This window comes from Triticum urartu, chromosome 6A (assembly GCF_056163025.1).
Source record: "Triticum urartu cultivar PI428250 chromosome 6A, HENAU_Tu73, whole genome shotgun sequence".
Classification (NCBI taxonomy): domain Eukaryota; kingdom Viridiplantae; phylum Streptophyta; class Magnoliopsida; order Poales; family Poaceae; genus Triticum; species Triticum urartu.
Window position 1 is genome coordinate 40,894,783 of NC_141878.1, and position 67,718 is coordinate 40,962,500.

Genomic DNA, 67,718 nt, shown 5'->3' on the forward strand with positions numbered 1-67,718 from the left:
AGAGAGACAACCATAAGGCTTTTGCCAGTTGCCGATAAATTCAACAAAACATGATCATCTCATACAACAACTTATATCTCATCACGTCTTGACCATATCACATCACAACATGCCATGCAAAAACAAGTTAGACGTCCTCTACTTTGTTGTTGCAAGTTATACGTGGCTGCTATGGGCTTAGCAAGAATCGTTCTTACCTACGCATCAAAACCACAATGATAGCTTGTCAAGTTGGTGCTGTTTTAACCTTCGCAAGGACCGGGCGTAGCCACACTTGGTTCAACTAAAGTTGGAGAAACTAACACCCGCCAGCCACCTGTGTGCAAAGCACGTCGGTAGAACCAGTCTCGCGTAAGCGTACGCGTAATGTCGGTCCAGGCCGCTTCATCCAACAATACCGCCGAACCAAAGTATGACATGCTGGTAAGCAGTATGACTTATATCTCCCACAACTCACTTGTGTTCTACTCGTGCATATGACATCTACGCATAAAACCAGGCTCTGATGCCACTGTTGGGGAACGTAGTTATTTCAAAAAATTTCCTACGCACACGCAAGACCATGGTGATGCATAGCAACGAGAGGGGAGAGTGTTGTCCACGTACCCTCGTAGACCGAAAGCGGAAGCGTTATCACAACGCGGTTGATGTAGTCGTACATCTTCACGATCCGACCGATCAAGTACTGAACGCACGGCACCTCCGAGTTCAGCACACGTTCAGCCCGATGAAGTCCCTCAAACTCCGATCCAGCTGAGTGTTGAGGGAGAGTTTCGTCAGCATGACGGCGTGGTGACGATGTTGATGTTCTACCAACGCAGGGCTTCGCCTAAGCACCGCTACCGTATTATCGAGGTGGATTATGGTGGAGGGGGGCACCGCACACGGCTAAGAGATCAATGATCGGCCCCCGTATATAAAGGAGCAAGGGGGGAGGCTGGCCGGCCCTTGCTAAGCGCGCCAGGAGGAGGAGTCCTCCTCCTAGTAGGAGTAGGACTCCCCTCTTTCCTACTCCTACTAGGAGGGGGAAAGGAAGGGGGAGAGGGAGAAGGAAAGGGGGGCGCCGCCCCCCCTCTCCTAGTCCAATTCGGACCAGAGGGGAAGGGGGCGTGCGGCCCACCCTGGCTGCCCCTCTCTCTCTCCACTAAGGCCCATAAGGCCCATTACTTCTCCCGGCACTCCGGTTTTCCCCGAAATCACCCGGAACACTTCCGTTGTCCGAATATAGTCGTCCAATATATCAATCTTTATGTCTCGACCATTTCGAGACTCCTCGTCATGTCCGTGATCACATGAGGGACTCTAAAAAACCTTCGGTACATCAAAACATATAAACTCATAATATAACTGTCATCGTAACGTTAAGCGTCCGGACCCTATGGGTTCGAGAACTATGTAGACATGACCGAGACACGTCTCCGGCCAATAACCAATATCGGAACCTGGATGCTCATATTGGCTCCTACATATTCTACGAAGATCTTTATCGGTCAGAACGCATAACAACATACGTTGTTCCCTTTGTCATCGGTATGTTACTTGCCTGAGATTCGATCGTCGGTATCTCAATACCTAGTTCAATCTCGTTACCGGCAAGTCTCTTTACTCGTTCCGTAATACATCATCCCGCAACTAACTCATTAGTTACAATGCTTGCAAGGCTTATAGTGATGTGCATTACCGAGTGGGCCTAGAGATACCTCTCCGACAATCGGAGTGACAAATACTAATCTCGAAATACGCCAACCCAACAAGAACCTTTGGAGACACATGTAGAGCACCTTTATAATCACCCAGTTACGTTGTGATGTTTGGTAGCACACAAAGTGTTCCTCCGGTAAACGGGAGTTGCATAATCTCATAGTCATAGGAACATGTATAAGTCATGAAGAAAGCAATAGCAACATACTAAACGATCGAGTGCTAAGCTAACGGAATGGGTTAAGTCAATCACATCATTCTCCTAATGATGTGATCCCGTTAATCAAATGACAACTCATGTCTATGGCTAGGAAACATAACCATCTCTGATCAACTAGCCAGTCAAGTAGAGGCATACTAGTGACACTCTATTTGTCTATGTATTCACACATGTATTATGTTTCCGGTTAATACAATTCTAGCATGAATAATAAACATTTATCATGGAATAAGGAAATAAATAATAACTTTATTATTGACTCTAGGGCATATTTTCTTCACAAAATACACTCAACGGTAGATGGAACAAAGTGCTCGACACTGAAGAAAAGTACGGTGGCAGTCGCCACACAAAGAGCTATCCAAAGCGCAAGCTGCTGCCCGAATTCGATGACGAGGCCTTAGAGCCTATACAGCCGAAAAATAAAACGGCCGATCAGCCGGATCAACCACCCCGCGGCCGCGATAGGGCGGCTAACGATGTCGCACATAAGTCAGCACACGATCTACGTGAGGACTTGCACCAAAAATCCGGTATAACTAGGTCCATCTACGGATCTAGGAAGCGAGCTCCGGCACAGAAGAAAAACCGAACACTACAACCGTCAAAATGCCATGACACATCCAAATACAGGGGTGCCGCGCACCCCCTATGCTTCACCAGTGAGGTGCTGGATCATGAATTTCCAGAGGGATTCAAACCCGTGAACATAGAGGCATACAATGGAGACAGACCCTGGGGTCTGGATCGAGGACTTTATCCTCCATATCCATATGGCTCGTGGAGATGATCTCCACGCCATCAAATACTTGTCCCTCATGTTGAAAGGACCAGCCAGGTACTGGCTGAAGAGCCTCCCCGAAAACTCAATCGGAAGTTGGGAGGAGCTTGAGGATGCTTTTAGGGCTAATTTTCAAGGGACCTATGTCTGACCTCCGAATGCAGACGATTTAAGTCATATAACTCAACAGCCTGGAGAGCCAGCCCGAAAGCTTTGGAACATATTCCTCACTAAGAAGAATCAGATTGTCGACTGCCCGGACGCTGAAGCCTTAGCGGCTTTCAAACACAGTGTCCGGGATGAATGGCTCGCCAGACACCTCGGCCAGGAAAAACCGAGGACAATGGCAGCCCTAACAAGCCTTATGACCCGCTTTTGCGCGGGCGAAGATAGTTGGCTGGCCCGTAGCGGCACCAGCGACCCAGGCACATACGAAGTCAGGGATGGTAATGGAAAACCAAGACGCAATAAAAGTAAGCGTCGAAACAATGAAGACAACCCAGACAACACGACGGTAAATGTCGGATTCAGGGGCTCTCGACCCGGTCAACGGAAAAAGCCATTTAAAGGCAGCAGAGATGGACCGTCCAGCCTAAACAAGATTCTAGACAGATTATGTCAGATTCATGGCACCTCCGACAAACCTGCAAATCACACCAACAGATAATGCTGGGTTTTCAAGCGGCCGGTAAGCTAAACGCCGAACACAAGGGGCGGGAGACACCAAGTGAAGACGAGGATGAGCCTCGCCAGCAAAACACTGGGGGACAGAAAAAAAATCCCACTAGAGGTCAAAACAGTGAACATGATTCACGTAACGAAGAGGAGGAGCAAACACGCACTCCGAGACGTATGCGCCGTAGAGGCCATCACCCCCAAGTTCAACACTTGGTCGGCCTGCCCGATCACTTTTGATCGCAGGGATAACCCGACCAGTATCCGGCATGGAGGATCGGCTGCCTTAGTACTAGACCCAATAATCAACGGATACCATCTCACCCGAGTCCTTATGGACGGTGGCAGTAGTCTTAATCTGATATATCAGGAAACAGTCCGCAAAATGGGGATAGACCCGACAAGAATTAACCAAAGCAATACTACCTTTAAAGGAGTAATACCAGGCCCAGAGGCCCGCTGCACAGGCTCTCTAGTACTAGAGGTTGTATTTGGTTCTCCCGACAACTTCCGAAGTGAAAGGTTAACCTTCGACATCGCTCCATTCCGAAGCGGCTATCAAGCATTACTCGAAAGAACGACATTCGCTCGTTTTAACGCAGTACCGCATTACACTTATCTTAAGCTTAAGATGCCCGGTCCACGTGGCACCATCATAGTTAGCAGAAACACAGAGCGTTCCTTGCGTACCGAAGAATGTGTGGCGGCTTTAGCGACCGGACACTGACTGGCCTCTCCAAACAGAATAAACGATCGGTTGTCAAGACCGTGGACACGGCTAGATGAGTCCGGCACACCACTAGCTATAACAGCCCAGATAAACCTGAGATGGGGTCGACGGATTTGCCCCCTTAGGTGGTGTTAGGGGTGAGGGAGTCCTAGATTAGGGGGTGTTCGGGTAGCCGGACTATACCTTCAGCCGGACTCCAGGACTATGAAGATACAAGATTGAAGACTTCATCTCGTGTCCGGATGGGAATTTCCTTGGCGTGGAAGGCAAGCTTGGCGATGCGGATATTCAAGATCTCCTACCATTGTAACCGACTCTATGTAACCCTAACCCTATCCGGTGTCTATATAAACCGGAGGGTTGTAGTCCGTAGGCAATCAACTCCATATACAACAATCATACCATAGGCTAGCTTCTAGGGTTTAGCCTCCTTGATCTCGTGGTAGATCTACTCTTGTACTACCCATATCATCAATATTAATCAAGCAGGACGTAGGGTTTTACCTCCATCAAGAGGGCCCGAACCTGGGTAAAACATCGTGTTCCCTGCCTCCTGTTACCATCCGGCCTAGACGCATAGTTCGGGACCCCCTACCCGAGATCCGCCGGTTTTGACACCGACATTGGTGCTTTCATTGAGAGTTCCTCTGTGCCGTCACAATCAGGAAGGATGCCTCCTCCCGTCTTTAAAGACAGCGCCGTTGCTAAGGGAGCCTTGGCTATCGGCCAAACCCTCCGGCTAGGTGGTTTCCTCATGACCGCCTGTTCGGCTGTTGCGCCGACGGTGACCTCTCGGGTCATCAAAAGCAACCTACACTTCAGCTCAGAGCTCGTCGAGCAGCTAGATCCAATGGAGCTCTCTTCTGTAAACAAGCTCTTGGATCGCATCGCCGCCCTGGGGGTCGCTACGGATTACGACCAGGTTGGGCTTAAACCCGATCTAAGAGAAATTAATTCTCCCCAAGTCACCCACCACGTTGCCGTGGTAGAGACGAAGTGCGGCGACCCTTCACCTATTTTAAGGACTAGCTACGTCCGAATTCCTGACCCCTCCAAGTCGGATACCCGCGGAGGGGGAGATGTAACTCAAGACCTGAGCTTAGGATCAGGCAACGGGCCAGATTCACTGGACAACATCCAAGAATCCGAACTTCAGAGTTCGGAAACTCTTCGGCCTCTGAATCTTGGATTGGGTGAGGTTTCAGATTCAACGACACCCGCCCACCCGATCATAAGCGATCTCTCCCAAATCAGGCAGAGGCCCGAGGAAACAGTACATCATTACTGGGCCAGATTCCTCCTGGTTATGAACATGATAAAGGATTGCCGCGAGGAAGACGCAATCTCAATTTTCTGCAGTAATTGCACGGACAAGGGAATCCTTAACGCCGTAAGTCATCGTGATTTCACACGCTTCGCTGACTTGGCGTCCATAGTACAAAAATACTGTGCGATGGAAAGCGCCTGGAAAACCGAAATAAATTTTTGGGATAATCCGGCCTTGAATAGTAATCCCGTCCGAACTAAGAGGGTGCATCATTATAGGACACCCGGGATAAACACCAAAAAGCCAAAACCCTCTATAGGGCATGGAACCGTACTAGAAAGATGGCTTGATGGACCCTGTAGAATTCATAGTACAGAGGACGCCACACCAACTCACAGCCTTAGAGCATGTTGGATACTCCGGCAAGTGGCCAAAATCGGTGAGGACCTCTTAATTCCGGAGGCCGCAGAAAGCCAGCCCAAGGACACCAGTACCGTTCTCACAGTCTTCGAGACTTTCGCATCAAACAATGTGCGAAAAAGAACACTCCGCAGCCTCGCCGAAGTCTATCAAGTTGCAACAATAAATCCATGGAGCGACACTACCATTACCTTCAACGCAAGTGATGAACCTAGATTCCGAACAGCCCGAGCACCAGCCGCATTGGTCCTCAGTCCCATAGTGGACGGCTTTCGCCTCACCAAGGTGCTCATGGATGGAGGCAGCGGACTGAACCTCATTTATGAGGAAACCCTTCAAAAAATGGAAATAGACTGGAACCGCGTCGAGCGAAGCAGCACATCCTTTAGAGGAATAATCCCCAGTCGGGAAGTGCGCTGCACAGGAAAAATCACACTAGATGTGGTGTTCGGCACGCCGGATAATTACAGGTCCGAAGAAGTCACGTTTCAGGTGGCCCCGTTTAAGAGCGGATATCACGCTTTACTAGGGCGGGAAGCATTCACAATCTTCCAAGCAATACCCCATTACGGGTACATGAAGCTTAAGATGCTTGGGCCGAATGGAATTATCACTCTAGCTAGTGATCCGGACATAGCACTCCGCGCCGAAAACAAGACGGCCGCATTAGCCCTTGAAGCGCTATCCGAAGCCTTAGCGGTCGAGGAACTGAGTGCGCTGCGCTCCATGGTTAACAAGGATGATGTGATACTCGATAAGAGATCCAAATCCACGTCCTTCAAGCTAGCTGACGAAATAGTCAAATTCCAGGTCCATCCAACGGACCCCAATAAAACAACTTCCATCGGGGCACGACTGAACCCTGATGCAGATGCCGCACTGCGAGAGTTCCTATGAGAGAACTGGGACATCTTCGCCTGGCACCCTTCAGACATGCCAGGGATCCCACGCAGGCTGGCCGAACACAACTTAAATATCCTAAAAGGATTTAAACCTGTCAAACAAGCCCTTCGGCGTTTTTCCGAACCCAAGAGACAGGCTATGGGGGAGGAGCTAGCCAAGCTATTAGAGGCCGGATTCATTAGAGACATAAAACATCCGGACTGGCTAGCAAACCTGGTGATGGTACCAAAGAAGGACAAATCCTGGCGCCTGTGTGTCGATTTTAAAGACCTTAACAAGGCTTGCCCAAAGGTTCCCTTCCCCCTCCCCCGTATTGATCAAATTATCGATGCCACCGCAGGACACGATTTGTTGTGTTTCCTCGACGCATACTCCGGTTACCATCAAATCAAGATGGCAGAATCAGACCAAGCTGCAACAGCATTCATCACACCATACGGCCCATTCTGCTTCAACACAATGCCCTTCGGGCTGAAAAACGCCGGCGCAACATATCAGCGCATGATCCAGACATGTCTGGCAAACCAGATCGGCAAAACAGTGGAGGCGTATGTGGATGATGTGGTCGTCAAATCAAGACATGTCGAATCCCTAGTAAACGACTTGAGGCTTACATTCGATAACCTCCGAAAATATGACATCAAGCTCAACCCAGAAAAATGCGTCTTCGGCGTTCCAGCCGGAAAGCTCTTGGGCTTCATTGCATCCGGTAGAGGAATTGAAGCAAACCCAGCCAAGATCCGAGCTTTGTCACAATTGGATGTCCCAAAGGACCTTAAACAAATACAAAAATTAACCGGATGCGTGGCGGCTTTAAGCCGCTTCATCTCCCGCTTGGGAGAAAAGGCACTACCCCTTTATCGCCTCCTTCGGTGCACCGAACACTTCGAGTGGACGGATGCCACCACGGCCGGACTTGATGAAATAAAAGCCATATTGGCAACAAACCCAGTCCTGGCCGCGCCAATCACCGGTGAACCAATGTTATTGTACATTGCAGCAACACACCAAGTTGTCAGCGCAGTGCTCGTTGTCGAGCGGGAAACGGACGGACACAAATTCCCCCTTCAAAGGCCGGTCTACTACGTGTCCACTGTCCTCACTCCATGCAAATAACGGTACCCGCATTATCAAAAGATTGCATACGCAGTATTCACGGCATCCCGGAAGCTACGACACTACTTTCAAGAGTGTTCCATAACAGTAGCCTCGGAAGTGCCACTAAACGATATTATCAACAACCGCGATGCAACGGGCCGGATTGCAAAATGGGCCATCGAGCTTCTCCCGTTCGATATAACCTATAAGCCACGGCGAGCTATTAAATCGCAAGTTTTGGCCGACTTCGTCGCAGAATGGACGGAGGCCGAGCTCCCTAAAGAGTACGGCACATATTCAAACTGGATTATGCATTTCGACGGCTCCAAAATGTTGGCCGGACTGGGGGCCGGCGTCGTCCTGACGTCCCCCACAGGAGACACAGTCCAATATGTGCTCCAGATCATGTACACGGATTCCAACAATGCAGCCGAATATGAGGTCCTCCTACATGGCCTCCGGATAGCAGTATCCGTGGGTATCCAGCGCCTAGAGGTGCGGGGATTCAAACCTCGCGATATCCCAAATAAATGGAGACTTCGACACCAAGGACCCAAAAATGGCAGCTTACCGCGACGCCGTCCTAAAAATGTCAGCTCGGTTCGAAGTGTTGGAGTTTCACATATAGCCCGAGAAAACAATCAAGCGGCAGACGTCCTAGCACGCATCGGAGCAAAACGCGATGCAGTCCCCCCCAACGTCTTTTTGGAAAGATTGTTCAAGCCATCCGTAGCATGGGAGGGGGAACCCGCACATAACAGCCCAAACCCAGCCGCACCACTCGACGCCGAACAATCTGACACAATCGGAGGCTCTGCCAACGAAATTACACCTTCAGCCCACGTAATAATGGCAGTTATCGCCCCGTGGACAGAACCATTCCTAGCCTACCTTACTAGGCAGGAACTCCCGGAGGACCAAAGCGAGGCCCGCTGCATAGTGCGGCGATCTAAGGCCTACAGAGTCCATGAGGGAGAACTTCATAAGAAAAGCACTACCGGAGTCCTTCAAAGGCGCATCTCTGAAGAGGAAGGGCGGAACCTCCTGGCTGAAATTCATGCCGGACTCGGTGGTCACCACGCCGCTGCTCGGTCCCTTGTTAGCAAGGCTTTCCGTACAGGCTTTTACTGGCCGACGGCCCGAGCAGACACTCAGGACTTAGTCCAACGATGCGTTGGTTGCCAACTTTTTGCCAACCAAAGCCATATGCCACCCACCGCACTCCAAACTATACCCATCACCTGGCCTTTTGCGGTCTGGGGGCTTGACATGGTCGGACCCCTTAAAGGTGGAACCCATAGGAAAAAATACTTACTGGTCATGGTGGATAAGTTCACCAAATGGATAGAAGCCAAGCCTGTTAAAACGGCTGAATTCGGACCTGTGATAGACTCCATATCCGGGGTTGTACACCGTTATGGCGTCCCCCACAGCATCATAACCGACAACGGTACAAACTTTACCGCCGACGAGGTAAAACTCTGGTGCAAAAACATGGGCATCAAGCTCGATTATGCTTCCGTCTATCACCCACAAACCAACGGCCAGGTCGAACGTGCAAATGGTCTTATCATGAGCGGCATTAAACCCAGACTGGTGCGGTCCCTCAAGGAATCTAACACGCACTGGGTAGAGGAGCTCGACTCCGTGCTATGGGGGCTGCGGACCACGCCAAATCGCACCACCGGGTACACACCATTTTTTATGGTGTACGGCACAGAAGCAGTTCTGCCCTGCGACATAATTCATGACTCACCTAGAGTGCGCATGTACGAAGAAAGAGAAGCCGAGCTCGATCGGCAGGACAACTTGGACGCCTTGGAGGAGGAGCGCGATGTGGCAAAAGCCCGTTCCGCATTTTATCAACAGCAGGCCCGAAGATATCAAAGCAGAGAAGTACGGGCCAAAAATTAGAATGTTGGCGAACTAGTTCTACGCCTGCCGGATAAGAAAAAGGACAAACTCAAGCCCAAGTGGGAAGGTCCATTCATAATCGACCAAGTCCTGACTGGTGGGGCGTACCGCCTGTGAGATGCGTCGAACAACCGACTCGAGCCGAACCCGTGGAACGCCACCCGTCTCCAAAGATTCTATGCCTAGCGCCGGACTCTGTATTCGTCTCCTTCCTCTGTCCATCCCTTTTTGTATTTTTCTATCTTACATTTCTCTCCTTCCCATTTTTTTCTTTCATAGCCCTTAAAGGCTCATCTAGTGACGCGCCACTCGTGCTCATTAAACCTGGGGGCTTCTTTAACAGAAGCTTATTTATACAGGCTTCACGCCCAACACATGCGTCAAAATTTCGCATGTACCCTTTTTCTTCACCATTATATGCATCGATATGACTTAAGTTTTGGCCAAGCTGGGTTGCCTGGCTCCTGTGCTTACCCCTACGTTCCCGATTGTTCGGCTAGGCGGGAAAGGGAGCACCTCTGCGATTGTTACTGCCGGGTCAGCCGGATGTGTACCTCAGACTGGGTGAAGCCGAAAGCTAGCGTTCTTAAGGGAATATTCGGTCGGTGAAATAAAAGATGATCTTTTTACTCATTTTATGCGCCCCCAGATGCCTTTTTTTCTGCGTCTCTTCACGCAGTCCGGACATGCACCTTATGGCATGCCTCCCAGCGAAAGGAACCCTTAACGGAACTATTCTCTCTGGAAGATGTTTCTTACTAACCATGTAATATAACATAACTAGTTGGGCACTTGTCTGATAAAGCACTGATGACCCCTACGCCTGGTCTCCACGCATACCCCGGTTCTTATATAACCGCTAGGGTATTCGGACACACTCCGGACTGTCAGGTCCCGAGGTTGAAGCGAAAAGGTCGGCAACGACAAACGATCTACAATCCGGCTAGAAGGCATTACACATGTCAATTCAAAATTACACAGTCATTCTAACTGATTGTATTCCTCTTCTATACCATCTAACAGGCTGTCTAATTTACAGTCCTGTTGGGAATACTTCGCGGCCAACTCTACTTGGCCGTATACTAAGCTTACAGGGATCTCCTTCCCGTCAGGCCCCACTGGTCCGACCTCGGCCATGTGGTTTGGGTCAGACTTCGTAAAACGGGTCTTCACCATGGCCCAGGCCTCCCTAGTGCCTTGTCGGCAGGCCGATATCTTCCACAACCGGAAGCGCCGCCAAGCTCCCTTCAGCTTCTCCGCAAGCTCTCCAAGGCCCTCGGGCACGGAGTGGGCTGGCCATAAGGCTTGGGCAATACCCCGCATCGCCTGCCGAATTCGCTCGTGCAGTTGCAAGAGTTCGGGAAGAAGGTCACCCGTAGAACCGGGCATCTCCTCTGCAGGACGACCTATGAGCATACCTACAGACATTACTCTGTTAGTCGATTTCCTCGCCGAACTCTCTTTTCAAAGTTCGTTCAAGCACTTACTAAAAATGCCGCGTCGAAGCCGCTGATTCTCCTTCGTGGAGTCCGACAGCTGGCCACGAACATCTTTAAGTTCGACGTCCAGCTTGGTGTTGGCATCCTGAAGATCATTCTTCTCTCGCCTCACCTTTCTCAACGTACTCTCACCGGCCTTTAGCCGGCGTAAGAGTTGTTGCTTGTCCGGATCGAGCCCGGCGCCATCTGCAAAATGATTTGTCAGATTTGCACCCACACCGCACAATACTAATCTTTCGGAGTGTATCTTACCTAAGGGGGTCTCTTTGGGCTCCCCTGCTACGGCTAGTGCGGCCTCTAGTTGGGCCTTGCACTTTTCCAGCTCCTGGGACAGTACGGTATTCTTCTCTGTAAGAAGCTGCATATTACATGATCCTTAAATCAGTTGCTCTAACTGCTTCAAGTCTCGGGGGCTACTGGCATATATATATTTAACCAAAATTTTCTTACCCGTATGTCTTTTACATACTGCTCCATGGCTCTGGCTAAACCATTTTGAGCGGCACGGAGGTACGCATCTCCCGAATTAAAGGCATCTAAAGCCTCTTGGGAGAAACAAGCGTCGCGTAGAGTTGTCCGGCGACGCCTGTGGTTCATGGCACTCTCCACTTCAGAATTTGTGGCAGACAGCCTGTCCGCATCCTCTGTCGGAGGAGCGTCCGGTGCGCACCTTGTGCTCGCCTCCGCTTCCTGGCCAGACGTTGGAGCCTGGCTGGTGGAGGCGCGATTGGTAACCTCTCCGGATGTAGTCCGGCGAGGTCTCTTCGTTCTAAAGATAGCACGAACGTTAATATGCCCTGACAGAATAACTCCAGGGAAACAAAGGGTGCACTATACCTTTGCGCCGGCATCTCAGTCCGGACTACATTCCTTTTTGCCCCACGGGGCCCTGCGGCCCCTCGTTGGCTAGCCGCCGCAGGTTCGGCCTCCTACCTCGGAAATCTCCCCTGCAAAACATGGTTGTCGTCAGAAACACCGGGCTATGTAAGGGTGGAATCTCTTTCAAGGGAATAAGACCCCGGTTTCTGTCACCTGGGAGGCCGGGATTAACCCTGGGTAATCCGCCGTAATGGCTACCAAGGTATTGTCCTTGCTTAGCTGATGGAACACCCCGTCGATAAGCTCCACCGATATGTCCGGATCCTCTTCGGAGTCCGGATTGAGGGACCGTTCTGGGTCCTCGGGCTATGGAGGGCGGCTGTTTATATCCTTTACCTCCTGTCGCAGTTCCTGCATTGAAGTCATCAGACTACCTATCTAACCATGGGAGTATAAAACAAACGGGCAAGCGCAATTGTTCACTTACCCAACTTGGAGGATCGTACATACTGAATCCGGCCCGCGGGTTGACGCGGAGGAATTCCTCCTTTTCTCCCTTGTACAAAGAGGATAAGATCTTTACTAAGGCGGCGGCTGAGGCCGGCCCCTTACGACCGTAACGTGTGGCGTCATCCTCCCCGTTGAAATCCCACATGGGGTGGCCTCTATATTGAAGCGGCTGCACCCCCCGCTTAATGCATGCGGCCATGACTCCAATCATGGTTAGTCCGGAATGAGCCAACAGTCTTATCCGGCCCATCAGGTAAAGGACGTCTCTGTCGCATTCTCTCTGAGAGCTCCGCGGACGCCAGCTCAAGCGTTTCTTCAATGGAGCACTGTTGAACTCAGGGACACCGACCCGGATAGGGTCCCGTAGCGGGACGTCATCTATGTAAAACCATTCCGAAGGCCAGTCCTCGGACGCCTTCTTTGGGGTTCCGGATAGGTATCCGGTCCCGGTGATGCACCATACTTCGGCTCCGCCCACTTGGTATATAGACCCCTCTTGAGAACGGGGCACCAGGCAGAATAACCTCTTCCACAGCGCGAAATGAGCCTCAACGCCTAAAAATAGCTCGCAAAGGGCGACGAAACCCGCAATATGCAATACGGAGGCGGGTGTGAGATTGTGCAGCTGGAGGCCGTAGAACTCCAGAAGCCCGCAGAGAAATGGATGAATTGGAAATCCCAGTCCCCTTATTAGATAGGGGACGAGGCACACCCGCTCTCCTTTAGATGGATTGGGGGTGCTCTCCGCTTGTTTTCCGCCATTGTAGGTGGCGAGACCGGCTCGGATCGGGACCATGTATGCCTGAGGGAGAAATCCCTTGGCCTGAAGCGACACTAACTCGCTATGCGAGATGGTGCAACTCTCCCAGTCCCCAGGTTTGGGACCAGAGGGGCGAGGGGAGGAGCTGCGACGGCTGGTCATGTTGGAATGGACCTTTGCTGGAAGCGCTCTGATGATAACTCGCAGAAAGGAGAAGATGTGGTTTGGACCTAAATCCCCATCCCGTTAAATAGGCGGCTCGTTTATACGGCTAGGGGTGTGGGTGTAAAAACGCCCTGGCTTTTCGCATTCGTTTGACACGTGGAAGATGGCCATTATTGGGCGTGGAAGCCGAGGAGCACTACATTACAAAAATCGGACATTATTCCTACAGGTACACAAGATTTGGAGAAGAACCCGCCTTGCAATGCCGAACAATCTGCGTGCCGGACTTATCGTCATTGAAGCCTGGTTCGAGGGCTACTGAGGGAGTCCTGGATTAGGGGGTGTTCGGGTAGCCGGACTATACCTTCAGCCGGACTCCAGGACTATGAAGATACAAGATTGAAGACTTTGTCCCGTGTCCGGATGGGACTTTCCTTGGCGTGGAAGGCAAGCTTGGCGATGCGGATATTCAAGATCTCCTACCATGGTAACCGACTCTATGTAACCCTAACCCTATCCGGTGTCTATATAAACCGGAGGGTTGTAGTCCGTAGGCAATCAACTCCATATACAACAATCATACCATAGGCTAGCTTCTAGGGTTTAGCCTCCTTGATCTCGTGGTAGATCTACTCTTGTACTACCCATATCATCAATATTAATCAAGCAGGACGTAGGGTTTTACCTCCATCAAGAGGGCCCGAACCTGGGTAAAACATCGTGTTCCCTGCGTCCTGTTACCATCCGGCCTAGACGCACAGTTCGGGACCCCCTACCCGAGATCCGCCGGTTTTGACACCGACAAGGGGCTTTCCACATATAAAAAGGACTACAGTTCGGCTTAACCTTATTTTGATTGAATTTTAATAGTTCATTAAGAGTAATCAATTTTTCACATGAAGACTTTCACCTGGGTTTTTTCTTTTGCAGATGATCATCGTGCCACACCCTTCCAGGATACGGCACAACGGAGACACATGCGCAGACGTGCAGCAGGGCCCTGCTCAAAGGTTTCTTTTTAGATTAAGACCTTGTGTAAACCTTTCTTACTATCTCTTGTTGCGGTTTCTCCGGATATTCAACACAACCGAGAGGGATGCTGGCGTTATTGGCATTTCTCCACGTCAGACTAATGCACGTACCTGGAAATTTAGGGTTTATCGAGGGCGTTACCCAGCCCAACATATGTTGTAAAGTCCGAATACCTTAGGGAGTGTTCGGCGTCGCGAGTTTGGCCTTATATGCACTAGCTCCGAATCATGTCTTTGGTCAATAGTTGGGTTTGCCCGGCTCCCGTGTTTTGCTACCTTACGTTCCGCTCTATCGGCTAAGATGGCACCAGGAGAACTGATGCGATTGTGCCCTGGTTCATCTGGATGAGCACCTCAACAGAGAAAGCCGAAAACTTACTGTCATGATAAAGCGCGAGACTGATCAACCACTCAATGACTCATCGGAATCTTCGCGATTCCTCCGCATTAACGAAGGACCGGTTTTCCGGTCATGTATGTACACGCACCGTATTCGGATAGACGCGGAAGTACCAGGGGCTATATAGTAGCCTCACCGTCAAACTCATATGGCTAAGTGAAAGTGTCAAAGCAATATAGTCCGATTGCCTTGTTCGCTGCGCTATCACCTCCTTCATGGACCAAGACGTTGGATCAAGTGTGGATACACGCTTTTCCGAACACCCCCGCATTATATGCGTGGGGGCTGAAGCCGACGACTGCAAACTTTCAGGGTATATACATACATAAACGGCCGCACAGGAGGCATCATAATACTTACAGGCAAAAGTATAAACACAACCTTTATAATCATAATAGCATTGTTTTTACAATTGGGATACATGTCACTAGAACATGATGCTGTTCGAGCACCGAGCCTCTATTAAACGAGCGCCTTCTAGGACTTCTTCAAAATAGTGCTCGGTCGATACCAGGCCTACGACCGAACTCTGGGTTGCAATAGCGGTGGCCTCCATCTCTGCCCAGTATGCCTTAAAAAGGGCAGCCATCCACGCACCCTCTATGCACGCCGACCTCTTTGCAGTGTCGATATGCGGCACAACACCAAGGAATCGTTGCACTAAACCAAAATAACTATTCGGCCTTGGTCTTTCCGGCCAAAGATGATCCACGACAGACCTCATGGCAAGTCCGGACAACCTATGGAGCTGAGCCCACTCGGCCATTTGCTTATTTAACAGTAGCAGACGCGTTGAAGCACTGAACTGCGACTAGAACAACTTTTCCACTTCATGATCTTTTTGATCTTTGAAAAACTCAGTCGCATCAGCAGCACTCGCTGCCAAGTACAAGTACGCGTCTGCAGCACTCCATAATTGATCTAGAGGGGCATACTTCGGATCTCCGAACTTTGTCCGCAACAAAAAGGGCTTCCCAGCCGTGATATCTCCGGCTTGACGAAGCTCCTCCTTCGCCGCTCTGATTTTAGAGCGGGTCTCCTTGGCTGCTACCATGGCTTTCTTCAGGTCCGCCGCCTTCGCTTGGCTTTCCTTTTCAAGAAGCTCATACCGGTCGGCGACATCCTTCAGCTCAACAGCCATCTTGGCTATTTTATCTTCGCTCTGGCGATGAGCAGCCTGTTCGGCTCTTAATTCTTCGACCTCCTTTAGGGCGGCCGCATCAGTTCTCCTGGCTTGTTCCTTGGCTCGGGCAAGCTCCGCCCGAAGGGTCTCCATGGCGGCAGCTCCATCTGCAGTCACATCATATTATAGATACTAGCATCATGCTCCTCTTAAATATCTGTTAACCACCGGAGAATACATACCCTGTGCCTCGTCAAGCCACTTGTTTACAAGCACAATGTCGGCATCTGCCGCATCAAGTTGCCGCTTCAGTTCGGCAAACTCACCAGTCTGGCTAGCCACCGGACCCTCAGCCGCCTGCACATGAAAGAAGCATGATCATTACCTGGGACTATGATCCTCTGTTTGCCTCCTTTAGGACAGCAACCAGAGTCTCAGGGGCTACTTTCTGTATAGGGCACACCTAGCGTGTGCGGTACCATCAAAATATATATTACTTTGCGTACCTCAAAGCCTTTTAGCGGGCTCATAAAAGCTTCATGCAACCCACTTTTGGCGGATGAAATCCTCTCAACCACCATACCCATTAAAGTACGATGCGCCTCTGAGATAGCCGCTTGCTCCAGAAGATCCATCAGTACGTCCAGTTGTGCACCGGACAGTCCCGGACTCTCTCTGTTGTTCTCCTTAGGAGATGAATACTCCGGACTTCGGGTGGCCGAAGGGTTACCTTCTGGTCTTGGTGGATCAGGAGAAATCCTCCGTGACGACACCTTAGGGTTGTCCGCCTCATGAGGCGGGGAGGCAGGGGAAGGCGTTTCGCTCTCCATCATCTCCGGAAGAAGATCCCCCGAAGACGAACTCTGTCGAGAAGGGCTACGATCTGAACTGTAAGACATACGTCTCGGTTATTGTCCTCAGAGATGAAGCAGGGTATATTTACCAAAAGTAATCTTGTTCACTTACAGCTCGGTGGAGGGCTGATTCCCTTGCGGCCACTGTACGGTAAGGATGCCCTCCGGGGCAGGACCCCCTGGCGAAGGTTTCTTCCCTCATTTGGAAACCCTCGTTTCCAAATCTTCAGAGGCGGTCCTCTTCCGTCCTTGGGGAGAGGGAATTTTAGATTCTTCCTCCCGGTTATCCTCCTTCGCGGAGACACTAATTCCCCCGGTTCGGATGAGTAATGCATGAGGCCCGCTTTCGGCTTCTTTATTCCTCCCTTTATCTTCCTTTGATGGCACTTGGTGAGCTGCATACTCAAGCATCCTGGCTAGTACAGGATCCAGTGAGCCTTCGGGAAGGGGGGCCGAACACCTGATCATCTTCGCCTTTTTTTATCCAGTCCTGGTCAAAGAGCGACTTTTCAGAATGATGTTATGATAAATAAAAAGACAGCATGTTCGGCCACAGAATTACTTACCTGTGTATCTGGATGATTGCAGTTTAGACCCGCATCCTCGGTGGTGTCCGGACACTTTATTCGTGGTCCGAAGAACAATCCATACATCCCTTCGAGCGTCACGCCGAAGAATTGCTGAATAGTTTGCGGTCCTTCCGGGTTGAACTCCCACATATGGAGAGGTCGATGTTGGCATGGCAGGACCCGACGAACTAGCATGACTTGCATTACCTTGATAAGGCTGATATCTCTCTCTCGGAGATCTCGGATGCGACTCTGCAGTGTCGGCACGTCATTAACCGCCCCCCAGTCCAGCCCCTTGTTGACCCACGATGCCAATTGTGGCCGGGGGGGGGGGGGGGGGCGAACGGAAGGCGGGGGCAGCTACCCACTTGGTACTTCGGGGAGCCGTGATGTAAAACCACTCCCGCTGCCATAAGTTGGACATATTCGGGAGGGAACCCTCTGGCCATGGAGCATCGGTGCCTTTTCTTATTATGGCGCCTCCGCACTCTGCGTGTCGCCCATCAATCATCCTCGCTTCACATTGAAGGTCTTGAGCCATAAGCCGAAGTGTGGGGTGATGCGGAGGAAGGCTTCACACACGACAATGAACGACGAGATGTGAAGGATGGAGTCCGGAGCCAGATCATGGAAATCAAGCCCGTAGTAGAACATAAGCCCTCTAACAAAGGGATCAAGACTAAAACCTAGCCCTCGGAGGAAGTGGGAAACAAATACGACACTCTCGTTGGGTTCGGGAGTGGGGATGACCTGCCCTTGAGAAGGCAGCCTGTGCGAGATTTCGGCGGTCAGATACCTGGCTTCTCTTAGCTTCTTGATGTCCTCCTCTGTCACGGAGGAGGCCATCCACCGGCCTTGAAGGTTGGATCCGGACATGATTGAAGGTCCGAAGCGCTTAGCCTGCGCCTTGGGTGTTGGAATTCGAGGTGGGGGAAGGGAAGGATCGAGCGCGAGAAGAAAAGGACAGGCTTTGGCCCCTTTATAAAGAGGGTGAATATCAAGCGTCCTCCGCGTGACTGTTTGGAACTTGGCTAAAATCGAGGAGTCATACCAACGGGCAAGATTGGGTTACCCACACCCATATTGATGAGAATCCCGTGATAAGAGGAACACGATCTCTGCCTCGACAAGACGTGCCAATAAAACCGCCTCGCAACACGTGCAGTGGCAGGCTGGAAAAAATGGTTCATCATGACCAGACCACGACAAAACGTCACGCTATGAAAAGTTGTCAGCAGATTAGATTTGTGGGAATATTATACTCTCTACGGTGGTATGTGGAATTTGTTTTGCAGAGCCGGACATGATCCTATTATTCAAAATCTTCTATGGAGTATTCGGAGGAGGAACCCGCCTTGCAATGCCGAAGACAATCTGCAAGCCAGACTCATCGTCATTGAAGCCTGGTTCAGGGGCTACCGAGGGAGTCCTGGATTAAGGGGTCCTCGGACAGCCAGACTATATACTTCTGCCGGACTGTTGGACTATGAAGATACAAGATTAAAGACTTCACCCCGTGCCCGGATGGGACTCTCCTTTGCGTGGAAGGCAAGCTTGGCAATTCGGATATGTAGATCTCCTCCCTTGTAACCGACTCTGTGTAACCCTAGCCCCCTCCGGTGTCTATATAAACCAGAGGATTTAGTCCATAGGAGGACAACAATCATAATCATAGGCTAGCTTCTAGGGTTTAGCCTCTACGATCTCGTGGTAGATCAACTCTTGTAATACTCATATCATCAAGATCAATCAAGCAGGAAGTAGGGTATTACCTCCATCGAGAGGGCCCGAACCTGGGTAAACATTGTGTCCCCTGCCTCCTGTTACCATCCGCCTTAGACGCACAGTTCGGGACCCCCTACCCGAGATCCGCCGATTTTGACACCGACACTCACCAAGATCCAATTTAAGAAACGCGGTTGATGTAGTCGAACATCTTCACGATCCAATCATGATCTGTCCCGCGAACTCCCAATCCAAGTGCCGAACGGACGACACCTCTATGTTCAGCACACGTACGGCTTGATGACGCCTACTCTTCCTTAAGGAAACTATTGTGGACTTAACATAGCAGATGTCCTAGTGGAAGGACTTAGTCATGGAGCCATTGCAACTAGGTTAGCTTAAAGGGGTTAATCGGGAGGACATAGAGAGTTTATACTGGTTCGGCTCCTCGCAGTGGAGGTAAAGGCTTACTCCAGTTTGAGGTTGTATTGCTCGGGTTTCAATTACCAGAGAGAGAATACGCTTGACCTAGTTCTCGATCTCTTGTTTCTCGAGTTAACCCGCCGCCGGGTCACCCCTTTATATACACAGGTTGATGCCTGGCGCTTACAGAGTCCCGGCCGGCTCATACACAACGTGTCCGGCTCGGTGACTAACTATGCTTGCCTTACAATACAAGTTATACTTTATGGCGGTTCATCCTCTTGGGCCTCAAGTCGCCTCTGGGTCTCAGGCCGTCAATAGGCTCGCCATGACCGCCATCTTTAATGTATAAGCCGTCAGTGGTATGACCCGGCTCCTGGGCGGGTCATACCCAATAGTTATATCCCCAACATAAGGCCCCAGATTGATTTGAACTTGTTCACATCAATCTTCAGTACCTGTCTTGTCAAAATCTTGCATCGTCCGCTTTGTAAAACTCACTGTAACCCACCATGACGTCAGCTCACAGAACCACCTTAACCCACCATGACGTCATTTCGCATTAATCTCGCACGAGGCCCAGAATATCTTAACAGATCCTTATCTTTTAATGAACCTCCCGAAAATCGAGGCATCCACATAGCCACATGATGATTTTGGCCAGCTTGATTCCCGCGCATGCCTTATATCCATCCCCTTATAAATAGGGACGGGGGTCCTTTTCATTTCCCCCTTGCCTTCTCGCCTTCGTCTTCCTCTTGTGGCTCCTCTACAGACCAAGCTCCTCCGCCACCGACCTCTGTCTGCTACACCAACTCAGGCCGCCGCATCAACCCGACTGGACCAAAGAACGCCAGCGCACCACAACTGTCCATCTGTAAGTCCTCATCTTCCCATGCCTCGGATCTGCACTAGGGTTTGCTTGGTTCTTCAGTGTTCTTCGATGTTCTTTGCTGTTCCTCTGTAGTGCGCCCATGTCAATCTGAAAATAGTGTTGAAGGCGTGCAAAAGTTGTTTGACACCCACTCTCCATCATAGGAATTATCCTTTTTATACAGAGAATCTCCTAGCAAAACAAGTTCCTCCGCTGTCACAACCTTTAGGTTTAGAATTATTTTCTTTTCCAAACTGCGGCAGATCCAAAATTATAAAATCAATCTGTAGAATCTTGTTTGTCCAACACTTAGCCAGATATTTACTGATAGATCAGAAGTGTCATAATTGCCATGGCAGCTTATATAACCACTGTGACCCGCTGTATAGCATTAGGCCCCGTTTAAGCCGCCATTATATGCTTCTTTAAACTCTGGCAGGCTTAACGGCATAATCCTTAATCTGGCAATGCTTTCCTTCGTAGTTTGTAATGTCAAAAACAAAATCCATCATCTCCGGCTTAGAATTCACTTCATTTTCTGAACTGCTGTAGACCCATAGCCATTAGACCTTCACGGCGGTTTAAACAATAATTTGTAACCCGCCAGGTGCCTGCCGGTTTAATAACGCCTGAAATCATCTTGTTTAGGCCGTGCACCCCAATCATGTCTAAGACAGTTACGTCACGCGACTAGGTCCCGTCTATCGTCACAGAAGAAATGCTTTAGAAATATGTCAAAATTGGCTTCTTACCCGCAAAAGATGTCATTCACTGGCGTGTTCCAAAACCAGATGAAGTCAGACCTCAGCCGCAAGACAATGATGTCATTGTTTTTACTGATCACATGAACTGGGGCTTCTCACCGCCCGGGTCAAAAAAAATTCCGTGACGTTCTGCATTTCTTGCAACTTCACCCTCAAGATATCGGACCCAATTTTGTTTCAAATATCTGCAATTTCCAAGTCTTCTGCGAAGTATATCTTCAAGAAGAACCCAGTGTTGAACTCTTTAGAGAGTATTTTAATTTGAACCGCCAAAATTAATTTACTGACGGGCCCATCCAGGAGCTTGGAGGGATCTCAATTTAGCGACGAAGGGAAGCCATTTTTCCTTATGCTCAGCTTCCAAGTCATCCCAAGGATTGTAATCAGACCTGGTTCTATTGCAAAGATACCTCTCCTGCTGATGAGAACCCCTTGCCAGGCTTTCGTGACCAGCAGCTCAACCCGAAGCACCCTCTCCCTGAATGGCTTACCACTGCTGAACGAGCCAAACTTATGCCTACCTTTTCAAAGGTTAGAGCGTTGTTGGCCAATGGATTGACTGGGGTCGACTTGGTCCGTTGCTGGGTGGCTTGGAGGATCATACCCTTGAGCCGCCGGTCTGGGTTAATGTGCACATATACTGCTGATACCAAAGATCCGGTGCGCCACTGCCCAGCACGTTTGTCTAATAAAGTAATTAATGAGATGACAAAAACTCTTCTCAACGAAAGCTTGGAGAGCTGCAGCAAAGTGGGATTGAACCCCTTCTGCAAACTTAACCCGCCACCTGACGTAATTCCTTAATCCTCTTATTTTTCCTCACTGTTCATATGATCTGCATATCTCTTACCTTCATATGTCTTTCACAGGCTACATCTGCCTTTTGGAACAAGAAATATGACGAGAAAGCAGCCAAGAAAGCCAGGGCTAAGACTAAAGCCCTTAAAAAGAATAAGAAGAAATTAACCACCTCAGAACTTTTAAACCTGGATGAAGATGACAAGTCAGAGGTAGACCTTGATTCCCTTGGCTCTTTTTTCAATTATCTTATTGACACTGATTGCTGCCAGGATGACGTGGAAACCAGCCAGGCGGGTGATGAAGAGGTAACTATTATTTCCTCCGACTCAGAGCCTTTGCCAGGACAGAAAATTCGACAAGTGACCCGGAAAGTAAGGTTTTCTCACCCTTTAGCTTACTTGGATCCCAACTTTATTTTGAAGCAAGAACAACATGAGAACCGGTGCAGAACTCGGACTAGCGGAGGCGGAGAGCTTTCCTCCGGGTTACCCAACACACCAGCCCCACGCAAACGCCGGAACGAGGTGCTTCAGAATTCCAACTCTTTTTATCTCACCTTGTCACCCTCACAAGCCGGGTTAACTTGAAAAAAGATGAACCAGATCTGTCCGTCACTGCCTCATAAAAGAAACTTTCTGCACCCATTAGCCCCCAAGTGCCAAGTGCTATTGCTTGGAAATGGCTTGGCACTTTTCTTTGTATAAGACTGTAGCATAACTGTGAATGCTTGTTTCAATCTTCTACTTGCAGGAGGCCTCCAGTCAATTTCAATATCAATTGACCGATTTAAAATCCCGGCTTGAAGCACAAGAAACTAAGACCCGGAAAGCTGACTCCAAATTCAAGTTTAGCTTGGATGAAGCGGAGAAGCTTAAAACTGGGTTTAATGCTTAGAAAGCCGCCTAGGCTGAAGAAAAGGCTGCCCTGATATAGAGGGCTGAAAAAGCTGAAGCCTCTTTGGAAGAGGTTACCACAGAACTTACCGGCTTGAAGCGTCATATCACACAGATGACCTCTGCTATTTTTGGTAAGTAAGACTTTAACATTATAATGACTTTCCACATTCCATTTTGTAAGCCACCTGGTGACTTGATCATAATACGTTATGCAGGCCCCAAGAGCAGCAATCTTGGTCAAGAAATGCTGATAAAACTCAAGGCGGTTTACACGCTAGTAGAACAACTATACACCGGTGCCCAGCGCACAATAGCCACCATCTCCCCAACCAATCAAGCACCATCTCTTCTCAGTGACGTCCTAAGCAAGCTTTCTGTCTTGCCTGCCAGAATTGAAGAAATCAAGTGGTCAGCCGCCAGAGCCGGTGCCATTACAGCTTTAAGTCGGGTGAAGGCATGGCAGGCATAATTAGACCCGGCTGAGCTAGCTACTGGCTACCCCAGCTTCAAAGAGGACGGGTCTCCCTTTGACCAGAAAGATTTTGCTGCTTGTGTGAAGGAGATACGTCCGTTGGCGAGCCTTATTGCTGAAGAAACATATTTGTCGAAGTATCAGGCGGCTTATACAGTGGACAACATGAAAATGCCAATGCCGGCTTACAAAATTGTGGACCTTATCCCTCCAATCCGTAAGCATACTTTTGCCCCTGAAATTGATCCAGCTGAGCTTATCAATGACGAAGCTAAATTTCAAGCCTTGACTAGCATCAATTGGTCATCGCCTAACTTCCAGACGATGGAGGAAGAACAATCGGCGCGGGATGACCGGGAAGCCTCAAGCCGCCAAGACCAGGAGAATTGATCTACTGGACGGCTCATAATCTGCATCATCAGACGTTGCAGAAAAAAACACTTAGTCATTTGGGCTCACGGAGCCATGTAATAGGCTAGTTAAACAATGATCTAACGTGCCATCCTGCACGTTTATTTGCATAACACTGTCGATCCATCAGTTGAAGATCTGCCACTTATGCTTATAATATCATCAATTATGCAGACCATGTTTATCATTTTTCCCTGCACATAAGCAGATAACAAGTGCCTTGGTGGTTTACCCCAGGGCGGGTCACAATACCCCATATAAAAACCACTGATGACTAAATAGTCCATAACCAGGGCCGGTTTAACAAAACCTCATATAATCACAACAAAATAAATATCATACCTGTGATATTTGTTCACACTGCCGGCTTATCATGCGTCGTGCAGTAAGGGTAACAACCCAAAGACTGAGAGCACCACGCCCTATTCAATTTATTCATACTGCCGGCTTACAACGCCATATGCAGCAAGGGGTAGCATCCCAAAGCTTAGAGCACAACACTCCAAGCACATAATCATACAGTGGCGACTTAAAGTCCAAAACCAGGCCGGGTTAATAAAACACCAGATCGGTTTTCAACGTGGCCCTAATCGGTTTTCAACGATGTATCAACATGGCACAAAAGATGAACCTCAAAAAATGTTCAAACCAAATATAAATCAGAAAAAACAAAAACAAGGCATTCATAGGCTGCCAAGCCTCAATGTCAAGCGTTATTCAAGGCCACGCAGCCGCTGAGTTAAACCTTAATTCAAACCCGTAAGCCGGACCTCACATGATCAATCACCGTTTTAACTTTGACAAATTCAGGGTCATTATAAGATTGATTGTCAAGAGTACGACGAGTCATTCCAGGATTACCTGGTCGGAGTGGAAGGCAAACAAAGGCAGGATAACCCGGATTTTTTGGTGCATACACCTGGCGTCCAAGCCTATTACAAGGGTCAACAAAGCTTTGTTCGTTAACAAGGAGCCCCTAAGTAATATTTCATTCCAGGCATATAAGCCGAATCAGTAGGGTAGTCATAGTTATGCTCAATGAGTAGGAAGCCCCCAAGTATTTTGTAATCATGGTGTACAAGCCGGATCAAGAGGGTAGTCATAGCTATGCTCAATAAGCAGGAAGCCCCCAAGTCATCGTATGAAGTGACAATAAAGACTCATATTCTCAGAAATGAAACGACAGAGGCCCTGAATTATCAGGGATGCCGGCTTTATTATAATAATCATAATATATACATTGATAGAAGTATGCACATCACAAGAGTCGATGGCTCAGGTGTAATAAGGCCGAAGATGAGCAATATTCCACGGCCGGCGGGTCTCCTCCTCCGACGTGCGTGAGTCCTTGTGGTCTTGAACTTCGATAAGGTAGTATGACCCGTTGTTCAAATTTTTGCTGACCACAAAGGGCCCTTCCCAAGGTGGGGATAGTTTGTGCATATCAGTTTGGTCCTCGATGAGTCGGAGCACCAAATCTCCTTCTTGAAAGGTCCTGTTTTTAACCCGGTGGCTATGATAACGACGTAGATCTTGCTGATAAATCGCCGAACGAGCCGCCGCATGGTCACGCTCCTCATCCAACAAGTCAAGATCATCCTGACGTGCTTTTTCATTATCAGCTTCAACATAAGCCGCCACACGGGGTGAGTCGTGATGGATGTCACTAGGGAGAACTGCCTCTGCTCCGTAAACCATGAAGAAAGGTGTGTAACCCGTAGATCTATTGGGGGTAGTATTGATACTCCATAACACTGAGGACAATTCCTCCACCCAACAACCCGGTGTCCTCTGCAAAGGGACCATAAGCCGGGGCTTGATGCCTCTCAAAATTTCTTGATTGGCTCTTTCAGCTTGGCCATTGGACTGGGGGTGAGCCACTGATGATACATCAAGATGAAAATGCTCTCGTTGACAGAATTCTTTCATAGCACCCTTGGACAGATTAGTTCCATTATCAGTTATAATGCTGTGGGGATAGCCAAAACGGAAAATCACCTTTTTGATAAATTGAACCACTGTCGCCGCGTCACACTTACTGACCTGTTCTGCCTCAACCCACTTTGTAAATTTGTCAACTGCCACCAAAAGGTGGGTCTTCTTATCCTTGGAGCTTTCGAAAGGTCCAACCATATCTAGCCCCCAGACTGCAAACATCCAAGTAATTGGAATCATCCTCAATTCTTGAGCCGGCACATGAGCTCGTCTTGAAAATTTCTGACAACCATCACATTTACTGACCAAATCCTCTGCATCAGCATGAGCCGTCAGCCAATAAAATCCATGACAGAAAGCCTTAGCTACAAGAGACTTAGAGCCGGCATGATGACCACTGATATGTCCATTTTGCATCGTGCTTTTATATCGATATTTATTGCATTATGGGCTGTTATTACACGTTATGTCACAATACTTATGCCCATTCTCTCTTATTTTACAAGGTTTACATAAGGAGGGAGAATGCCGTCAGCTGGAATTCTAGGCTGGAAAAGGAGCAAATATTAGAGACCTATTCTGCACAACTCCAAAAGTCCTGGAACTCCAAGGAAGTCATTTTTGGAAATAATAAAAAATATTGAGCGGAAGAAGTTCACCAGAGGGGGACCCACCTGGCCACAAGGGTGGGGGCGCGCCCTACCCCCTAGGGCGGCCCCTGCCTCATGGGCCCCCTGTTGGATCTCCAATGGCCATCTTCCGCTATATGAGGTCTTTCGTCGATGAAAAAATCATAAGCAACCTTTCGAGACGAAACTCCGCCACCACGAGGTGGAACCTTGGCGGAACCAATCTAGGGCTCCGGCAGAGTTGTTCTGCCGGGGACACTTCCCTCCGGGAAGGGGAAATCATCGCCATCGTCATCACCAACGCTCCTCTCATCGGGAGAGGGCAATCTCCATCAACATCTTCACCAGCACCATCTTCTCTCAAAACCCTAGTTCATCTCTTGTATCCAATTCTTGTCTCCAAGTCCGGGATTGGTACTAGTAGGTTGCTAGTAGTGTTGATTACTCCTTGTAGTTGATGCTAGTTGGTTTATTTGGTGGAAGATCATATGTTCAGATCCTTTATACATATTAATACCCCTCTGATTATGTATGATTTGTGAGTAGTTACGTTTGTTCCTGAGGACATGGGAGAAGTCTTGCTATTAGTAGTCATGTGAATTTGGTATTCGTTCGATAATTTGATGAGATGTATGTTGTCTAGCCTCTAGTGGTGTTATGTGAACGTTGACTACATAACATTTCACCATTATTTGGGCCTAGAGGAAGGCATTGGGAAGTAATAAGTAGATGATGGGTTGCTAGAGTGACAGCAGCTTAAACCCTAGTTTATGCGTTGCTTCGTAAGGGGCTGATTTGGATCCATATGTTTCATGCTATGGTTAGGTTTACCTTAACACTTATGTTGTAGTTGCGGATGCTTGCAATAGAGGTTAATCATAAGTGGGATGCTTGTTCAAGTAAGAACAGCACCCAAGCACAGGTCCACCCACATATCAAATTATCAAAGTACCGAACGCGAATCATATGAACGTGATGAAAACTAGCTTGACGATATTCCCATGTGTCCTCGGGAGCGCTTTTATCCATATAAGAGTTTGTCCAGGCTTGTCCTTTGCTATAAAAAGGATTGGGCCACCTTGTTGCACTTTATTTACTTTTGTTACTTGTTGCTCGTTACAAATTATCTCTTGACAAAACTATCTGTTACCACTTATTTCAGTACTTGCAGAGAATACCTTGCTGAAAACCTCTTATCATTTCCTTCTGCTCCTCGTTGGGTTCGACACTCTTACTTATCGAAAGGACTACGATAGATCTCCTATGCTTGTGGGTCATCAAGACTCTTTTATGGCGCCGTTGCTGGGGAGTGAAGCGCCTTTGGTAGGTGGAATTTGGTAAGGAAAAATTTATATAGTGTGCTGAAATTTACTGTCACTTGTTACTGTGGAAAGTAATCCTCTGAGGGGCTAGTTCGGGGTATCTTCACCCCGACCAGTAGAGCAAAGAGTTGCTCCTCAACCTACTGAACCTAATGAAAATGAAATTATTCCCTTTGAAGTTCCTTCGGGTATGTTAGAAAAACTGCTAGATAATCCTTTTGTAGGAGATGGAACAAAGCATCCTGGTGAGCACCTAATATTTGTGGATGAAGTTTGTGGATTATTTAAGCTTGCAGGTATACCCGATGATGTTGTTAAGAAGAAGGTCTTCCCTTTATCTTTGAAGGGAGATGCATCAACATGGTATAGGCTGTGTGATGATACGAAGTCATGGAACTATAAACAAAAGAAATTGGAATTTCATCAGAAGTATTATCCTATGCATCTTGTTCATCGTGATCGCAATTATATATATAATTTTTGGCCTCGCGAAGGAGAAAGCATCGCTCAAGCTTGGGGGAGGCTTAAATCAATGTTATATTCATGCCCCAATCATGAGCTCTCAAGAGAAATAATTCTTCAAAATTTCTATGCTCGGCTTTCTCATAATAATCAATCCATGCTCGTTACTTCTTGTGCTGGCTCTTTTATGGTGAAGACTATTGAATTCAAATGGAATTTATTGGATAGAATTAAACGCAACTCTGAAGATTGGGATCTCGACGAAGGTAATGAGTCAGGTATGACACCTAAGTTTGATTGTGTTAAATCTTTTATGGATACCGATGTTTTCCGTAAATTTAGCACTAAATATGAACTTGACTCTGAGATAGTAGTTTCATTCTGTGAATCTTTTGCTACTTATGTTGATCTCCCCAAGGAGAAGTGGTTTAAATATCATCCTCCCATAGAAGTAAAAGTAGCTGCACCTACTAAAGTTTAAGAAAAGACTGTCACTTATAATGATCCTATTGTTCCTACTTCTTATGTTGAGAAACCACCTTTCCCTGTTAGGATAAAGGATCATGCTAAAGCTTCAACTGTGGTTCGTAAAAGCAATATTAGAACTTATACACCTCCTGAGCAAGTCAAAGTTGAACCTAATATTGCTATTGTTAAAGATCTCTTGTCTGATAATATTGATGGGCATGTTATTCATTTCTGCGGTGAAACCGCTAGAATTGCCAAACCTTGTGCTAAAGATAAACATAGACCTGTGGTAGGCGTGCCTATTATTTCTGTTAAAATAGGAGATCATTGTTATCATGGCTTATGTGATATGGGTGCTAGTGCTAGTGTTATACCGCATACTTTATACGAAGAAATTAAGCATGAAATTGCACCTGCTGAGTTAGAAGGTATTGATGTTACAATTAAACTTGCCAATAGAGATACTATATCGGCAATGGGAATTGTTAGAGATGTTGAAGTCTTGTGTGGGAAAACTAAATATCCTGCTGATTTTCTTGTTCTTGGTTCCCCACAAGATAGCTTTTGTCCCATTATTTTTGGTAGACCCTTCTTGAACACCGTTAATGCTAAGATAGACTGCGAAAATAATGTTGTTACTATTGGTTTGGGTGATATGATTCATGAGTTTAATTTCTCTAAATTTAGTAGACAACACCGTGAAGAAGAATTGCCTAGTAGGGATGAAATTATTGGTCTTGCTTCTATTGCCGTACCTCCTAGTGATCCTTTAGAACAATATTTGCTAGACCATGGAAATGATATGTTTATGAATGAAAGAAGAGAAATAGATGAGGTATTCTTTAAATAGGAACCTATTTTGAAACACAATTTGCCTGTTGAAATCCTAGGGGATCCTCCTCCACCCAAGGGTGATCCCGTGTTTGAGCTTAAACCGTTGCCTGATAATCTTAAATATGCTTATCTTGATGAAAATAAGATATATCCTGTTATTATTAGTGCTAACCTTTCAGAGCATGAAGAAGAGAGATTATTGTAAACTCTGAAGAAGCACCGTGCTGCTATTGGATATACTCTTGATGATCTTAAGGGCATTAGTCCCACTCTATGTCAAAATAAAATAAATTTGGAAGAAGATGCCAAACCAGTCCGTGATCATCAACGAAGGCTTAATCCTAAGATGAAAGAAGTGCTAAGAAAAGAAATACTAAAGCTTATGGAGGCAGGTATAATTTATCCCGTTGCTGATAGTCAGTGGGTAAGTCCTGTCCATTGTGTCCCTAAGAAGGGAGGTATTACTGTTGTTCCTAATGATAAAGATGAATTGATTCCGCAAAGAATTATTACAGGTTATAGGATGGTAATTGATTTCCGTAAATTAAATAAGGCTACTAAAAAGGATCATTACCCCTTACCTTTTATTGATCAAATGCTAGAAAGATTATGCAAACATACACACTATTGCTTTCTAGATGGTTATTCCGGTTTCTCTCAAATACTTGTGTCAGCCAATGATCAATCAAAGACTACTTTTACTTGCCCTTTTGGTACTTTTGCTTATAGACGTGTGCCTTTTGGTTTATGTAATGCACCCGCTACCTTTCAAAGATGCATGATGGCTATATTCTCTGACTTTTGTGAAAAGATTTGTGAGGTTTTCATGGATGACTTTTCCATCTATGGATCTTCTTTTGATGATTGCTTGAGCAACCTTGATCGAGTCTTGCAGAGATGTGAAGAAACTAATCTTTTATTGAATTGGGAAAAGTGCCACTTTATGGTTAATGAAGGTATTGTCTTGGGGCATAAAGTTTGTGAAAGAGGTATTGAAGTTGATAAAGCCGAGGTTGATGCTATTGAAAAGATGCCATGTCCCAAGGACATCAAAGGTATAAGAAGTTTCTTGGGTCATGCCAGTTTTTATAGGAGGTTCATTAAGGACTTCTCCAAAATATCTCAGCCTCTGACTAATTTATTACAAAAAGATATACCATTTGTCTTTGATGATGATTGTGTGGAAGCATTTGAAATACTTAAGAAAGCATTGATCTCTGCACCTATTGTTCAGCCACCTGATTGGAATTTACCCTTTGAAATTATGTGCGATGCTAGTGATTATGATGTAGGTGCTGTTCTAGGGCAAAGAGTTGGTAAGAAATTAAATGTTATCCATTCTGCTAGTAAAACTCTAGACAATGCTCAGAGAAATTATGCCACTACTGAAAAAGAATTCTTAGCATGCAGTTGTATTTGCTTGTGATAAGTTCAGACCTTACATTGTTGATTCTAAAGTAACTATTCACACTAATCATGCTGCTATTAAATATCTTATGGAGAAGAAAGATGCTAAACCTAGACTTATTAGATGGGTTCTCTTGCTACAAGAATTTGATTTGCATATTGTTGATAGAAAGGGAGCTGAGAACCCCGTTGCAGACAACTTGTCTAGGTTAGAAAATGTTGTTGATAACCCACTACCTATTGATATAGCTTTCCTGATGAGCAATTAAATGTTATAAATACTTCTCGCAGTAATCCATGGTATGCTGATTATGCTAATTACATTGTTGCTAAATTTACACCACCTAGTTTCACATACCAACAAAAGAAAAAGTTCTTCTATGATTTGAGACATTACTTTTGGGATGACCCACATCTTTATAAAGAAGGAGTAGATGGTGTTATTAGACGTTGTGTACCTGAGCATGAATAGGAACAGATCCTATGCAAGTGCCACTCGGAAGCTTATGGAGGACACCACGCGGGAGATAGAACTGCACATAAGGTATTGCAATCCGGTTTTTATTGGCCTACTCTCTTCAAGGATGCCCATAAGTTTGTCTTGTCATGTGATGAATGCCAAAGAATTGGTAATATTAGTTGACGTCAGGAAGTGCCTATGTATTATTCACTTGTTATTGAACCATTTGATGTTTGGGGCTTTGATTATATGGGACCTTTTCCTGCCTCTAATGGATATACACATATTCTAGTTGCTGTTGATTACGTTACTAAGTGGGTAGAAGCTATTCCAACTAGTAGTGCTGATCATAACACTTATATTAAGATGCTTAAAGAAGTTATTTTTTCGTGGTTTGGAGTCCCTAGATATTTAATGACTGATGGTGGTTCACATTTTATTCATGGTGCTTTCCATAAAATGCTTGCTAAATATGACGTCAATCATAGAATTGCATCTCCTTATCACCCACAGTCTAGTGGTCAAGTAGAATTGAGTAATAGAGAGCTCAAATTAATTTTGCAAAAGACTGTCAACAGGTCTAGAAAGAATTGGTCCAAGAAACTTGATGATGCATTATGGGCCTATAGAACTGCATATAAAAATCCTATGGGTATGTCTCCGTATAAAATGGTTTATGGAAAAGCATGTCACTTACCTCTTGAACTAGAACATAAGGCATATTGGGCTATTAAAGAGCTCAACTATGATTTCAAACTTGCCGGTGAGAAGAGGTTATTTGATATTAGCTCACTTGATGAATGGAGAACCCAAGCTTATGAAAATGTCAAGTTGTTTAAAGAAAAAGTTAAAAGATGGCATGACAAAAGGATACAAAAGTGTGAGTTTAATGTAGGTGATTATGTATTGCTATACAACTCTCGTTTAAGATTTTTTGCAGGAAAACTTCTCTCTAAATGGGAAGGCCCCTACATTATCGAGGAGGTCTATCGTTCCGGTGCCATAAAAATCAACAACTTCGAAGGCACAAATCCGAAGGTGGTGAACGGTCAAAGAATTAAACATTATATCTCAGGTAATCCTATAAATGTTGAAACCAATGTTATTGAAACCGTAACCCCGGAGGAATACATAAGGGACACTTTCTAGAACGTTTCAGACTCCGAAAAGGAATAGGTATGTGGTACGGTAAGTAAACCGACTCCAAAACAGTTTTTAAGGCAATATTTCTCCGTTTTGGAATATTTAGAAAAATAGAAAAATAAGTAGCAGTCCGGGAAAGACACGAGGGCCCCACGAGGGTGGAGGGCGCGCCCTACCCCCCTGGGCGCGCCCCCCTACCTCGTGGGCACCTCGTGTGCCTTCCGGACTCCGTTTTCTTGCACGATACGTATTTTGGTCGGTAAAAATTCATTATATATTCTCCCGAAGGTTTTGACTCCCGTATCACGCATTCATCCTCTATTCTTGTTTCAAGCTGTCCCCTGTCAGGGTTGTCTAGGCCAGGCATCATGTCGCCCCCCTCCTCCAACAATGGTGACAACGATGATTGGCTAATGAAGATAGAGCTGAAGAGGGGAGAACCCATGGAGATCAACAAGGATGAAGGGATCAAGAAGGCCACGGAGGACCAAGTTCCGACAACAGAAGACATCCTTCAACTTGATCATAATCTTCTTACCCCAACTGAGATCGAAGCTTTCAAGATGATTGAGTTAGCTCGTATACAGAACAAGTATCTCACAAGTGAAAATATTTTGTTGAAGGAGCATATTGTTGCACTCAAGGGCATTATCCGCAAGCTGGAGGACCTCTTACGCTCGATGTGTGATTATCCATCAACACCTCCACCTTCTTCACCGGCAAAGGAGATATAACCACATGGGTATGGGCACTCCCCTTGGCAACTGCCAAGCTTGGGGGAGGTGCCCCGGTATCATATCACCATCACACTCCTATCTTTACCGTTTTTCTTAGTTCGATCCTATTAGTAGTATCTTGATCTAGTAGAATAAAGTTTATGGCATGATCTAGTTTTGAATTTTGCTTTATGATCTCTCTATGTAATCGAGTCTGTGAGCTATATATAATAAAGATTAGTGTTGAGTTCAGGGCTTGATTATTTTGCCATGATCTTGAGTGCATAAAAGAAAAAAATAAAATAATAAAAAGAAACAAAGAGATCATATTGACCTTATTGAGAGTAATGACTTCACATAGAAAGAGTATGATGATTAAAAGATGTTGGGAGTTGGCAGACATAGCTTTGGTCATCGTTGCAATTAATAGGAAGTAATAAGGAAAGAGAGGTTTCACATATAAATATATTATCATTGACATCTTATATGATTGGGAGCACTCATTAAAATATGACATGCTAAAGAGTTGACGTTGGACAAGGAAGACAATGTAATGGGTTATGTTTTCTTATATCTGAGATAAAGTATGTTGTCATGGATCATACAACATGTTGAGCTTGCCTTTCCCCCTCATGCTAGCCAAATTCTCAGCACCAAGTAGAGATACTACTTGTGCTTCCAAATACCCTTAAACCCAATTTTGCCATGAGAGTCCACTATACCTACCTATGGATTGAGTAAGATCCTTCAAGTAAGTTGTCATCGGTGCAAGCAATAAAAATTGCTCTCTAAATATGTATGATTGATTGGTGTGGAGGAAATAAGCTTTATACGATCTTGTGATGTGGAAGAAATAAAAGCGACATACTGCATAATAAAGTTTCATATCACAAGGGGCAATATAAAGTGACGTTCTTTCGCATTAAGATTTTGTGCATCCGACCATAAAAGCGCATGGAAACCTCTGCTTCCCTCTGTGAAGGGCCTATCTGTTACTATTATCTTCTACCTTATGCAAGAGTCATGGTGATCTTCACCTTTCCTTTTTATATTTTATCCTTTGGAAAGCACAGGGTGTTGGAAAGATCCTGATAGATATATCTAATTGGATGTAGGTGAGCATGAGTTATTATTGTTGACATTACCCTTGAGGTAAAAGGTTGGGAGGCGAAACTATAAGCCCCTATCTTTCTCTGTGTCCGATTAAAACTCTGTAACCACAAGTATCGCGTGAGTGTTAGCAATTATGAAAGACTAAATGATAGTTGAGCATGTGGACTTGCTATAAAGCTCTGACATAGACTCTTTCTGATGTTATGATAAATTGCAATTGCTTCAATGACTGGGATTATAGTTTGTTGGTTCTCAATAAAGTTTTTGATTCGTACTTTTGCATTGTGATTATATTATTACTTGAGCATAAGAAATCATATGACAATATCTATATATGTTGCTGTTATGAGAATAACCATGATGCCTTCATGTCCGTATTTTATTTTTATCGACACCTATACCTCTAAACATGGGGACATATTTATCGTTATCGGCTTCCACTTGAGGACAAGCGAGGTCTAAGCTTGGGGGAGTTGATACGCCCATTTTGCATCATGCTTTTATATCGATATTTATTGCATTATGGGGTGTTATTACACATTATGTCACAATACTTATGCCTATTCTCTCTTATTTTACAAGGTTTACATAAGGAGGGAGAATACCGGCAGGTGGAATTATGGGTTGGAAAAGGAGCAAATATTAGAGACCTATTCTGCACAACTCCAAAAGTCCTGAAACTCCGCGAAAGTCATTTTTGAAAAAAATAAAAAATATTGAGCGGAAGAAGTTCACTAGAGGGGGACCCACCTGGCCACGAGGGTGGGGGGCGCGCCCTGGCGCGCCCTACCCCCCAGGGCGCGCCCCCCTACCTCGTGGGCCCCCTGTTGGCTCTCCGATGGCCATCTTCTGCTATATGAGGTCTTTCGTCGAGGAAAAAATCATAAGCAACCTTTCGGGGCGAAACTCCGCCGCCACGAGGCGGAACCAATCTAGGGCTCCGGCAGAGCTGTTCTGCCGGGGACACTTCCCTCCGGGAAGGGGAAATCATCGCCATCATCATCACAAACGCTCCTCTCATCAGGAGAGGGCAATCTCCATCAACATCTTCACCAGCACCATCTCCTCTCAAAACCCTAGTTCATCTCTTGTATCCAATTCTTGTCTCCAAGTCCGGGATTGGTACTAGTAGGTTGCTAGTAGTGTTGATTACTCCTTGTAGTTGATGCTAGTTGGTTTATTTGGTGGAAGATCATATGTTCAGATCCTTTATGCATATTAATACCCCTCTGATTATGTATGATTTGTGAGTAGTTACGTTTGTTCCTGAGGACATGGGAGAAGTCTTGCTATTAGTAGTCATGTGAATTTGGTATTCGTTCGATAATTTGATGAGATGTATGTTGTCTAGCCTCTAGTGGTGTTATGTGAACGTTGACTACATAACATTTCACCATTATTTGGGCCTAGAGGAAGGCATTGGGAAGTAATAAGTAGATGATGGGTTGCTAGAGTGACAGCAGCTTAAACCCTAGTTTATGCGTTGCTTCGTAAGGGGCTGATTTGGATCCATATGTTTCATGCTATGGTTAGGTTTACCTTAACACTTATGTTGTAGTTGCGGATGCTTGCAATAGAGGTTAATCATAAGTGGGATGCTTGTTCAAGTAAGAACAGCACCCAAGCACAGGTCCACCCACATATCAAATTATCAAAGTACCGAACGCGAATCATATGAACGTGATGAAAACTAGCTTGACGATATTCCCATGTGTCCTCGGGAGCGCTTTTATCCATATAAGAGTTTGTCCAGGCTTGTCCTTTGCTATAAAAAGGATTGGGCCACCTTGTTGCACTTTATTTACTTTTGTTACTTGTTGCTCGTTACAAATTATCTCTTCACAAAACTATCAGTTACCACTTATTTCAGTACTTGCAGAGAATACCTTGCTGAAAACTGCTTATCATTTCCTTCTGCTCCTCGTTGGGTTCGACACTCTTACTTATCGAAAGGACTAAAATAGATCCCCTATACTTGTGGGTCATCAACCACAATATCCTTCATGAATCTCTCACAAAATCTCATGGCCTTCCTCAGGAGAAACACAACGTTGAAACACCCCTGTCACACTACAGCGATGCAACTCTCCATTGACAATGGTCATTGACTTGGACCGTCGGGTTATCTGCCTGGCCAAAGTTTCATCTTCAGGTAACTTGCCCCGGGTCATATAAGCCAAATATGAACTGTCCAATTAGGAATAGCATGAAGAGCTGCCACCAACTGCGCCTCCGGGTCAGGAATAGCAAGATCTTCCTTCGTAGGCAATTTAACTGAAGGATTATGCAGAATATCAAGGAAAACATTAGGTGGTACCGGCTTACCTTGGGACCCTAGCCGGCTCAAAGCATCAGCCGCCTCATTTTTCCTACGATCAACATGTTCCACTTTACAACCTTTGAAATGACCAGCAATAGCATCGACCTCTTGGCGGTAAGCCGCCATGAGTGGGTCTTTTGAATCCCAAGTGCCTGAAACTTGCTGAGCCACCAAATCCGAGTCGCCAAAACACCTCACCCAGCTTAGATTCATCTCTTTAGCCATCCCAAGACCTTGGAATAAGGCCTCATACTCAGCTGCATTGTTAGTACAAGGGAACATTAACCTTAAAACATAACAAAATTTATCACCTCGTGGGGAAGTCAAAATAACTCCAGCCCCCGAGCCTTCCAACTACCTGGATCCATCAAAGTGAATAGTCCAATATGTGCTATCTGGCTTCTCCTCAGGCATCTGCAGCTCAGTCCAGTCATTGATAAAATCCACAAGTGCTTGAGATTTGATAGCTGTCCGAGGCGCATATTTCAAACCATGGGGTCCAAGCTCGATGGCCCATTTGGCTACCCGACTTGTGGCTTCTCTATTTTGAATAATATCCCCCAAGGGAGAAGAACTCACCGCAGTGATGGGATGACCAAAGAAATACTGCTTCAGCTTACGCCTAGCCATGAACACTCCATATACCAGTTTCTACCAATGTGGATATCTCTGTTTGGATTCAATGAGTACCTCACTGACATAATAAACCGGCTGTTGAACCAGATATTCCTTGCCTGATTCCTTCCTTTCCACAACAATTGCCACGCTGATAGCTTGGCTATTAGCAGCCACATATAACAACAAGGGCTCCTTATCAATGGGAGCAGCAAGGATCGGCGGCTCAGCTAACTGTTTCTTCAAGGCTTCAAACGCCTGATCAGCAGCATCACTCCAGGCAAAGTGATCTGTTTTCTTCATCATCTAGTACAGAGGGATAGCTTTTTCACCTAACCGGCTTATGAACCGGCTTAAGGCCGCAATACGACCCACCAGACGATGGACATCATTAATACACGTTGGTTTAGCCAAGGAAGTGATAGCCTTGATTTTCTCCGGGTTAGCTTGAATGCCCCGTTTAGAAACCAAAAAACCCAAGAGCTTGCGTACTGGTACACCAAAGACACACTTGGCTGGGTTAAGCATCATCTTGTAGACCCGAAGATTATCAAAGGTCTCTTTCAAATCATCTATCAAAGTCTCTTTGTTCCTGGATTTCACCACAATATCATCCACATAAGCATGAACATTGCGCCCAATCTGGTCATGGAGGCAATTGTAACGCCCTCGATGCGGCTATAGCTTCCACGTGTCGAGGCACGACTTAGAAGCATAACCGCATTGAAAGCAATGTCGCAAGTTAGGCAATCTTCACAACATCCCATGTAATATAGATAATAAAAGGGGAGAAACATAGTTGGCTTACACTCGCCACGTCAATCAAAGTACATAAATAGCATTACAACATTCAAACACTCATGGCCCGACTACGGCGCCAAAATAAAAGATAAACCCAACATGCGACACGGTCCTGATCGCCCCAACTGGGCACCACTACTGATCATCAGGGAAAGACACGTAGTATCGGCGTGAGTCCTCGTCGAACTCCCACTTGAGCTCAAGCGCGTTATCTGGAACGGAATCATCAGGCCCTGCATCTGGTTTGGAAGTAATCTGTGAGCCACAGGGACTCAGCAATCTCGCACCCTCGCGATCAAGACTATTTAAGCTTAATAGGCAAGGCAAGGTAAATATGTGGAGCTGCAGCAAGCGACTAGCAGATATGGTGGCTAACCTGTTCGCAAAAGAGAGCGAGAAGAGAGGGCAAAGCGCGAACGAGTAACTAGAGAGCAACCTGCGGCAAGCATTACTCCAACACCGTGTTCACTTCCCGGACTCTGCCGAGAAGAGACCATCACGGTAACTCACACTGTTGATTCATTTTAATTAAGTTAAGGTTCAAGTTATCTACAACCGGATATTAACAAATTCCCATCTGCCCGTAACCGCGGGCACGGCTTTCGAAAGTTCAAATCCCTGCAGGGGAGTCCCAACTTAGCCCATGACAAGCTCTCACGGTCAACGAAGGAATAGACCTCCTCCCGAGACATTCCGATCAGACTCGGTATCCCGGTTCTTCAAGACACTTCGACAAGTTAAAATAAAACCAGCAACACCGCCCGAATGTGCCGACAAATCCCAATAGGAGCTGCACATATCTCGTTCTCAGGGCACACTCAGATGAGCGCTCCATACAACTAAAACCAAACCTTGAGTTTCCTCGAGGGGGCGCTACACAGGACTCTAGTTTGGACCAACACTCAGAGGAGCACTGGCCCAGGGGGTCCTTAAAAAAAGATGACCCTCGGGCTCCGGAAACCCAAGGGAAAAAAGAGGCTAGGTGGCAAATGGTAAAACCAAGGTTGGGCATTGCTGGAAAATCTTTAATCAAGGCGAACTATCAAGGGGTTCCCATTATATCCCAACCGCGTAAGGAACACAAAATCCGGGAACATAACACCGATATGACGGAAACTAGGGCGGCAAGAGTGGAACAAAACACTAGGCGAGAGGCCGAGCCTTCCACCCTTTACCAAGTATATAGATGCATTAAGATAACAAGGCAATATAATGATATCCCAACAAGTAAATAATGTTCTGACAAGGAACGGTCTCCAATCTTCACCTGCAACTAGCAACGCTATAAGAGGGGCTGAGCAAAGCGGTAACATAGTCAATCAACGGTTTGCTAGGACATGGTGGGTTAGAGGTTTGACATGGCAATTTGGGAGGCATGATAAGAAAGTGGTAGGCATCGTAGCATAGGCATAGCAAAAGAGCGAGCATCTAGCAAAGCAAAGATAGTAGTGATTTCGAGGGTATGATCATCTTGCCTGCAAAGTTGTCAGAGTTGACTGGATCCTCGAAAGCAAACTCAACGGGCTCCTCGTTAGTGAACTCATCTCCCGACTCTACCCAAAAAAGACAAACAAGCAACAAGGACACAATCAACCACGTGCAAAACTCAAACAATATGATGCAAAGATGGTATGCTATGCGGGAAGCGATATGTGATGCATATGCAAGATTTGACAAGGAACGAATGAACCTGGCCTCAACTTGGAAATCCAAGTGTGCCACTGGAAAGATGAGATGAAATCGCTTGAAAACGATATAAGGATCACCGGAATCGGAGTTACGGTTTGGAAATGGCAAGCGATTCAAATATGACACCGGTCTGCGATTTGCAGCAAGTAGCCAACTAAATGCAACAAGATGAACATGCTACAGCACTCAAACATGACAACAAAATACATGGCAGGGATCCATTCATGATGCTAAACAAAAGAGGAACACTGAGCTACGGCCAATTCATCCATTAACAGGTCCAAACAAGCATGGCAAAAATGCATTTGGTAAACAGATTTCAGACTTAGTGAAATTAACACTTGTCTGGAATTTCAGATCAGGTAGCACATTTGGAGCATGAAAACTATATGCTACAGGACCTGAACATGGCAAAGTAAAGCATGTCATGGAGCTACTCAAAGAGCTTAACAAAAGTCTCTTAGTGACCTTGAGACAAAAGGGATCATAAAATACAATTGCAAGCATGTGAACATGGAAAAAACATAATCAATTCTCAGACTTTGTGAAAAACTGGAGCATGCAAATCAGATATCAAGTAGGCATGTTTACGAGCTCGATGCACTCACTACAGAGCATGTCATGACAATCTAAGCATATACCCATCAAGAATACACATTATACAAGCTAGACATGGCAAGAACAATAACATAGCATGCACGGATCAACTACAACATCCTCGGCAAAATCGCTAACAAGTAGACAATCTGCCCAGATTCACGAAATGACAAAAGTAGAGCTCGATTGACTCAAGCTAGGGTGCTCCATAATTACAAACAAATACATGGATGGATAGAGCACTACAAGATTAACAAATCATCCTTACTGATCATCCTCAAAAGAGGCATGGATCACTAGGAAACAACATGAACATATGGCATATTGAGATAAACAGATCAAGGACTTAGTGGAAATGCTAAGTCCCTGAAATCAGCATTAACGAATGCTCCACTTTGCAAGCTTGTGCTAGTCACCACACACATCACAAAAATACATGGGTTGCACCTCTGGAAAGATGGCAAAACATATAACAAAACACATATAGAGTTCAGGGGCATATCATGCACACAATAATCATGGCAAAAATGACAAATATCTAATTGGAGCAGCAGATCTGACAATTATCTCAAATAGCATTCTTCTAACAGCATTTCGGGTATCAAGATGAACTCAAATTAAAATGATGCAATGAGATGAAATGATGTGCTCTCTGAGACGAACATTTTGATATGCTATATGCTCAAAACGGAGCTACGGATGCGGAGATATAGCATGATGAAATATACTAAAAATACTGAAAACGGGAGCAAAGTCAACCCTAGGGTTTCCTCAGATCTGGATCCGGGCACGTTTACTGTAGCGGCGCGGGAACCGAGGTTGGCCGGAGCTTCGCCGGGGAAGGAGGAGGCCGGCCGGAACGGGCGGGGAGGCGAGGCCGGTCGCCGGTGCACGACCACGGCGGCGCGGGACGGAGATCCGGGCGGCGAGGGGCGGCTCCGGCGCGGAGGCGGCCGACGGAGTGGACGGGCGACGAGTCGCCGGCGGAGGGCGGCGGCTGCCGGAGCCGAAGGCGATGGCGGCGGGGAGAAAGGCGCGAGGCGCGGGGCGGCTCGGGGTGGCGGCGCGGGAGGCGTTGGGCCCGGGGGCCCGACTCGGGCCGAGTGGGCCTCGGCGGCGGCGAAGTGGGCGCGGTGGCGGCGGCGAATGGGTGAGCGCCACGTGGCAGCGGTGGCTGGGTCCGACACGTCCGCCGCCGGCGGACGTTGTCCGGCGCGCGGAGGAAGACGAAGACTAGGGTTTCGGGGGGAGGAGAACGAGAATTTCGGAGGGGGTCTTTATATAGGCATAGGAGGAGCTAGGAGAGTCCAAATGAGGTGCGGTTTTCGGCCACGCGATCGTGATCGAACGCTCTAGATGATGGAGAGGGTTTTGGTGGGTTTTGGGCCAAATTGAAGGGGTGTTGGGCTGTAACCTACACGACGCCTTTTCGGTCCCTCGGTTAACCGTTGGAGCATCAAACGAAGTCCAAATGGTACAAAACTTGACAGGAGGTCTTCCGGTAGTAAACCAAGGCCGCTTGGCAAGTCTCGGTCCAATCCGGAAATGTTTAATCCCCACACACGAAAGAAAGGTAGAAATGACCACCGGAGGAGAACGGAGCGCCGGAATGCAAAACGGACAACGGGGAAAATGCTCGAATGCATGAGATGAACACATATGCAAATGCAATGCACATGATGACATGATATGAGATGCATGACAACGACAACAACACACGGAGACAAAAACCCGAACCCGGGAAAATAAAATAACTTAACGCCGGAAATGGCAAGAGTTGGATTACATATTGGGTAAATCATATCCGGGTGTTACAACACTCCACCACTACGAAAGGATCTCGTCCCAAGATCTAGGACTGAAAGAACGCCGGGTACTTAGAACGGAGGTGATCTTCGCGTTCCCAGGTAGCTTCACGGTCGGAATGGTGTGACCACTTGACTTTGAGGAATTTGATTGACTTGTTGCGAGTCTTGCGTTCAGTCTCTTCAAGAATAGCAACGGGGTGCTCACGATACGAGAGATCTTGTTGGAGCTCAATGTCCTCGAAGTTGACAGTGCGGTCAGGAGTCTTGAAGCACTTTCGAAGCTGAGAGACATGGAACACGTCATGCACATTTGCAAAGTTTGAAGGAAGCTCGAGTTGATAGGCGAGATCGCCTCTCTTGCTGACGATCTTGAAAGGTCCCACGTATCTAGGGGCAAGCTTCCCTTTGATACCGAAGCGACGAGTACCTTTCATAGGAGAGACGCGGAGGTAAACATGATCTCCGATCTCGAAAGCCAAATCACGGTGCTTACTATCATAGTAGCTCTTCTGTCGGGATTGGGCTGCTTTGAGGTTATCTCGAATGACTTTGCACATTTTCCTCTGCCTCTGTGATTAAGTCATTTCCGAGAAGCTGACGTTCACCGGTTTCAGACCAGTTGAGAGGGGTACGGCACTTCCTGCCATACAGAATTTCAAATGGGGCCTTGCCCGAACTTGCTTGAAAACTGTTGTTGTAGGAGAATTCAGCATATGGAAGACAATCCTCCCAGTTCATGTCGAAGGAGATCACACAAGCCCTGAGCATATCTTCAAGAATCTGGTTGACACGCTCGACTTGACCGCTAGTTTGAGGATGGAAAGCTGTGCTGAAGCGGATGTTGGTGCCCATGGCCTTCTGAAAAGAATCCCAAAACTTGGAGGTAAAGATGTTGCCACGGTCTGAAGAGACCACATGTGGAATACCGTGCAGCGAGACAATCCGAGAGGTATAAAGCTCCGCTAATTGAGCTGCAGTGATTGACTCTTTGATAGGCAGAAAGTGAGCCACTTTAGTGAGTTTGTCGATGACAACGAATATAGCATCATTGCCACGTTTGGACTTTGGAAACCCAGTCACGAAGTCCATCTCAATGTGGTCAAACTTCCATTCTGGAATGGCAAGAGGTTGGAGGAGACCAGCTGGCCTTTGGTGTTCTGCCTTCACTCTTCTGCAGACATCACATTCATTCACGAACTGAGCAATCTCGCGCTTCATTCGAGTCCACCAATAAGCCTGCTTGAGGTCCTGATACATCTTCGTGCTCCCAGGGTGGATGGAGAGGAGAGAATTGTGAGCCTCGTACATGATAACCTTACGAAGATCACCTTTGGGCACAACAATACGATCCTCGAAGAAGAGAGTATCCTTGTCATCAAGGCGATAGCACTTGTACTTGGGTTGACTCTTGGCAATCCCAATTTTCACCTTCTTCACCATAGCATCCAGAAGTTGAGCTTGGTGAATCTGGTCTTCCAAGGTAGGAGAGACTTGAAGGTTGGCGAGGAAACCTTGAGGAACAACTTGCAGATTAAGTTTGCGGAAAGCTTCACAAAGCTCGGGTTGATAAGGCTTGAGAATCAGACTGTTGCAATAAGCCTTCCTGCTCAATGCGTCAGCGATCACATTGGCCTTGCCTGGAGTATACTCGATACTCGGATTATACTCTTGAATCATTTCGACCCATCGAGTCTGTCTGAGGTTGAGATTAGGCTGAGTGAAGATGTACTTGAGACTCTTGTGGTCAGTGAAGATGTCCACTTTTCTTCCCAATAAAAGATGTCTCCAAGTCAAAAGAGCATGCACAACTGCCGCCAACTCGAGGTCATGAGTGGGGTAGTTCTTCTCATTGGGCTTCAACTGGCGAGAGGTATAAGCCACAACTTTCTTCTCTTGCATCAACACTGCGCCGAGACCTTGGAGAGAGGCATCGCAAAAGACCTCGTACAGCTTGGATTCATCAGGCGGAGTCAGAACTGGAGCAGTGACCAATTTCTCTTTCAAAGTGTTGAAAGCGATGTCACATTCCGGAGACCAAACGTAATTGACGTTCTTCTGGAGAAGATTTGAGAGAGGCTCCACGATCTTAGAAAAGTTTTCGACGAATCTTCGACAGTAGCTTGCGAGACCAAGGTACGGAGTTGCTTCACGTTCTGAGGTGGTTCCCAATTCACAATTGCAGACACCTTCTCAGGATTCACCGCAATGCCCTTGGCAGAGATGATATGACCAAGATAAAGAACCTCATCGAGCCAAAATTCGCACTTGGAGAACTTAGCGTAGAACTGGTGTTCTCTCAGTTTATCAAGTACCAAACGCAAGTGCTTGGCATGATCTTCCTTGTTCTTCGAAAAGACCAGAATGTCGTCGAGATAGACCAAAGCGAAGTCATTGGTGTAGGCGTTGAAGATGAAATTCATCACGCGAGAGAAAGTCGGAGGAGCGTTGACGAGGCCAAAAGACATGACAGTGTATTCATATGACCCATAGCTTATCCTGAAAGCCGTCTTGGGAATATCTTGCTCACGGATTCGAATCTGATGATAACCCATACGGAGATCAAGCTTGGAGAATACTTGGGCACCTTTGAGTTGTTCGAACAGCTCGTTGATGTTGGGAAGTGGGTATTTGTTCTTGATAGTCTTCTTGTTCAATGGACGGTAATCAACACAAAGTCGGTCCGTTCCATCCTTCTTCTTCACAAAAAGAACACCACAACCCCACGGAGACGAACTAGGTCGGATGAGACCCATTCTCTCTTGAATATTGAGTTGCTTCTTTAGCTCTTTCAACTCTTCAGGTCTGAGCTTGTAATTAAGGATGCTTGCACACTGGTTCCGTGCCAGGCTCAAGATCAATGATGAATTCAACTGGCCGGTGTGGAGGCATTCCTGGAAGCTCTTCTGGAAAGACGTCTTGATATTTGCAAATGACTGGAATCTGCGAGATAGCATCCAGTTCACCCTTCTCATTGAGAGAAAACAGACAGATGGTATCATCACGAGCGGCAAAGACAATTACATCCTCAGACAAATGAGTCAATTGAATCTGCCTGGCAGCACAATCAAGATGCGCCTTGTGCTTAGAAAGCCAATCCATCCCGAGAATAAGATCAATATCCGAGTTGCCCAGGACAATAGGAGAAGCTAGAAATTTGTAGTCGCCCAACTTGATAGTAACATCCGGGACGCAGGTATTAGCTGTCATCTGCTTGCCCGGTGACACAATTTGCAGGGAACTTTGCAGATATTGATAATCGCACTCATACTTTGATGCAAAAGGTTTGGAAATGAAACAATGCGATGCACCCGTGTCAAAAAGAACTTTTGCAGGGATATCGTTAACAGGAAGGTTACCCATGATGACATCTAACGAGTCCTCTGCCTGAGCTGCGTTCATCAAGTTGACCTTGGCATGCTTGGGGTTATGCTTGACCACAGCTGTACTTGCCGATCTCACAGGAGGAGGAGGAGGGAGACGCCTCTGATTGAAGCATTTGTTGGCATAGTGACCCTTCTGTTGGCACTTGTTGCATGTGACCTCTGAAAGCGGACGGTGATACGGAGCACTCGATCTTGGAGCTTGAGACGAAGCCTTGTTCTGAAAGCCAGGGTTGGGTGGGTGGGAAGATCCACTGCCACCTTTGCTCTTCTGCTGATACGGCTGACGGAACGGAGGAGGAGGAAGCCAATACTTCTGCTGCTTGGCCACTTGAGTAGAGGAAGAAGGAGTAGTGTCTTTGACTCGCTTCTTGGAAGCATCACACCTCAGTTGAGCAGCCTCTTGCTTCAATGCCATGTTGTAAAACTCATCGTACCTCAAGGGCTCAAAGAGAACAAGAGCTAGCTGGATTTCTTCTCTGAGACCACCCCTGAACTGGTATATCATGCTCTTCTCATCAGGGACGTCCTGCTTAGCAAAGCGGGCAAGCTTCTGGAACAACTTGTTGTAGTCATAGACAGACAAAGAGCCTTGCTTCAGGTTGCGGAATTCCTCACGCTTGCTTTCAACCACGCTCTGAGGGATATGATGAGCTTTGAAGTCTTGACGGAATTCATCCCAGGTAATCACACGGCCTCCTCTGGAATCCTTGTACTGCTGGAACCATTCTACAGCTTGGTCTTTGAGTTGGAAGGAAGCGAACTTGACAAAGTCCTCGAGCCTGACGTTACTGCACTCGAAATGCTTGCACAGATCCACGAGCCAATCGTTAGCATCAGTTGCCTCAACACGATTGCTGAAAGTCTTTGGCCCGTTAGCAAGGAACTGGTTGAGTGTAGCAAAGTGATTCTGATTGTTGCCTTGGTTGCTTTGGTTCGCTTGATTGCGCTCTTGAAGAATTTGCATGATCAACTGCGTGTTTGCATTGGTTGCGGCCATCACAGCTTGCCATGCCTCCGGAGGAGGTGGAGGTGGTGGCGGATCTTGATTCTGATTCTGATTGGTGCTCTTAGCGGGAGCCATCCTGAAGAGGGTGACAACCGTTAGCACATTGACAGATAAAATGAAGCTGAATCAAACGGGTTGAAATTGCAACATAAAGTCTTCACATCCGAACAAAATGAACGAATGCATTCCACTTGAAATGGTCACATATCCATAAATTGAGAAGCCACTTAGAATTTAGGTAGAGGAATAAATCAACAAGGTACGGATCAAAAACGAATACTCGGTAAGAAATCCCAATCTCAAACCAAATATCCGTGGAAGAAGAACTAGAGCTACAAGAATTCCCACCTATGAAACTCCCGAACCTTTCCGGTTATGCAATCAGGTGTTGGGGATACAGGGGAAGCATAATATCTCACCCAAATCTAGCAAATCCTACATCCAGCTGTATCCATCCTTCAACACATAACCGAGAAAAACTTCGGAAACCATCTACCTCAACCTTCGAAAAGCATCCGTTATACAAGTTATGGCGATACTCCCGAACTCCCGCCCCAGTACTGGGTGGCGTCGAGGTTATCTCACCAACGAACTGCATAAAGAGATTTTCGATGTCGGCGTACTAAACTCAGGTATTCCAGAACTGCAACGATAAAATTGTGACGACAACACCTCGGAGCTCAACTCCCCGGGACACTGCCACAACCCCTAAAGACAGGAGGCACCAAGAACAATGTTCTCGTCACAAAACCATCGGAACGATTCCAAGATACCCGCGTGATCCTAAATTTTTTTTAGTGAAATTTGAGAAGAGAAGAGTCAAAACTCTACGTCAGGATGCCTTACCAGCGCGATGAGGAGACTGGGAAGTAAAAAAAATTCCTAAACTCTCCGATATATAATTCCTAAATGACTCAAAATATTTTTCTAGACTCAACAACGGCTGCTAAAAACGATCAAGCAATGGGGCTCCTAAGGTCGGGGAAGGCTCTGATACCAACTTGTAACGCCCTCGATGCGGCTATAGCTCCCACGTGTCGAGGCACGACTTAGAGGCATAACCGCATTGAAAGCAATGTCGCAAGTTAGGCAATCTTCACAACATCCCATGTAATATAGATAATAAAAGGGGAGAAACATAATTGGCTTACACTCGCCACGCCAATCAAAGTACATAAATAGCATTACAACATTCAAACACTCATGGCCCGACTACGGCGCCAAAATAAAAGATAAACCCAACATGCGACACGGTCCCGATCGTCCCAACTGGGCACCACTACTGATCATCAGGGAAAGACACGTAGTATCGGCGTGAGTCCTCATCGAACTCCCACTTGAGCTCAAGCGCGTCATCTGGAATAGAATCATCAGGCCCTGCATATGGTTTGGAAGTAATCTGTGAGCCACAGGGACTCAGCAATCTCGCACCCTCGCGATCAAGACTATTTAAGCTTAATAGGCAAGGCAAGGTAAATATGTGGAGCTGCAGCAAGCGACTAGCAGATATGGTGGCTAACCTGTTCGCAAAAGAGAGCGAGAAGAGAGGGCAAAGCACGAACGAGTAACTAGAGAGCAACCTGCGGCAAGCATTACTCCAACACCATGTTCACTTCCCGGACTCCGCCGAGAAGAGACCATCACGGTAACTCACACTGTTGATTCATTTTAATTAAGTTAAGGTTCAAGTTATCTACAACCGGACATTAACAAATTCCCATCTGCCCGTAACCGCGGGCACGGCTTTCGAAAGTTCAAATCCCTGCAGGGGAGTCCCAACTTAGCCCATGACAAGCTCTCACGGTCAACGAAGGAATAGACCTCCTCCCGAGACATTCCGATCAGACTCGGTATCCCGGTTCTTCAAGACACTTCGACAAGTTAAAACCAATCCAGCAAAACCGCCCGAATGTGCCGACAAATCCCGATAGGAGCTGCACATATCTCGTTCTCAGGGCACACTCAGATGAGCGCTCCATACAACTAAAACCAAACCTCGAGTTTCCCCGAGGGGGCGCTGCACAGGACTCTAGTTTGGACCAACACTCAGAGGAGCACTGGCCCAGGGGGGCTTAAAATAAGATGACCTTCGGGCTCCGGAAACCCAAGGGAAAAAAGAGGCTAGGTGGCAAATGGTAAAACCAAGGTTGGGCATTGCTGGAAAAGCTTTAATCAAGGCAAACTATCAAGGGGTTCCTATTATAACCCAACCGCGTAAGGAACGGAAAATCCGGGAACATAACACCGATATGACGGAAACTAGGGCAGCAAGAGTGGAACAAAACACTAGGTGAGAGGCCAAGCCTTCCACCCTTTACCAAGTATATAGATGCATTAAGATAACAAGGCAATATAATGATATCCCAACAAGTAAATAATGTTCCGACAAGGAACGGTCTCCAATCTTCACCTGCAACTAGCAACGCTATAAGAGGGGCTGAGCAAAGTGGTAACATAGCCAATCAATGGTTTTCTAGGACATGGTGGGTTAGAGGTTTGACATGGCAATTTGGGAGGCATGATAAGCAAGTGGTAGGCATCGTAGCATAGGCATAGCAAAAGACCGAGCATCTAGCAAAGCAAAGATAGTAGTGATTTCGAGGGTATGATCATCTTGCCTCCAAAGTTGCCAGAGTTGACTGGATCCTCGAAAGCAAACTCAACGGGCTCCTCGTTAGCGAACTCATCTCCCGGCTCTACCCAAACAAGACAAACAAGCAACAAGGACACAATCAACCACGTGCAAAACTCAAACAATATGATGCAAAGATGGTATGCTATGCGGGAATCGATATGTGATGCATATGCAAGATTTGACAAGAAACGAATAAACCTAGCCTCAACATGGAAATCCAAGTGTGCCACTGGAAAGATGAGATGAAATCTCTTGAAAACGATATAAAGATCACCGGATCGGAGTTACGGTTTGGAAATGGCAAGCAATTCAAATATGACACCGGTCTGCGATTTACAGCAAGTAGCCAACTAAATGCAACAAGATGAACATGCTACAGCACTCAAACATGACAACAAAATACATGGCAGGGATCCATTCATGATGCTAAACAAAATAGGAACACTGAGCTACGGCCAATTCATCCATTAACAGGTTTAAACAAGCATGGCAAAAATGCATTTGGTAAATAGATTTCAGACTTAGTGAAATTAACACTTGTCTGGAATTTCAGATCAGGTAGCACACTTTGGAGCATGAAAACTATATGTTACAAGACCTGAACATGGCAAAGTAAAGCATGGCATGGAGCTACTCATAGAGCTTAACAAAAGTCTCTTAGTGACCTTGAGCCAAAAGGGATCAGAAAATACAATTGCAAGCATGTGAACATGGCAAAAACATAATCAGTTCTCAGACTTTGTGAAAAACTGGAGCATGCAAATCAGATATCAAGTAGGCATGTTTACGAGCTCGATGCACTCACTACAGAGCATGTCATGACAATCTAAGCATACACCCATCAAGAATACACATTATACAAGCTAGACATGGCAAGAACAATAACATAGCATGCATCGATCAACTACAACATCCTCGGCAAAATCGCTAACAAGTAGACAATCTGCCCAGATTCACGAAATGACAAAAGTAGAGCTCGATTGACTAAAGCTAGGTTGCTCCATAATTGCAAACAAAGACATGGATGGATAGAGCACTACAATATTAACAAATCATCCTTACTGATCATCCTCAAAAGAGGCACGAATCACTAGGAAACAACATGAACATATGGCATATTGAGATAAACAGATCAAGGACTTAGTGGAAATGCTAAGTCCCTGAAATCAGCATTAACGAATGCTCCACTTTGCAAGCTTGTGCTAGTCACCACACACATCACAAAAATACATGGGTTGCACCTCTGGAAAGATGGCAAAACATATAACAAAACACATGTAGAGCTCAGGGCCATATCATGCACACAATAATCATGGCAAAAATGACAAATATCTAATTGGAGCAGCAGATCTGACAATTATCTCAAATAGCATTCTTCTAACAGCATTTCGGGCATCAAGTTGAACTCAAATGAAAATGATGCAATGAGATGAAATGATGTGCTCTCTGAGACGAACATTTTGATATGCTATATGCTCAAAATGGAGCTACGGATGCGGAGATATAGCATGATGAAATATGCTAAAAATACTGAAAACGGGCGCAAAGTCAACCCTAGGGTTTCCTCAGATCTGGATCCAGGCACGTTTACTGTAGCGGCGCGGGAACCGAGGTTGGACGGAGCTTCGCCGGGGAAGGAGGAAGCCGGCCGGAACGGGCGGGGAGGCGAGGCCGGTCGCCGGTGCACGACCACGGCGGCGCGGGACGGAGATCCGGGCGGCGAGGGGCGGCTCCGGCGCGGAGGCGGCCGCCGGAGCGGACGGGCGACGAGTCGCCGGTGGAGGGCGGCGGCTGCCGGAGCCGAAGGCGATGGCGGCGGGGAGAAAGGCGCGAGGCGCGGGGCGGCTCGGGGTGGCGGTGCGGGAGGCGTTGGGCCCGGGGGCCCGACTCGGGCCGAGCGGGCCTCGGCGGCGGCGAAGTGGGCGCGGTGGCGGCGGCGAATGGGTGAGCGCCACGTGGCGGCGGTGGCTGTGCCGCACACGTCCGCCGCCGGCGGACGTTGTCCGGCGCACGGAGGAAGACGAAGACTAGGGTTTCGGGGGGAGGAGAACGAGAATTTCGAAGGGGGTCTTTATATAGGCATATGAGGAGCTAGGAGAGTCCAAATGAGGTGCGGTTTTCGGCCACACGATCGTGATCGAACGCTCTAGATGATGGAGAGGGTTTTGGTGGGTTTTGGGCCAAATTGAAGGGGTGTTGGGCTATAACCCACACGAGGCCTTTTTGGTCCCTCGATTAACCGTTGGAGCATCAAACGAAGTCCAAATGGTACGAAACTTGACAGGCGGTCTACCAGTAGTAAACCAAGGCCGCTTGGCAAGTCTCGGTCCAGTCCGGAAATGTTTAATCCCCATACATGAAAGAAAGGTATAAATGACCACCGGAGGAGAACGGAGCGCCGGAATGCAAAACAGACAACGGGGAAAATGCTCGAATGCATGACATGAACACGTATGCAAATGCAATGCACATGATGACATGATATGAGATGCATGACAACGACAACAACACACGGAGACAAAAACCCGAACCCGAGAAAATAAAATAACTTAACGCCAGAAACGGCAAGAGTTGGATTACATATGTTGGGGAACATAGCAGAAATTCAAAATTTTCTACGCATCACCAAGATCAATCTATGGAGAAGTCTACCAACGAGGGAAGGAGAGTGCATCTACATACCCTTGTAGATCGCTACGCGGAAGCGTTCAAGTGAATGGGGTTGATGGAGTCGTACTCGTCGTGATCCAAATCACCGATGATCCTAGTGCCGAACGGACGGCACCTCCGTGTTCAACACACGTACAGCCTGGTGACGTCTCCTACGCCTTGATCCAGCAAGGGGAGAAGGAGAGGTTGGGGAAGACTCCATCCAGCAGCAGCACAACGGCGTGGTGGTGGTGGAGGAGCGTGGTACTCCAGCAGGGCTTCGCCAAGCACCGCAAGAGACGAGGAGGGAGAGGGGTAGGGCTGCGCCAAGAAGGAGATTGAATCATGTCTCTGGCAGCCCAAAACCTCAAGTATATATAGGGGGAGGGGAGGGGCTGCGCCCCCACCTAGGTTTCCACCCCTAGGGGTGGCGGCCAGCCCTAGATCCCATCTAGGGGGGCGGCCAAGGGGGGAGAGAGGGGGGCGCACCACTAGGTGGGCCTTAGGCCCATCTGAGCCTAGGGTTTGCCCCCTTCCACTCTCCCTTGTGCCTTGGGCCTTGGTGGGGGTGCGCACCAGCCCACCTGGGGCTGGTCCCCTCCCACACTTGGCCCATGCAGCCCTCCGGTGCTGGTGGCCCCACTTGGTGGACCACCGGGACCCTCCCGGTGGTCCCGGTACATTACCGATAAAACCCGAAACTTTTCCGGCGACCAAAACAGGACTTCCCATATATAAATCTTTACCTCCGGACCATTCCGGAACTCCTCGTGACGTCCGGGATCCACAGACGATGTTCACAACATCCACAGACGACGTTCGAGGTTCAGCACACTGAGCAGTGCATTAAGGACATAAGCCTTCTATGAAGCAATGAGGCTAATCTTCAGTTTACGGACCTAGTCCGCATAATTGCTACTATCATCTTTCAACTAAATTTTCTCTAGGAACATATCTAAACAGTAGAACTGAAGCGCGAGCTACGACATAATTTGCGAAGACCTTTTGACTATGTTCAGGATAATTAAGTTCATCTTATGAACTCCCACTCAGATAGACATCCCTCTAGTCATCTAAGTGATTACATGATCCGAGTCAACCGGGCCGTGTCCGATCATCACGTGAGATGGACTAGCCATCATCGGTGAACATCTTCATGTTGATCGTATCTACCATACGACTCATGCTCGACCTTTCGGTCTCTTGTGTTCCGAGGCCATGTCTGTACATGCTAGGCTCGTCAAGTCAACCTAAGTGTTTCGCGTGTGTAAATCTGGCTTACACCCGTTGTATGTGAACGTAAGAATCTATCACACCCGATCATCACGTGGTGCTTCGAAACGACGAACTTTCACAACGGTGCACAGTTAGGGGGAACACTTTCTTGAAATTTTAATGAGGGATCATCTTATTTACTACCGTCATTCTAAGCAAATAAGATGTATAAACATGATAAACATCACATGCAATCAAATAGTGACATGATATGGCCAATATCATATTGCTCCTTTTGATCTCCATCTTCGGGGCTCCATGATCATCATTGTCGTCGGCATGACACCATGATCTCCATCATCATGATCCCCATCATTGTGTCTCCATGAAGTTGTCTCGCCAACTTATTACTTCTACTACTATGGCTACCGGTTAGCAATAAAGTAAAGTAATTACATGGCGTTGTACAATGACACGCAGGTCATACAATAAATAAAGACAACTCCTATGGCTCCTGTCGGTTGTCATACTCATCGACATGCAAGTCGTGATTCCTATTACAAGAACATGATCAATCTCATACATCACATATCATTCATCACATTCTTCTTGGCCATATCACATCACATAGCATACCCTGCAAAAACAAGTTAGACATCCTCTCATTGTTGTTTGCATGTTTTATGTGGCTGCTATGGGTTTCTAGCAAGAACGTTTCTTACCTACGCAAAAACCACAACGTGATATGCCAATTGCTATTTACCCTTCATAAGGACCCTTTTCATCGAATCTGATCCGACTAAAGTGGGAGAGACAGACACCCGCCAGCCACCTTATGCAACTAGTGCATGTCAGTCGGTGGAACCGGTCTCACGTAAGCGTACGTGTAAGGTTGGCCGGGCCGCTTCATCCCACAATGCCGCCGAATCAAGATTGGACTAGTAACGGTAAGCATATTGAAGAAAATCAACGCCCACAACTACTTTGTGTTCTACTCGTGCATAGAAACTACGCATAGCCCTAGCTCATGATGCCACTGTTGGGGAACGTAGCAGAAATTCAAAATTTTCTACGCATCACCAAGATCAATCTATGGAGAAGTCTACCAACGATGGAAGGAGAGTGCATCTACATACCCTTGTAGATTGCTACGCGGAAGCGTTCAAGTGAACGGGGTTGATGGAGTCGTACTCGTCGTGATCCAAATCACCGATGATCCTAGTGCCGAACGGACGGCACCTCCGTGTTCAACACACGTACAGCCCGGTGACGTCTCCTACGCCTTGATCCAGCAAGGGGAGAAGGAGAGGTTGGGGAAGACTCCATCCAGCAGCAGCATGACGGCGTGGTGGTGGTGGAGGAGCGTGGTACTCCAGCAGGGCTTCGCCAAGCACCGCAAGAGACGAGGAGGGAGAGGGGTAGGGCTGCGCCAAGGAGATTGAATCGTGTCTCTGGCAGCCCAAAACCTCAAGTATATATAGGGGGAGGGGAGGGTCTGCGCCCCCACCTAGGTTTCCACCCCTAGGGGCGGCGTCCAGCCCTAGATCCCATCTAGGGGGGGCGGCCAAGGGGGGAGAGAGGGGGCGCACCACTAGGTGGGCCTTAGGCCCATCTGAGCCTAGGGTTTGCCCCCTTCCACTCTCCCTTGCGCCTTGGGACTTGGTGGGGGGCTCACTAGCCTACCTGGGGCTGGTCCCCTCCCACACTTGGCCCATGCAGCCCTCGGGGGCTGGTGGCCCCACTTGGTGGACCACCGGGACCCTCCCGGTGGTCCCGGTACATTATCGATAAAACCTGAAACTTTTCCGGTGACCAAAACAGGACTTCCCATATATAAATCTTTACCTCCGGACCATTCCGGAACTCCTCGTGACGTCCGGGATCTCATCCGGGACTCCGAACAACATTCGGTAACCACGTATATCTATTCCCTATAACCCTAGCGTCATCGAACCTTAAGTGTGTAGACCCTACGGGTTCGGGAACCATGCAGACATGACCGAGATAACTCTCCGGTCAATAACCAATAGCGGGATCTGGATACCCATGTTGGCTCCCACATGTTTCACGATGATCTCATCAGATGAACCACGATGTCAAGGACTTAATCAATCCCGTATACAATTCCCTTTGTCTAGCGGTACGATACTTGCCCGAGATTCGATCGTCGGTATCCTGATGCCTTGTTCAATCTCGTTACTGGCAAGTCTCTTTACTCGTTCCGTAACACATCATCCCGTGATCAACTCCTTGGTCACATTGTGCACATTATGATGATGTCCTACCGAGTGGGCCCAGAGATACCTCTCCGTTTACACGGAGTGACAAATCCCAGTCTCGATTCGTGACAACCCAACAGACACTTTTGGAGATACCTGTAGTGTACCTTTATAGACACCCATTTACGTTGTGAAGTTTGGCACACCCAAAGTATTCCTACGGTATCCGGGAGTTGCACAATCTCATGGTCTAAGGAAATGATACTTGACATTAGAAAAGCTTTAGCATACGAACTACACGATCTTTGTGCTAGGCTTAGGATTGGGTCTTGTCCATCACATCATTCTCCTAATGATGTGATCCCATTATCAACGACATCCAATGTCCATGGTCAGGAAACCATAACCATCTATTGATCAACGAGCTAGTCAACTAGAGGCTCACTAGGGACATGGTGTTGTCTATGTATCCACACATGTATCTGAGTTTCCTATCAATACAATTCCAGCATGGATAATAAACGATTATCATGAACAAGGAAATATAATAATAATCAATTTATTATTGCCTCTAGGGCATATTTCCAACAACATATTGGGTAAATCATATCCGGGGTGTTACAACAATTCTTAACACATCGTTGATAAGTCGCCTGGGCACTCTTGAGCCCAAAAGGCGTAGAGACACAACAAAAGGCTCCAAAGGGAGTGATGAAAGTTGTCTTCTCCTGGTCCTTAATTGCCATCTTGATCTGATGATAACCAGAGTAAGCATCCAAAAAACTCAAACACTCACAACCCGTCGTAGCATCGATAATCTGATCAATACGAGGGAGAGCAAAAGGATCAGCCGGACAGGCCTTGTTAAGGTCTGTGTAATCCACACACATCCGCCAAGTACCATTCTTCTTGAGTACCAGCACTGGGTTAGCCAACCACTCAGGATGAAAAACTTCCACAATAAACCCAGCCGCCAAGAGCCGGGCCACCTCTTCACCAATGGCCTCGCGCCTCTCCTCATTGAAACAACGAAGGAATTGCTTGACCTGCTTAAACTTTGGATCAATATTAAGAGTGTGCTCAGCGAGTTCCCTTGGTACACCTGGCATGTTAGAAGGTTTCCATGCAAAAATGTCCCAGTTCTCACGGATGAACTTGATGAGTGCGCTTTCCTATTTCGGATCCATATTAGCACTAATAATGAACTGCTTGGATGAATCGCCCGGAACAAAGTCAACCAGCTTGGTGTCATCTGCCGACTTAAAATTCAACAGGGGGTCATGCTCTGTGGTTGGCTTCTTCAAAGGTGTCATATCTGCTGGGTCAACATTATCTTTATAAAATTTCAACTCTTTTGTTGCACAAACAGACTCAGCATAAGCAGCATCACCTTCTTCATACTCCAAGGCTATCTTCCTGTTTCCATGCATTGTGATGGTACCCTAATGACCCAGCATCTTAAGCTGCTGATAAACATAACAAGGCCTCGCCATAAACTTAGCATAAGCCGACCGCCCAAATAAAGCATGATAAGGGATCTTGATCTTGACCACTTCAAAAGTCAATGTCTCAGCTCTGTAATCATGCTCATCACCAAAGGCCACTTCCAAAGCTATCTTACCCATCGGATACGCCGACTTACCAGGCACCACACCATGGAAAACAGTATTAGACGGCTTGAGATCCTTATCAGTCAAACTCATACGACGGAAAGTATCATAGTAAAGGATATTGATGTTGCTGCCTCCATCCATGAGCACCTTAGTAAACTTGTACCCTCCAACCTGAGGTGCAACCACCAAAGCCAACTGACCCGGATTGTCAACCCGGGGCGGGTGATCCTCACGGCTCCAAATAATAGGATGTTCAGACCATCGCAAGTAACGGGGAATCGCCGGCTCAACTGCGTTCACTGCCCTTTTATGAATCTTTTGGTCTCGTTTGCATAAAATCATGGTGAACACATGATATTGTCCACTATTCAGGTGCTTCGGATTACTCTGATAACCAGATTGCTGCTGCTGATTCCCTTGACCAGACTGCTGATTAAAACCACCGTGATTGCCTTGGCCCTGGAAACTAGAGTTTGAGCCGCCACCACCAAATCCTGGCCCATGAGAGCCGGATCCTGAACCGCCATTCGGGCCATGATTGTTCTGGAAAAAATTGGAATTCATATACTCCCTCATGATGAGGCAATCCTTCCACAGATGATTGGGCGTCTTCTCTTGCGTACCAAGCTTTGGACAAGGCTGATTCATCATCACCTCAATGTTAAAATTTGACCCTCCAAGCCGGGGCGGCTTTCCCTTGCAACGCTGATTATTATTTTGCGTACTGGTGTTAGCCACAAAATCTAAATTACCATCAGCTTTGCGCTTACCGTTGCCACTTTGACCCGCCGTATTATGCTGCCGCCCCTTTGCATTGCCGCTCTTCTTCCTCTTCCCAATCTTCTCCTCATCAGACTCAGGGTCTTTAGTACTATCAGAGTCAGCTTATTTGATGAGAGCCGCCATGAGCTCCCCCATGTCATTGCAGTGGCGTTTAAGCCACCCCAGCTTCTGCTTAAGGGGAAGGAAACGACAATTCTTCTCCAACATCAGGACTGCTGAACCGGCGTTGATACTGTCCGATGAGTGTATAACAGCTGAGATCCAGCGTACCCAATTGGTTGTTGACTCGCCCTCACCTTGGACACAAGAGTCTAAATCCAGAATCGACATAGGCTGCTTGCATGTGTCTTTAAATTTTTGGATAAAACACATTTTCAACTCCGCCCATGACCTAATGGAGTTAGCAGGCAGCCCTTTCAACCAAGTATGAGCCGGCCCATCCAACATCATGGTGAAATACTTAGCACATGCAGCATCATTAACGTCCAACATCTCCATAGCCATCTCATAGCTCTCAACCCAAGCCTCTGGGGGCTGATCCGTTGTGTAATTAGGCACCTTACGAGGGCCTTTGAAATCCTTAGGCAAATGCTCGTTACGTAGAGCTGGCACTAAACACGGCACACCTAGGGTTCTAGAGGTCACTCCTGGCTCCACAGATGCTGACGGATAAACCGGAGATTGCTATATTGAGCCGCTAGCTGAGCCGCCAGCTCCGCCTCCCGACGCGCCCTGCCCTGATCTACCAAAGTCTGAGCATCTACACCACTGCGCGCCGGGTCATGCCTACAAGGCTGGTTATGGTGTTGCTCGCTGCTTGAAACTGCTAGCAAGTCAATGTGCATGCTATAACTCCGGCTTGGTCGAGGGGTTGAGTCAATCAGTTCACGGCTATATGAATAAGCCGCCTGTTGAGCCATGGCTGTCTGAAGAAGCTCTCTAGCCCTCCGTGTCTCTATCGCTGCCGGAGACTCGCCTTCAACTGGGAGAGCCGCCAATCGCATTGCCGCAACAATAATATTATCCAAAGGGTTAGAATAATGACCCAGCGGCGTCGGACCATGCTGAGGCAGAGTCATATCCAAATGAGGCGCCTCAACTGCCCAGTTCACCATAGGCGGGTCACTGGTCCCTTCCCTAGGCATGTTGAAGAGGTTTCTCGCATCATAAACCAGAGGTAAGCGACTCTTGTGCCTCCTCCTCATGATGGCATTCAAAGCGTTTTGATCCATGGTAAGCCGGAATGACTCTAGCTGAATTCATCGTGCCTGAGCGTCCAAAACAGCTCGCTCCATGGACATCCTAACATTCTCACCTGCCAGTTCTTCCTTGGCTTGAGCTATCTCATCTCGTAGCTTCGCCACATCCACCTTATGCTGTTCCTGATTGTCCGGGGTCACCTCCGCCCCCATCAAAGTCGCCAAAGCCTCCAACAACTCTGTCAGAACCTGAGCCGGCGGGCGCGCAGAGCCACTAGCACTAGCCGTCGCCACAGCCGTTGAGCTGGAGCTCATAGCCACGATGGTCGTTGAGCCTAGCACCGGCTGTGTACCGGCCATGAAGATCGCAACCCTGTTCGGCGGCTCATAGGGGTCCGGAATACTGTCGCCATCGGAATAGCCCCCAAGCCGGCCGTCTTGTAGTTGATACATTGAATTGGTCTCACGGGTTGACGATTCATCATCAAAGTAGATGGCCGTCTCACCTCCAGACACGGATCCTTACTCAAATTCCGCCCCATGGATGAAACCAACAAAGGCATGCTTCACGGCGGCTTGAACCTTGGCGGGTCGTGCACACTGAGCCGTCTCGATGATGTCGGTACAGGTGTGTGGCTCAGGGCCCGATTCGCCGATCTTGCCGTTAAAGACGTGGATTCCGCCGAAGGGGACCCGGTACCCATACTCAATTGAGCCGGCCTCGGGCCCCAGCCAGCATCGTCGATGTAGAGCTTGCCGTGACGACTCTTGGTCATCCGGCCCACAGCGTTCCTTGATCCCTGCAAAGTTTCCCTTCAAGAACTCGAAACCACCGTGCGCTGGCCCCACGGTGGGCGCCAACTATCATGGACTTAACACGACAAATGTCCTAGTGGAAGGACTTAGTCATGGAGCCATCGCAACTAGGTTAGCTTAAAGGGGTTAATCGGGACAAAGGACACAGAGAGTTCATACTGGTTCGACCCCTCGCGGTGGAGGTAAAGGCTTACTCCAGTTTGACGTTGTATTGCTCGGGTTTCGATTACCAGGGAGCGAATACGCTTGACCTAGTTCTCGATCTCTTGTTTCTTGAGTTAACTAGTCGCCGAGTCACCCCTTTATATACACAGGTTGATGCCCGATGGCTTCTAGAGTCCCAGCCGGCTCATACACAATGTGTCCGGCTTGGTGACTAACTATGCTTGCCTTACAATACAACTTATACTTTATGGCAGTTCATCCTCTTGGGCCTCAACTCGCCTCTGGGTCTCGGGCCGTCAATAGGCTCGCCATGATCCGCCATCTTCAATGTATAAGCCGTCAGTGGTATGACCCGGCCCCTCCTGGGCGGGTCATACCCAATAGTTATATCCCCAACAGAAACCGTTAAGGAACGCTGTTTTGACATCCATATGCAAGATTTCATAATTGAAAATGCAGCAACTGCTAACATAATTCCTACAGACTTTAGCATCACTATGAGTGATAAAGTCTCATCATAGTCAACTCCTTGAACTTGTCAGAAACTTCTTTGCGATAAGTTGAGCTTCATAAATGGTGACATTACCATCAACGTTTGTCTCCTTCTTAAAGATCCATTTATTCTCAATAGCTTGCCAATCATCGGGCAAGTCCACCAAAGTCCATACTTTGTTCTCATACACGGATCCTATCTCGGATTTCATGGCTCCTAGCCATTTGTTGGAATCCGGGCCCACCAATGCTTCTCCATAGCTCGTAGGTTCACCATTGTCCAACAACATGACCTTTAAGACAGGGTTACCATACCACTCAGAAGTAGTACGTATCCTTGTCGACCTACGAGGTTCGATAGTAACTTGATCTGAAGCTCCATGATCATCATCATTAGCTTCCTCTTCAACTGGCGTAGGTGCCATAGAAACATCTTTCTGCGTTGCGCCACTCTCTGGTTGAAGTAAAGGTTCAACAACCACATCAAGTTCTATCTTCCTCCCACTCAATTATTTCGAGAGAAATTGTTTCTCGAGAAAGGACCCGTTCTAAGCGACAGACACTTTGCCTTCGGATCTGAGATAGAAGGTATACTCAACTGTCTCTTTTGGGTATCCTACGAAGACGCATTTGTCCGCTTTGGGTTCGAGCTTTTCCGGCAGAAGCCTTTTGACATAAGCATCGCAGCCCCAAACCTAGAAACGACAACCTAGGTTTCTTGCCAAACCACAGTTCATACGGTGTCGTCTTCACAGACTTAGATGGTGCCCTATTTAAAGTGAATGTTGTTGTCTCTAATGCATAACCCCAAAACGATAGCGGTAGATCAGCAAGAGACATCATAGAACGCACCATATCTAATAAGGTTCGATTACGACGTTCGGACACACCATTACGCTGTGGTGTTCCAGGTGGCGTCAACTGTGAAACGATTCCACATTGTCTTAAGTGATTGCCACACTCATAACTTAGATACTCTTCCCTCGATTAGATCGTAGGATTGATCTTCTTGTTACGATGATTCTCAACTTCATTCTGAAATTGCTTGAACTTTTCAAACGTTTCAGACTTATGCTTCATTAAGTAAATATACCCATATCTACTCAAGTCATCGGTGAAGGTGAGAAAATAACGATATCCACCGCACGCGTCAACAGTCATCGGACCGCACACATCAGCATGTATGATTTCCAACAAGTCACTTGCCCGTTCCATTGTTCCAGAAAACGGGGTTTTAGTCATCTTGCCAATGAGGCATGGTTCACATGTGTCAAGTGATTCAAAATCAAGTGACTCCAAAAGTCCATCGGCATGGAGGTTCTTCATGCGCTTTACACCAATATGACCTAAGCGGCAGTGCCACAAGAAAGTGGTACTATCATTATCAACTCTACATCTTTTGGCATCAATGTTATGAACATGTGTATCACTATGATCCAAATTCAACAAACCATTTACATTGGGTGCATGACCATAAAAGGTATTATCCATATAAACAGAATAACCATTATTCTCTAACTTAAATGAATAATGTATTGCAATAAAAACAATCTAATCGTGTTAATGTGATGTCTGCTAGAACTACGTCGATATTTCCCCAAAGAGGAAGGGATGATGCAGCATAACGACGATAGGTATTTCCCTCAGTGATGAGACCAAGGTTAATGAACCAGTAGGAGAACCTAGCGACACTACGTAAATAGCACCTGCACACAAATAACAAATACTTGCAACCCACGTATTAAAAGGGTTGTCAATCCCTTTCGGGTAACGGCGCCAGAAATTGGCAAAAGTACGTGAGAAAATTGTAATAAATTGATAGATTAAACGCCAAATAAAATAAAGTGCAACAAGATATTTTTGTGTTTTTGGTTTAATATATCTGAAAATAAAATCAAAGCAAAATAGATCGTAAAGGCAAATATAATAAAGAAGAGACCTGGGGGCCATAGATTTCATTAGTGGCTTCTCTCAAGAAAAATAGCAAACGACGGGTAAACAAATTATTGTTCGGCAATTGATAGAACTTCAAATAATCATGACGATATTTAGGCAATGATCATTATATAGTCATCACGTCCAAGATTAGTAGACCGACTCCTGCCTACATCTACTACTATTACTCCGCTATCCAGCATGCATCTAGAGTATTAAGACATGCCCTGGTGGGTTGTACTCCCCTTGGAGCATCCCCAGGTGCTTCTCCGGCCCACTGGATGTCTTATGGTCCAAAAAAATCCACAAAAAGTTTCGCTGCGTTTGGACTCCATTTGGTATTGATTTCCTCCGATGTAAAAATATGCAAAAAATAGCAACTGGCACTTGGTCAATAGGTTAGTACCAAAAAATGATATAAAATGACTATAAAATGATTATAAAACATCCAAAAATGATAATATAACAACATGGAACTTTCAAAAATTATTTTAATTTTTTATATTTTTATCCATTTTTTATTTTTTTTAAACACGGGTTATTGTTTTGGGATGTTACACCGGGGAGTTGGGTTTTGCGGCAAGGGACGAGCTGGGTAACTTTTTGGCTGCCGCGGCGGGCAAGATGGAACTTGTGCACTTAGCTTTTCAGGGCGAGGTGAAGGCAATCGGAAGTGCAGCTGATCTAGGAGGTGAACGGATCTTTTCGAATTTGGACTGCTTGACAATGATCACGACGCTCAAGGGGCGAAAGTATGATGCAACTGAGATCGGAGTCCTCTTCAGGGAAGCTAGGAATTTGTGTCGTGCATCTTTTGAGTTCATTGATTTTTTTTGTTCTGTCGTCGAGACTGTAATAAGGTAGCGCATTGTTCGGTGCAGTTTGCGACGGTTGTTGCGACAGAAAAGGTCCATTTTAAACCCTAAACTCGTAGAGGTCGAGTGGAACGAACCCTCAAATCAAAATCCTGATCGATTGCACCCTGAACTATGTAATCCCGGTCTAAATCGAACCTTCGGGTCATTTCCCAAACGGGGATTGTAGTCGTGGCAAAGGATGACCGGGATTGGGGCAATTCCTATTTGTTGCTCGCGCCAGCAGCGCCCGCGGGTGGGCTGGCCCAGTTCACGGCAGCGCGTGTTGCACGTCGTTGCTTCAGTTTTTCCGTTCTATTTTCTTGTTTTTCTTTTTTGCTTTTGTCTTTTCGTTTTCATTATCATTTTCTGCTACTATTTATGTTTATATTCTTTTATTCTCTCTTTTTTATGATTTTTTTTCTTTTTAACTATTTCTTTTTCCCTATATTATACAAAGTTCATTGCATGTAAATTTTCATTGTATATTTAGGAAATGTTCATGGTATGTTGCAATAAAATTCATCATGCATTATAAAATGTTCAGCGTATATTAGTCAATGAATATAAAGTATTCCCTATGTTTTTGAAATTTGTTCAGTGGTATATTACACAAATGTTCAATGTGTATTAAAAAATTGTTCAACATATATTACAAATGTTCAATGCATATTCGAAAATTGTTCAACATATATACTTATACTTTTTTCCAAAATGTTCATCATATATTTAAAGATGTTCATAGTGTATGCATTCTAAAATGTTCATCATATATTAAGAAAAATTTCAACGGATATTACAAAATCTTCAATGGCTAATATTTGAAAATGTTCCAAAGAAGTTCGATAATTACTGTTTCGCGCCGTGAATCTATCTGTTGAACTCACTAGTTCGGTTGGCAAGTTCTACCAGCTAACGAGAAGGAAGTCGCGAGTTCGAGTCGCTCCCGCAGAACTTTTTCTGATTTTTTTACGTGCCTGAAATACAATAGCTCCAAATGGGCTGGCCCATTCCTAGCTGCCTTCAGCGAAAGCACGTGAATATTTTTCCAAATCCTTGGAATTTGCTTTTGAAAATCCATGAACTTCTTTTCAAAATCATAGAACTTTTTATAAATCTGTGAACCCTTTTTTCAAAATTAATGAATTTTCTCTTTTGAAAATCTGGTTCGCAAGGTTCTTTTTTTTGTTTGCTACTATGGCCACTGGTTTTTATACACTTTATAAGATAATTTGAGCATTAAAAAATTACGGGTTTGAAAAAATATGCAATTTTTTTAAAAAAATCGGCCATTTAAAAAAAGGTTCAGGAATTTAAGAAGAAGAAAAAACAGAAAAGGAAAATAAAAGGAAAAAGGAAAGAAAGAAGAAAAGGGAGGAAAAGGGAGCAAGTGAACACAACGCATGTAGGGCCAGTTTGGTTGGCGGCCACACCAAAAAATGCCTGGCCTGGATGATCCCTGAAGTCAGCCTCGTAGTTGTTTGGATTGTGTGCTGGAAGAAAGAGTCGCTGCTGGCCTGGTTGTCCCACGCTTTTGATTAGCCTGGTGGAGATTAAAAAACCCAAAGAAAAAGATGCTTAGCCCAGGCATGGTGATCAGCCTGGCCCAGGCGTCCCATCCCATCCGCCTGGGCGTGCAACAAGCCAACAACCTAGCCTGGCACTCATTAGTACAATCTATTTTCTACATAAAATATTCTAATCACTAAAGGACAAAGCTCCAGGCTCAGGGTGGAAACCAAACACTCCTACGCCAGGCTAGCCTGTGCAGGCAAAAAACTCCAACTTTTCAGGCCAAGTCCAGGCATCGAAAAATTCCAGGCACAACGCCCAGGACATCAACCAAACTGGACCGTAGTGTCCTGGTGGTTTGCTGCATCGATCAGCAAAAAGTGGTGTTCTGTTCGAGCGACCCCGCACGCTAATTTTGTGTGTTTTAACGAAAAAAATAACTAAATCGGGCCGGTGCAACGGGGAGCAGGGTGTGCGCCCTTTGGAAATTCTTTTTAGCGAAAAAATAATAAAGTGGGCCGGCCCACCACATGAATCCCGTTGACATCTGCCACGGTTCGATTTAGACCGGGATTACATAGTTAAGGATGCAATCGACCGGGATTTTGATTTCAGAATTCATTTTGCCCGACCTCTATAAATTCAAGGTTTAAAATGAACTTTTTCCTTGTTGCGACACCACTATATGTTTTTGGTTCGGACGCCTCAGATTTTGTTACTGGTCCGGTGATCACAGATATGATGCACCAATTTTAAGTGGAATATAAAAAATATTCCTTAGAAACGTTTTATTTGGATTAAGATTTTCATGAACGCCCAAGTCTTGTCCGCGCTGCCGACCAATTCAGGTATAGAAAACCTGCTAACCCTAGATCCCATCTCTTTCTACTCGATCCCCTCCTCCCACACACTCCGTTCTTGCAGGCGGCAGCCGCCATCCCCTCCGACACCCAACCCCCCGCGTTATTATGTCTTATTGCGTTTTCTGCGGAATCATCTCAAGGGAGACGGAGACGGAGGCGGAAGAGTCCTTTTCCTTCTGCAATCGGGGCAGAAAAGAGATTGATTTCGGTTTGTTTTCCAAGCGCACAGCAATTTTTACTAATCTATGTGCCGAGAAGTTGTAACCGGGATCCTTCTCCCTCTCCTCTAAAAATCTCCTCCCTTTTGGAGGGGAGACGGCGATCAATCCGCCGGCCTGAATAAACAGAGGAGTGGGAGGAGTCGCCCATCAAAGAAGCAACATCAATCACATCTCTGAAAGGCCAGTTCTTTTACTTTAGCGGATCAGCCATGAAGAACAAGAAGGGTCGCCGCGGCCGCAATGTAAGTTCTTTCTCTGTCCTTCACTTCGATTCATCCTCCAGGGCTGATTTACTGTTTTCTTGTTTTTTTTCCTGCTAAATCCAATGCAGAAAGCAACTTGCAACGAAGACGCTGCTTGCAAAGCAAACGGAGACAGGCTTAGCAGGCTGCCCAATGATCTTCTTCTCAATATCCTGGAGAGGGTGGAGACGTTTGACGCCCTCAGAGCCTGCATCCTCTTGAAGCGAATGCTGAAGCTCCCCGCCATGTTCTCACAGATTGTTATCGATGTTGGTTCGCTCGTCCCTGATCCCGATAGCTCCCATGAATTTGGCATCCGTGATGTGGCTAGGGTCAATGGCACTGTCGCTAAGGTAACGGATAACATCTTGTGGATGAGGAGCCCAGGAATCACCATCCGCAAGCTTAATGTCAGAATGGTCTTGAGGCATTATGACGTTCTCTCTGTTGGCAAATCTTTTGCCCACGCCATGGCAACCCAGAAGGTCCAGAAAGCTGAAATTGAGTTCATGACGGGAAGGCTTGCGCGGATTGCACACCTGCCGATCTCGTCGACTTTGCCAAATGCTTCAATACTATCCTTGCTGATTGTCTGGATGCATTCGCTGGCCTTACGCGCCTATGGCTGCAAAATATGCGATTTGGTGAAGGTGACATCCCCAACGTCCTGACCACTTGCAAGCGGTTGCAATCTTTGCGATTGTCCTACTGTGACTCAGGGATCCGTTCTGTGCTGTGTTTAGAACATGCTCAACTCATTGACCTCGAGATCGACTACGGGAAGTTTGAGAAAGTTGTGCTCAACTGGCTACCGAAACTCCAACAAGTGACCTATAATAACTGGTGCTCTTACGACGATGAGCCCCTGTCTTTTGGTTTCGTCCCACAGCTTTCAAAGCTAAGCCTCGCGAAAATTGCTGTCCGCTCAGACAGGTGTCTAGAGTTGAGCCAGCTCCTTGCTAATTTCCCCTCCATAAGCGAACTACATCTGAATTTTCGAAGTGAAAAGGTACTCAATTGCATCTGCCTTATTTCAACACTATATATGATTGTTGTCTTCTCTGCCATCCTAGAATGTAAACTATTTGCAGGTTGTACTCAATTCTTAGTATGCTTCTTCTTTCCCAGGCTATGATATGGTTATATGTGACAGTAATGACTTTAGTGATTTTTCTCTACTACCCTAGAACGTTGTTTTTGTGTGCAGCTTGCACTCTATTCTTGATATGCTTCTTCTTTCCCAGATTTGGGTTCTACCAGAATGTCCGAAACTGCTCACGCCTGTTCTTGGCAAACTGCGGCTTGTGAATCTGGAAAACCTTCCTGAAGGATGTGATATTGCTTGGACAAAGTTCATTCTTGAAGCCGCACCCGTCCTGAAGGAGCTATGCATCACAGTATGGGATCATTGGTGCATCATGGTGACAGACAAGGAGCACCGGAAGGCGAGTGGTTACTGCGACAACGGAAACGTAGAGTGGAAGCCATCTGTTTCCAGTTTCAAGCATAAGAATCTTGCCAAGCTCACCATCTATGGCTTCCAAGCCGATGATAACTTCATTCGATACGTCAGGCGTGTCATGGTAGCTGCGGTGAACATGGAGGAGATATCTCTTCATGACAGGATGGTGTGGAAGTGCTGTAGTGACTCGGATCCCAAGACAAGGTATCCACGGACTGATGAGGAGAGGCAACATGTTATAGAGGAACTGGGAATGGATCTTCATGCCGTGGTTCACTTCCGGTCCTAATTGAAAAATGAGTGACATTGGATTACAGTGATCTATTGTTT

The 67,718-nt window shown here is 46.7% G+C and overlaps 1 non-coding gene and 1 pseudogene across 1 annotated transcript in view; both read left to right on the forward strand.

Annotated features, from left to right (window-relative positions):
• Positions 1-27,746: 27,746 nt before the first annotated feature.
• On the forward strand, positions 27,747-57,281 carry LOC147963679 (uncharacterized; annotated as a pseudogene).
• An 8,123-nt stretch (positions 57,282-65,404) lies between these two features.
• Positions 65,405-67,718, forward strand: part of LOC125528606 (uncharacterized) — a 2,603-nt gene continuing 289 nt past the window's right edge. Inside the window, exons 1-3 of the transcript XR_015609371.1 lie at positions 65,405-65,926; positions 66,016-66,935; positions 67,171-67,718. The exon at positions 67,171-67,718 is cut by the window's right edge and continues 289 nt beyond it. This is a non-coding gene — a transcript (uncharacterized LOC125528606). The remainder of the gene's footprint in view (positions 65,927-66,015; positions 66,936-67,170) is intronic.